This window comes from Ranitomeya imitator, chromosome 1 (assembly GCF_032444005.1).
Source record: "Ranitomeya imitator isolate aRanImi1 chromosome 1, aRanImi1.pri, whole genome shotgun sequence".
Classification (NCBI taxonomy): domain Eukaryota; kingdom Metazoa; phylum Chordata; class Amphibia; order Anura; family Dendrobatidae; genus Ranitomeya; species Ranitomeya imitator.
Window position 1 is genome coordinate 162,478,735 of NC_091282.1, and position 72,089 is coordinate 162,550,823.

Consider the following 72,089-nt stretch of genomic DNA (forward strand, 5'->3'; position numbering starts at 1 on the left):
TAATCATGTTTTATGGGGTTTTTTTGAAGTTGTGGTTTGTTAATAAAATTCTTGTTCTTATATTGCTCTATTATTATTTATTAGCCTTGTGGTGTGCATTCTTATGAGCGGCTTCTTTCTCTTTTGGTTGCTGCATTCATTTGACTGGCCGCTTGTTTGCACCCCGACTGGCATTTGGTATTAGTAGGTATTGGTAGTGCGCTCTATATGCTCATTTTTGCTTAGTCTGGCTTTACTACTCTGGCGGACAAGATTGTGCGGGAGCCCACGCCAATTTTTTCCGCAATTTAACCCCTTATTTTACTAGCTAGAACGGCCAAATTTTGCATATACACACTACTGACATTAGTAGTATGGAATATGCAAAAAAAATGGGGATATGAGATGGTTTACTGTATGTAAACCAGGTCTCATATCATGTCGGGTTTAGGAAGGAGAAAGCAAAAGCCGGTAATTGAATTACCGGCTTTCTGCATATCGCGCTGGATGAAATATTAATATATATACATATATGTGTCTACTGACATATATATATATAACAGTATATATGTTTTTTTTTTTTTTTACACATGGATCCCTTGTATAGCCGTATGTCGTTTTTGCAAGTCTGCGATAAAAACACGCAGTACGGATGACATACGGATTACATACGGAGGATGCCATGCGCAAAAAACGCAGAAACACCCTGCCTACGGAGGAGCTACGGACCACTATTTTCGGGACTTTTCAGCGTATTACGGCCGTAATATACGGACCGTATTTTCATACGCTGAGTGTGAAGCCGGCCTTATAGGCCCAGTCATCTTATATGGCATGTGGTTCCCAGGGTCTGGAGGAGAGGAGACTCTTCTTCAGGCCCTGGGATCCATATTCATGTAAAAAATAAAGAATAAAAATAAAAAATATGGATATACTCACCCCTCCGAAGAACACTGGCTCTCAGCGCTGCAAGCGTGGAGTGAGTGAAGGACCTTCGATGACGTCGCGGTCAGGTGAGCGGTCATTTTTATTCTTTATTTTTTACATAAATATGGATCCCATGGCCTGAAGGAGAGTCTCCTCTCCTTCAGACCCTGGGAACCATCCAGGACCGCTCCGTGCACCCGTACCCGGCGTATAAGACGACCCCAAACTTTTGGGACAATTTTTAGGGGTTAAAAAGTCGTCTTATACGCCGGAAAATACAGTACATGGAAAATTGGGAAAGAAAAGACATAATAGCCAGGGACAAATATCTGACATGTGCATAGTAACAGACAAGAGATCAGTATTTTATAGGAAACTCCCAAAGCTCCATTGTTGATTTAACCCCTTGGCTTCATGCATTTTAACCCCTTAATGACCACCAATAAGTCTTTTAACTGACCTGAGATATAAAAGAATAGCATCCCATACAGGAGACAATCCAGCAGCTGTTGGCTGTACACTATAGCTGACAAACCCTACATAGAAAAAATTGCACGAACGGAATCAAAATCAAACAAAATAATTTTATTGGACAAACCACATATAAATTTAATACCTAACAATCTATGAGATACTCTAATGAATGACAACTACACTGGGGCCACAGGTAGGAGGCTACAGACATGCATATAATAATACCGATGCCCCTAATAAATAATAACGTGTGCATAGTGAGTTTGTAAACAATAAAACTAAATACACTAATCTGGTAAAGAGCATCCAGCAACAACACAAAGAAAAATATTAGGGGAATTAAAACCACTCATGCAGCATATTTACCTCAGACCTGCGGCGTCACCACCCCTACGCGCGTGCGTGCCTTCTTCCGAGGGAAGACGATTGTTAGGTATTAATTTTATATGTGGTTTGTCCAATAAAATTATTTTGTTTGATTTTGATCCTGTTGGTGCAATTATTTCTATGTAGGGTTTATCTGATATTTTTGCATGGGATTTTGCTGTATATTAATCCCCTATATGGGCACAGGTGCTGATTGTGGCACACTGTGTATTGTATATCAATCTCAGTTTACACTATAGCTGACAACTTGCTGCAGCAGCCATGATCAGTGTTATCACTGTCCATATTTGTTTAACTCCTTAGATGCTGCTGTCAATAGTGACTACATCACATAAATGGTTAACAGAGTGTGTCGGCTTCCTCTTTATTCCAGCTGGTGCCCTCAGATCATGATTATGTGGTCCTGATGTTTGCCATGGCAATTCATGGCCAAATAGTGGCCTTAGAGTCTGACGGCTGTAGTAATCTGTTCAGAAGTTAGCGGCATTTAGGTGGTAAAAATACACATTTTCTTTCCTATCATGTCACTTTGCATTAATTCCTGAACATCACCTGAAGAGTTAATAAACTACCTGACAGCAGTTTTCAGTATGTCAGGGTGTGCTGTTTTTAAAATGGTACAACTTTTGGCGGTTTCCCAATATATGGGACCCCTAAAGGCACTTTAAATATGGATAGGTCTATAAAAAAAATTTAATTTCCTTGAAAAAATGAAAAATTACTGCTAAATTTTTAAACCTCCTAAAATACTAACAAAATAAAAGAACATTTTACAAATGGTGGCAATGTAAAGCAGGCATGTGGGAAATATTACTTATTAATGTTTTGCTCTGGTATGACTATCTGGATTAAAGGGATAATCATTCAAAGTTTGAATATTGCTATTTTCTCAAATTTCTGATATTTTTTAAAAATAAACACAAAGCATGTTGACCTAAATTTACCATTATCATAAAGTATAATGTGTCAAGAAAAAACAGTCTCAAAATCACTGGGATTTGTTGAAGCGTTTGATAGTTATTACCACATAAAGTGACACTGGTCTGATTTAAAAAAACTGGCTCCATCACTAATGGGTTAATAATGTGATCCATTTGCATTCTAATTTGGCCAATTTCTTGGTCATGTCACTTATTCTATTACCTGGATAAAGACGATCAATTCCTCAAAAGCAGAGTATGTGCCACTGATGGAATTCACAACAATGTCTGGCTAAAGGATAACATTTTGCATTCTCACACAAGTCTTCCAGTGGGATCTTTTCTGCCGCCTTAATATCCTTCATGTGTTCGAGGATCCGGATTCTCAATTACCGCATTTTCATGTGAACATAAATCAGACCACAAAGGCAAGTTCTAAGATAAATGACTAATGTTATCCTGCAGCTAATAACATATAACATCTTGATATCGCGCTCTCTTGCGGAATCTGAAAAGGTATCCGTTTTGTCAGTATCTTTGCTCGCCTGGCAGTTTCCACAGTTCCATGTGCCCCACTTGGGGGCTTTTGAGCCAAATAAAATATTGTAGTCGGAGGGATATGAAGACCGTGTACCAACATGTCACGTAAAAGTCTTGCTACATTTAGCCGTAATAAGAGGTCTGATAGAAAGTGGGAAGGTTTAGTGGATGAGCCCCAATTGTGACATCACTCATCTAAAGCCCCGCCCCCATGATGTCACAATTGGGTTCCACTTGTGATGTCACGGAATCCTTGGTTGTAACCAGCGATTTTGCAGTGAGATCCTCTGTCTGGAGAAGCTGATTGTGCCGTACACAAGTAAGCGATATTTCTCCAGGCTACAATGCTGTTTAGAGTACTTCTAGTTCTCAGCGTGCTATTAGCATCTGCGGAAGGTGCTCCCATCTTTATTGTCAACCCTCCGTCACATGAGCAGATCATGATTAATGAAGGTAAGTGCATTCCCAGATACACTGAGTATGGGGGTTAACCCTTCCCTCCTCAGTGAATTTTCGTTTTGGGCTTTTTTTTCCTTCTCCACTTCTTCCAAGAGCCATAACTGTTTTTCCATTCATATGGCCATATGAGGGCTTGTCTTTCTTCTGGGGGACAGGTTGGAGTTTTGAATGACACCATTCATTTTACCATTCAATGTGAAATTGGTGAAAAAATGCAATTTGGGCTCCTCAGTCCAGTCTAATAACACCTGGATGAGACACAGAGCATTAATACTGTTCTCTTGTTAACTGTGATAAGCAGCTCAGTTATCAGATATGTCCTTCACATGTAGCATTTCACATCCGGCCCCAGAAACTATTAGGGTCCATTATAAGGGCCCAGTTCATGAGCGTCAGGCTCCGTGTCATTAGGGCTTCTGTGACTGGAGATTTGTATGACGTCACATAATACATGGAATGGAGGAATGTTCATGTGTTACTTGTAATATCAGGTGTCATCTCCCATCCTGTTTGTTCCCTAATCCAGGAATATAAAAGGACAGATCTCTGCATTGTCCATTATATATTGATATGACGTCAAAAATAATCCATCATTTTTCCAAACTAAATCCCCCAATTTTTAATAATCCTACTTGGTTCCTCAGTCCGCCCAGTCCATGTATTTGGTTTCCACTTCTGAGCACATTCCAGCTCTGGTTACCTGATCACTTATGTTCTTTGTCTTTTTAGAGAATATCACCGTGCCTTCAAAAACATCTGAGGATACAGTCTATAGGATTGTTATACCGGCTGCCGTTCTCTTCGTCCTTGCAGTAATCATTGGTGCCATTGCGATCATCTGTTGATAAGTGATGGGTATATATTAGACTTTGCAGGGATTCACACCAGAGGCGTAACTAGGGTTTTGGTTCATGGGGGAGGGAAACTACTGAGTGGGCCCTTAACCAGGTAACCTTGATTATAACTGGATGACGCACCCTAACAGTGGAGAACGTCAGCAGATGACCATGCTGTTGCTGAAAATAATCTCTATATAAAGACCAATATTGATATTACCGCCATATGGTCAGTGGTAGACACCAGTCCTACAGAACATATAAGCAATCACAGCACAGTTATAGATGATGACTTACCGCTGACTTTCTTTCTGGAACTGGCACTTTTCACACCTTTTCCATCTGGCCCAGACCGACATGACAATTCCTGCACCCAGGACTCGGATACAGAGAATACAACAAAGACACACTTCACATCTCACATTTTCAGCATGTCACCATCTATTCCCAACCTGCACAAACTCTTCATCCTTTTGATACCCCAATGCTGCTGCCGTATGTGTCCCTATTACTGCGCCTTCTGTCTGGTTCTCTGTACCCTCTAAATTCTAAAGCAACCCTCTAGAATATAGTAATGCCAGGTGCAAGTGCCCTAGAAAACAGCGATCACATTATGTTCCCTAAAAAGCAGAGGCGGGCTGGGCCGGGTGGCAAAAGGGCAAGTGCCCCCCGGGCCTGTCTCCTCAGCAGCAGATGCGGGCCACCCAGCTTCCTGCTGCCTAGGAGATGGCGTTTGGCAGTGCACTGTGCTACTTTAATCCTGTAAGTGGTGGCCGTCCGTCCCTGAATTGTAGACACGCCCACACTGCACACTGTGCGGCCGTGTCTTCTGATCTCTCACCTCAGCAGCGCGCTGGCCGGGATGCTTCCTCGTGGAGGACTGGAGAGCAGTCTGAGTCAGAAGAGATTTGCAGGGGTCAGGACTCGGAGATCAAGGACCCGGCCGAATCCTGCGTCTTGTGTCTGCAGTCCCTCTGAGGCACAGTGAGTGTGAAGATTTATTGCACCCATTTGAACTTTCATGCAGCCCAGGTCACTATCAGTGGAGTTTTCGGCTCCAGCGTCACCCGTTCAAGCTGCAGCAATAACTCCCAGTCAGGGTCAGACACAAGTATACAGTCATCCTGACTGCTCCTGAGCCTGGCTCCAGGACACCATATATCATATATAATTCCATCCATTATAATGTGAGGTCCAGGTAGAATCAGTGCATATAACACTGCAGGCATGTGCACATACTTTAGTATCTATCTATATACATAATTGTCTAAGGGGTACTTCCGTCTGTCTGTCTGTCCTTCTGTCACGAACGCGCGTCGTTACCGCTGCTATTAACCCTGTGTGTCCCCAACTATTTACTATTGATGCTGCCTATGCGGCATCAATAGTAAAAATAGGTCATGTTAAAAATAATAATAAAAAAAAACCTGCTATACTCCCCCTCTGCCGCCTTTCTCGGTCCTCGCCACGCTCCCAGCACCGCTCCATTGCAAGCGCCAGCTTCCGCTCCCGCCCCAGGGCTGGTGTGCGACAAGGACCTGCCGTGACGTCACGGTTGGTCATGTGACCGCGACGTCATCATAGGTCCTGCTCACACCAGCCCTGGGACGGCACCGCAAGCTGCCGCTTGCAATGGAGTGGTCCTGGGAGCGTGGCGAGGACCGAGAAAGGCGGCGGAGGGTGAGTATAGCAGGACTTCAACGGGCTATAGGTGAGTATATGTTTATTTTGTTTGTTTTTTTAAGTCTCTATACGTGGCTCTGTGCTGGCCAATATACTACGTGACTGGGCAATATACTACGTGGCTCTGCTATATACTATGTGGTTGGGCAATATACTACGTGGCTCTGCTATATACTATGTGGCTGGGCAATATACCGTACTACGTGGGCTGTGCTATATACTATGTGGCTGGGCAATATGTGACTGGGCAATATACTATGTGGCTGGGCAATATACTACGTCGCAGGGCAATATACTACGTGGCTGGGCAATATACTACGTGACTGGGCAATATACTACGTGACTGGGCAATATACTATGTGGCTGGGCAATATACTACGTGACTGGGCAATATACTACGTGGTTGGGCAATATACTACGTGACTGGGCAATATACTACGTGACTGGGCAATGTACTACGTCGCAGGGCAATATACTACGTGGTTGGGCAATATACTACGTGACTGGGCAATATACTACGTGGCTGGGCAATATACTACGTGGCTGGTCAATATACTACGTCGCTGGTCAATATACTACGTGGCTGGGCAATATACTACGTGGCTGGGCAATATACTACGTGGCTGGGCAATATACTACGTCGCTGGTCAATATACTACGTGGCTGGGCAATATACTACGTGGCTGGGCAATATACTACGTGGCTGGACAATATACTACGTCGCTGGGCAATATACTACGTGGCTGGGCAATATACTACGTGGCTGGGCAATATACTACGTCGCTGGTCAATATACTACGTGGCTGGGCAATATACTACGTGGCTGGGCAATATACTACGTGGCTGGACAATATACTACGTCGCTGGGCAATATACTACGTGGCTGGGCAATATACTACGTGGCTGGGCAATATACTACGTCGCTGGTCAATATACTACGTGGCTGGGCAATATACTACGTGGCTGGGCAATATACTACGTCGCAGGGCAATATACTATGTGGCTGGGCAATATACTACGTGGCTGGGCAATGTACTACGTCGCAGGGCAATATACTACGTGGTTGGGCAATATACTACGTGACTGGGCAATATACTACGTGGCTGGGCAATATACTACGTGGCTGGGCAATATACTACGTGGCTGGGCAATATACTACGTGGCTGGGCAATATACTACGTGGCTGGGCAATATACTACGTGGCTGGACAATATACTACGTCGCTGGGCAATATACTACGTGGCTGGGCAATAGACTACGTGGCTGGGCAATATACTACGTGGCTGGGCAATATACTACGTGGCTGGACAATATACTACGTCGCTGGGCAATATACTACGTGGCTGGGCAATAGACTACGTGGCTGGGCAATATACTACGTCGCTGGTCAATATACTACGTGGCTGGGCAATATACTACGTGGACATGCATATTCTAGAATACCCGATGCGTTAGAATCGGGCCACCATCTAGTATGATATAATTATTATATTTTAATATGAATTGTAATTAATATGTTAATAATAATATTGAGCAGAATTCACTTCAGTCTTTTGGTTTGGATTCCATGACAGTCGTGGTGTGTCATGTGGTCCCTCTGAAAAATTATTCGCCCATACTATGTGCAGAGACATATGATGGTATGTACAGGATAATACGTGACTAATGTAATGTCTGATGTCTGTATGTCACATAGCAGTCATATATTGTCCTGTACAGTATACTTTATGTAATATACTGTGTGCATAAACATCTGATGTTATATGCTGGATAAAGTGCGAATAGTATAGTATATCATGTCTGTACTCATAGTACAATATACAAGTAACATATTATCCAGCACATACCATCTGTTGCCTGTAATCCTCCTATTAACGCTTTTTCCCCTAGTTCCCATGTACATGTTAGAGCAGTGTCAGTGTGTTAATGTACTCACCTAGCGCCGTGTTCTCCGGTATCCAGCACCGTTCGGCTTCTCCTCTGAGTGACGTCTTCACTCTTCAGACCCCGGCTCCCGCTATGCTTTATGTGACCTGGACGTCTCTTTACAATGTAAGTCTATGGATCCTCATTGTGAGCCTCATTCTCACGCTCCATAGACTTATATTGTAAAAGCCACCTATGTGTCACATAGAGCCCAGCGTGACCTGGAGAGTCTGAACAGCCGTCAGGTGACGTAGAACAGGAGTGGAGCAACTCTAGACACAGGAGAAGACTGCGATTAGTGAGTATATTACCACACTGACACGCTGCAATCAGTGAGTATACTAACACACTGACACGCTGCAGTCACTGAGTATACTAACACACTGACACGCTGCAGTCACTGAGTATACTAACACACTGACACTAAACTAAACTCTACACAGGTTTGGAGAAACCAAGTTAATGGCGGCTTCTTTAGCTGGACTGTTGTCTGTTTCACAATGGAGGTGAGTATATTTGAATTAATTCTATAAGGACAATAAGAAATTGCCAAGCCTCACACTTTTTTTTCCAACGCTGATTTCTGGACTCAAGACAAATTTCTGCTGTCAGTCTGTGTGTTACGGCAGGTTACTGAATCGTGATAGAGCGCTGTGCACACACTGTCACGATTCCCCTGTGTTCCCAGCGTAGTGATTGCAAGTATGAGTTTGCATAGTTATAGTCACGTGTAAACTTGGACCAGTTTTAGACAAAGCCCTGGGCAAAAGTTTAAAGTGGGTCCCCAAATGCTAACATATTGCACCATCAGATAGAAACATTCCAGATGTATTTATTTGCGCTCAGTTCAGGCCGCTAAACGAGTGTGATCGACAATATTGAAGTCATTCGACAATTGTTTCCCAGCCTCCTTAGGGTATGTGCACACGTTCAGTAGCTGGCTGCACTTTGGACACAGCACATGTCCGCTCCGTCCAACGCGCTCCTCACTATTGAATGCAGGGGAATCCGCATGTGTTCATTGAACCGTGCGGAATCACAACGGCCAATACATTGAATTGGTGATATGTATCTTGCAGAGCCTCGCGTCTCCTCAAGATAAATAGACATGCTGCAGTCTCGAGAGACGCACTACATGTCGGTCTCGGTGGGTGATCCACGGGTATCTGTGCACGCATAGTGGGCATGGGATTTCCACTGTGCTGTAACATCAGGACGTTGCGGATTAGACGCTGAACAACTACACAGCGTCCAACCCGCAGTTTTTACTGATCTTGGGAAAATACCCTTACTTTGGCTGAGGAAGAATGATGGGTACAGATAGTCCTCGATACAGTATGATGCAGGTCCCATATAGTAGATATAGTAGAATGCACTCTCCATGGTTCTTGATACAGTATAATGCAGCCCCCTCACAGTATAATGCAGCCCCCTCACAGTATAATGCAGCCCCCAACACAGTATAATACAGTCCCCCCATACACAGTATAATGTAGCCCCCCACACAAACAGTATAGTGCAGCCCCCAGTCAGAGTATAATGCAGCCCCCCACATACACAGTATAGTGCAGTCCCCCCACACAGTATAGTGCAGCAGGCACACACACAGTATAATGCAGCAGACAGTAAAATGATGCACACACAATATAATGCACACACAGTATAATGCAGCAAACACACACAGTATAATGCAGCAGACACACACAGTATAATGCAGCAAACACACACACACATAGTACAGTCCTCCCACACAGTATAGTGCAGCAGCCACACAGTATAGTGCAGTCCCCCCAAACAGTATAGTGCAGCAGACACACACATTATAGTGCAGTCCTCCCACACACAGTATAATGCAGCAGACACACACTCTCACACTATAATGTACACACAGTATAATGCAGCAGACACACACCGTATATTGCAGTCCACCCACACAGTATAATGCAGCAGACACTCATACACACACAATAATGCACACACAGTATAATGCAGCAGACATACAGTATAATGCAGCAGACACACACACACTATAATGCACACACAATACAGGGCGTCTTAGCGTCTCATCAGCTCTACTGCTGGCACACTGAGTCAGAGGCAGAGGGGGAGTAATGGGAGAGGTAGTGTCACCTGACGCACTATCATCCATCACTGCTTTCAACTGTATCAGCCGATAAGTGGAAGACACTGAGCTCTTCTTATCGGACCCCTGGAGAAGCGGGGGCCCTAGGCAGCCAACTGGTCTGCATGCCCCTAACGCCGGCCCTGGTGCCGACTAGAGTCTCAGACATCTCTCAGAGTAGCTGACTGATAGAAGTGGATGAGAATTTAGTTGGCATTTCACCACAAGTATCCCATCATTATTCCAGCTTTATCTTTTTATAACCTTGTTACCTCTACTCTCTTTATGAATAAGCCATAGGTAAACACAGTAAGGATGGGCTGCAGCCGGTAATGGGCCACTACTGTGTGCTTGCCCCCCAGGCCAAAATTTGCCAGCCAGCCCCTGCTAAAAAGTAATATTGCCCTGTGTGTGCTCCTTTGACAGTCACATTAACCTGAAGGTTCCCCTATAACAATAAGTGCCCACTTTACATTTAATAATGTCCCGAGTCTCCCCCCGTACAGCTCCCTCATACACAGTATGATGCTCGCTTATACACAGTACAATGCCCCCTCACTGTATACTACCACCCACATAGTATACTGACCCCTTAGTAGCCCCTAAACTGTTTAATAGCTCCAACACTGTATGATGGCCCCCTCACTGTAATCTTCACACTGTATGATGGCCCCTAGAAAGCCTCCATATAGCATAATACACCAGATAGTCCTCAATATAGTATAATGCACTCCTCATAGGTCTCCACATAGTATGATGCACTCCCCATGGGTCTCCACATAGTATATTCCATAGGATTCCATATAGCCTAATGCACTCCCAATAGGCAGACTCTATAATGTAATGCACCCCCATAGGCATCCTCTATAATATAATGCTCCCCCATAGGCAGCCTCTATAATGTTATGCACCCCCATATGCAGCCTCTATAATATAATGCTCCCCCATAGGCAGCCTCTGTAGTGTAATGCACCCCCATAGGCAGGCTCTGTAATGTAATGCTCCCCTATAGGCAGCCTCTATAATGTAATGCTCCCTCATAGGCAGCCTCTGTATTGTAATGCTCCCCTATAGGGAGCCTCTATCATGTAATGCTCCCCCATAGGCAGCCTCTGTAGTGTAATGCACCCCCATAGGCGGCCACTATAATGTAATGCACCCCCCATAGGCAGCCTCTGTAGTGTAATCCACTCCCATAGGCATCCTCTATAATGTAATGCACCCCCATATGCAGCCTCTGTAGTGTAATGCACCCCTATAGCCACCCTCTGTAGTATAATGTAGCCCCATGAACTAAATACTCACTGCTCTTTTTCGTGGTTCTTGCCTTGCTCCCGCTCATCTCCGACTGCAGGCACCGAGTGGTGATGTCATTGCGCCCTCTGTCAGAGTCAGCATCGGTGACGTCAGACGCTGACAGGAGGATGATGGGAGAGGGAGCATAAAGCTCCCTCTCTCATCACTGCAGTCAGCTGTATTGGCATTCAGCCAATACAAATGACCCTGCGATGATGGGCGGGGGGCCCACTGCTGGCACAGGGCGCCCCACCACCTGCTCAGGGGCTCCATACTGGCCGGGCGGCAGTGCAGGGAGATCGATTCTCCCAGCTCTGCCACAGAATGTAACTGTTATGACGTGCTGTACATGCCAATACAGTTACAGTAGCGCAGCTCCGGGTGGGCCCCCTTTGAGCGTGGGGCCCTGGGCTATAGCCCCCTCTGCCCCCCTATAGCTACGCTACTGATTCACACTCTAAGGTAGGTATTAGGTAGCATTCACAGTCAATGTGGTTTGGTTCAAACCGGTGCAGTTTTATTGCTTTCATAAAACTCCAAGTCACAAGCTCCATCCTGCAGACTGAAACATCTGGTGAACACAGACCCTGGTTTTAGCAAAAAAGCTATGTGGGGTGTTATGGTCTGGTGATTAAGGAGCGACATGCGACTAGCTCTGAGCAGGTGGTAACTATACTGACCGCAGTTCCTAAGCTCAACGCAACACTAGAAGTAGCCGCGGGATACTCCTAACTCAGCCTAGGCACTTCGTCACAGCCTAAGAGCAAACTACCCCTAAAGAGAGAAGCAGGAAAACTATCTTGCCTCATAGAAAATCCCCAAAGGATAGATTAGCCCCCCACATGTAATGACTGTGAGAGGAGAAGGAAATGACATACGTAGTATGAAACAAGATTTAGCACAGGAGGCCACTTCTAGCTAAATAGAAATAGTACAGGACAGAACGCTGTGCGGTCAGTAAAAAACTAGAAAAAGTCCACCGCAGAGAAATGCAAAAATCTCCACACCTGACTACAGCTGAATAGATCCATACTGATAAGCTGGACAAATGAGCAAAACATAGAAAGTGCTAAACAACAAAGTCAACAACAAGTGAACTGCAAAAGGACAAGCAAGGACATAGCTTTGCAGAACTGGTCAGAGTGTCAGGAAAATCCTAAGAGCAATGACTTCAGGCTGGAACAATTGACAACTGGCATTGAATGAGGGAAAAGGCCAGACTAATATAGCCGAGCCAGAAAGATGATCAGTGAAAACAGCTGCTGAAGCTAAATCCAAGAAGCAGCCATACCACTCAAAACCACAGGAGGGAGCCCAAGAGCAGAATTCACAACAGTACCCCCCCCCCCTTGAGGAGGGGTCACCGAACCCTCACCAAATGAAAAGCACGAACCAAATCGGCGGCATGAACATCGGAGGCAACAACCCAAAAATTATCCTCCTGGCCATAACCCTTCCACTTGACAAGATACTGAAGCTTCCGCCTCGAAAAACGAGAATCCAAAATTTTCTCAACCACATATTCCAACTCCCCCTCAACCAACACCGGGGCAGGAGGATCAACCGAGGGAACAACGGGCACCACATATCTCCACAACAAAGATCTATGGAAAACATTGTGGATGGCAAAAGAGGCTGGAAGGGCCAAACGAAAAGACACAGAATTGACAATCTCAGAAATCTTATAAGGACCAATAAACCGAGGCTTGAACTTAGGGGAAGAAACCTTCATAGGAACATGACGAGAGGACAACCAGACCAAATCCCCCACACGAAGCCGAGGACCAACACACCGACGGCGGTTATCAAAACGCTGAGCCTTTTCCTGAGACAACGTCAAATTGTCTACCACATGAGTCCAAATCTGCTGTAGCCTGTCCATCACAGAATCTACACCAGAACAATCAGAAGGCTCAACCTGCCCTGAAGAAAAACGAGGATGGAAACCAAAATTACAAAAGAAAGGTGAAACCAAAGTAGCCGAACTAGCCCGATTATTAAGGGCAAACTCGGCCAACGGCAAGAAAGTCACCCAATCATCCTGATCAGCAGACACAAAGCATCTCAAATAGGTCTCCAAGGTTTGATTAGTTCGCTCAGTTTGACCATTTGTCTGAGGATGGAACGCCAAAGAAAAAGACAAATCAATACCCATCCTAGCACAAAAGGCCCGCCAAAACCTAGAAACAAACTGGGACCCTCTGTCAGACACAATATTCTCCGGAATGCCATGCAAACGAACCACATGTTGGAAAAACAATGGAACCAAATCAGAGGAGGAAGGCAATTTAGGCAAAGGTACCAAATGGACCATTTTAGAGAACCGGTCACAAACCACCCAGATAACAGACATCCTCTGGGACACAGGAAGATCCGAAATAAAATCCATGGAAATATGCGTCCAAGGCCTCTCCGGGACGGGCAAAGGCAAAAGCAACCCACTAGCGCGGGAACAGCAAGGCTTAGCCCGGGCACAAGTCCCACAGGACTGCACAAAAGAACGCACATCCCGCGACAAGGAAGGCCACCAGAAGGACCTTGGAACCAAATCTCTGGTACCAAAAACCCCAGGATGACCGGCCAACACAGAACAATGGACCTCAGAAATTACCTTACTTGTCCATCTATCAGGAACAGCTTCCCCACAGGACAGCGGTCAGGTTTATCAGCCTGAAACTCCCGAAGCGCCCGCCGCAAATCAGGGGAGATGGCAGACAGAATCACCCCTTCCCTAAGAATGCCAACTGGCTCAAGGACTCCAGGAGAATCCAGCAAAAAACTCCTAGAGAGGGCATCCGCTTTAACATTCTTAGATCCTGGAAGATATGAGACCACAAAATCAAAACGGGAGGAAAAACAGGGACCACCGAGCCTGTCTAGGGTTCAGCCGCTTGGCCGACTCAAGGTAAATCAGATTCTTATGATCGGTCAAGACCACAATGCGGTGCTTGGCTCCCTCAAGCCAATGTCGCCACTCCTCAAATGCCCACTTCATAGCCAACAACTCCCGATTGCCGACATCATAATTGCGTTCCGCAGGCGAAAACTTTCGGGAAAAGAAGGCACATGGCTTCATCAAGGAACCATCAGAATTCATTTGAGACAAAACGGCCCCTGCCCCAATCTCAGAAGCGTCAACCTCAACCTGAAAGGGAAGAGAAACATCCGGCTGACGCAAGACAGGGGCAGAAGTAAATCGGCGTTTAAGCTCCTGAAAGGCCTCAACAGCCTCAGAGGACCAATTAGTCACATCAGCGCCTTTTTTCGTCAAATCGGTCAGGGGTTTAACCACACTAGAGAAGTTGGCAATGAACCGGCGATAAAAATTAGCAAAGTCCAAAAATTTCTTAAGGCTCTTCACAGATGTGGGTTGAATCCAGTCATGAATGGCTTGGACCTTAACAGGATCCATTTCTATAGACGAAGGAGAAAAAATAAACCCCAAAAAAGAGACCTTCTGAACTCCAAACAGGCACTTAGACCCTTTCACAAATAGAGCATTATCACGAAGGATCTGGAACACCATCCTGACCTGCTTCACATGAGACTCCCAATCATTGGAAAAAATCAAAATATCATCCAAATACACAATCAAGAATTTGTCAAGATTAGGGTTGAGCGATCTTGACTTTTTTAGAGTCGAGTCGGGTTTCGCGAAACCCGACTATCTCACAAGTCGAGTCAAGTGGAATCGGCCGATTATCGCGAAAAGTCGGGGGTCGACCGAAACACGAAACCCAATGCAAGTCAATGGGGGAGCATAGTCGGCAGTGAGTGGAGGGCAGGAAAACATGTACAGAGCCCATTTTAATGGCAAAAACATCCATTCTTGTTACTGAAGCTTGTCAATCTTAATTTACCTGATAATAATAGTAAGGCATTTGAAATTGGGGGTCATTTGGCTAAAGTTGTGGGGGGTAGGGCTGGTTCAAGTAATTAGTGGGCCCAGTAAATCTGGACCACGTCACGGCAGTGGAGCAGGGAGAGGTAAGTATTTCAACTTTGCAAGTGCTGTGATCCTGAGCAAGCAGGGGGGGCCCACTCGTTGGCATTGGCACTGGCACAGGGCCCCTCAAAGTACAGCGGTGTGTTTGCACGGCGAAGGCGCCTCCCACCGGCAGCAACACTTTTGCGTACTATGAGGGGCCCTGTGCCAGTGACGTCGCCAACGAGTATTCCTCCCCCCACCTGATGAAGGAACCTGCACCTTCATCTGCACCTTCCTCTTTGTCCCCGTGTAAGGTGGTATGGTATGCGGGAAGGGGGACCTGACTTTCAGCAGGGTCACAATCTTGCAGTGTAGTGTGCACGGGGAATGTTGCGTTATGGGTCAATGTACCAGCAGACTCATCTATCACTGGCTGGGCAATGGGCAGGATGAGGGGGAAACCAGGGGGCATTGTTGTGTTCAGTGGAGGACAACTGGAATGAGAGGCTGACACAGAGAGTAGGCCCAAATCAGTAAGTATTCTAAATGCAGTTCAAAATTGGCAACAGTAGTAAACAGGCGGCACAGCTTTGTTCACTGTAGGAGAACAGCAAGGAGCGGCAGAGACAGATAGAAGGCCCCAACCCAACTAGTAGGCCCACTGCAGTTGTAAAATTCCGATAGGCTGAAAACCAGATAATTGTAGTTCATTTTTTTGTAATGAGGACAGCTGTATTGAGTGGCGCAGCCAGACACTGCAAGTAGGCCTTAAACCACAAAGTTGGCTCGACGCTGGTTTAAAAAAAGGTTACATGGGTACACGGTCTGCATTGTTGTGCTCAGTGGAGGACAATTGGAAGGTGGGACCGCAGAAAGACTTTGTAGGCGTAAAATTACAAAATAGGCTCTATGCAGCTTCGATTATGTGGCAACCTGGAGAACAATCTTGGAGCGGCAGACACCGTCTCTACGACCCAGACCCAACTTGTAGGCCTAATGTAGTGTTGTTTCAACAACTACTTAAGATGAGCCTGAAGATTGAAGCAATGGAGAGGAAACCTGGGGAACACCTTGGAGTGGAAGACACCATCTCTACACCCCAGACCCAACTTGTAGGCCTAATGCAGTGTTGTTTTCAACAACTACTTAAGACGAGCATGAAGATTGAAGCAATGGAGACTGGAGAGGAAACCTGTGGAACACCTTGGAGCGGCAGACACCGTCTCTACGACCCAGACCCAACTTGTAGGCCTAATGTAGTGTTGTTTCAACAACTACTTAAGACGAGCATGAAGATTGAAGCAATGGAGAGGAAACCTGGGGAACACCTTGGAGTGGAAGACACCGTCTCTACACCCCAGACCCAACTTGTAGGCCTAATGCAGTGTTGTTTTCAACAACTACTAAACGGGAGCCAGAAGATCGAAGCAATGGAGACGAAACCTGGGGAACACCTTGGAGCGGAAGACACCGTCTCTACACCCCATACCCAACTTGTAGGCCTAATGCAGTGTTGTTTTCAACAACTACTAAGTGAGAGCCAGAAGATCGAAGCAATGGAGACGAAACCTGGGGAACACCTTGGAGTGGAAGACACCGTCTCTACACCCCAGACCCAACTTGTAGGCCTAATGCAGTGTTGTTTTCAACAACTACTAAATGAGAGCCAGAAGATCGAAGCAATGGAGACGAAACCTGGGGAACACCTTGGAGCGGAAGACACCGTCTCTACACCCCATACCCAACTTGTAGGCCTAATGCAGTGTTGTTTGCAACAACTACTAAACGAGAGCCAGAAGATCGAAGCAATGGAGACGAAACCTGGGGAACACCTTGGAGCGGAAGACACCGTCTCTACACCCCATACCCAACTTGTAGGCCTAATGCAGTGTTGTTTTCAACAACTACTAAACGAGAGCCAGAAGATCGAAGCAATGGAGACGAAACCTGGGGAACACTTTGGAGCGGAAGACACCGTCTCTACACCCCATACCCAACTTGTAGGCCTAATGCAGTGTTGTTTTCAACAACTACTAAACGAGAGCCAGAAGATCGAAGCAATGGAGACGAAACCTGGGGAACACCTTGGAGCGGAAGACACCGTCTCTACACCCCTTACCCAACTTGTAGGCCTAATGCAGTGTTGTTTTCAACAACTACTAAACGAGAGCCAGAAGATCGAAGCAATGGAGACGAAACCTGGGGAACACCTTGGAGCGGAAGACACCGTCTCTACACCCCAGACCCAACTTGTAGGCCTAATGCAGTGTTGTTTTCAACAACTACTAAACGAGAGCTAGAAGATCGAAGCTATGGAGAGGAAACCTGGGGAACACCTTGGAGCGGAAGACACCGTTAGTATGCCCTAGCGAAGTAGTAGCCCCAATGCAGTTTTCAAATTCCTATAGGCTGAAAACCAGAATATTGACGCTCAGATTTTTTAAAAGGAGAACAGCTGTATTGAGTGGTGCAGACAGACACAGGTAGTAGGCCTTAAACAAAAAATTTGGCTCAATGCAGTTTAAAAAAGGTTACAGGGGTACACGGGCAGCAGTGGTCTGGTCAGTGGAGGACTAGTGGAAGGAGGGACAGCAGACAGGCTTAGTAGGCCTAACATAACAAAATTAGGCTGTAGGCACTTTAAAATTGGTTCCAGGGGTACACGGGCAACAGTGTTCTGGTCAGTGGAGGAGTATTGGAAGGAGGGACCGCAGACAGGCATAGTAGGCCTAACATAACAAAATACGGCTGTAGGCACTTTAAAATTGGTTCCAGGGGTACACGGGCAGCAGTGGTCTGGTCAGTGGAGGACTAGTGGAAGGAGGGACCGCAGACAGGCGTAGTAGGCCTAACATAACAAAAGTGGGCTGTAGACACTTGGAATTCTCTTGCAGGGGTACACAGGCAGCATTGGTGTTGTCAGCGGAGGCCGATTGTAATGAGTGTCTGCCAGTTAGTACTCCCAAAAAATAAATAGATGTTAATGTCTCGCAACAAAACCAAAACACAAAAGGGTGGAATACTTAGGTACAGGGGTGGGCTCCTCTGCTGAGTTTCAGACCTAGTAATTTGGCGCAAAGTATTTACTGGTGTAAATATAGGACACTGCCCCTGACTATGTTAAGTACCATCATACATGTCAACACAATGGTATTGTCAGTGCCAGGCATTGAAGGATGTCAGCGCATAGACTAAACATTGGTGGAACTGTGAGAGATAATTTTGCAAGTGGTAGAGCAATGTTTGAGCTGGGGGGGGGGGAACTCTCTTGTGGCCGGCGGTACAGGCCCAGGGCCCCTCATGTTACAATGGTGTGTCTGACGTTGGGTGCGCACCACCACCGCCAGAGACACTTTATTGTACTATGAGGGACCCAGTGGCAGTGGCGTCGACCAAAAGCGGGCACACCCACCTCTTCAGACAAACGGCACTCTCACGGGTGCTTGCGCCAAGTGGCGAGACCACGGCCCCGTGGGGGGAGTTTGGCCATTTAGGGAGGTGTAAACATGTCGTATGCTGGACAAACAGCTGATGCAAATTACGAGATTGGAAAAATCAGTCAGAGTAGTCCACAAGCAAGACCTTTTCATAGGAAAGCTAGGTGTCAGCTGGGCAAGGTGGGGCAAAAGAATTCGAAATCCAGTTATGGTTCATTTTAATGAAGGTTAGATCATCAACATTTTGGGTAGCCAGACGAGTCCTTTTTTCGGTTAATATTGAACCTGCAGCACTGAATACTCTTTCTGATAGGACACTAGCTGCCGTGCAAGCAAGCTCCTGCAATGCATATTCTGCCAATTCTGGCCAGGTATCTAATTTGGATGCCCAGTAATCAAATGAGAATGACGGTTGAGGGAGAACATCGATAAGGGATGAAAAATAGTTAGTAACCATACTGGACAAATGTTGTCTCCTGTCACTTTGAATTGATGCTGCAGTACCTGTCCTGTCTGCGGTCATAGCAAAATCACTCCACAACCTGGTCAGAAAACCCCTCTGTCCAACGCCACTTCTGATTTGTGCACCTCAAACACCTCTGGCCTGCTGACCCCTGCAGCTCGTGTGATAACGATCACCGGTGCTGTGTGCTGGGAATGCCTGAATCAAACGGTCAACAAGAGTTGATTGTTTGGTTGCTAATATTTGTTCCAGGTTCTCATGTGGCATAATATTTTGCAATTTGCCTTTATAGCGAGGATCAAGGAGGCTGGCCAACCAGTAATCGACATCGGCCATCATTTTACAAATGCGTGTGTCCCTTTTGAGGATACGTAAGGCATAATCCGCCATGTGGGCCAAAGTTCCAGTTGTCAAATCTGCGGTTGTGCTGGGTTGAGGTGCAGTTTTAGGGACTTCTAAGTCACTTGTCTCCCTAAAAAAACCTGACCCCGGCCTTGCAACGCCACCAGTTGCTATTGGCCCCGGAGAAGCTTCCTCATTACAAAAATAATCATCCCCATCATCCTCCTCGTCCTCCTCCTGTTCGCCCGCTACCTCGTCCTGTACACTGCCCTGACCAGACAATGGCTGACTGTCATCAAGCCTTTCCTCTTCCTCTGCTGCAGATGCCTGCTCCTTCATGTGCGTCAAACTTTGCATCAGCAGACGCATTAGGGGGATGCTCATGCTTATTATGGCGTTGTCTGCACTAACCAGCCGTGTGCATTCCTCAAAACACTGAAGGACTTGACACATGTCTTGTATCTTCGACCACTGCACACCTGACAGCTCCATGTCTGCCATCCTACTGCCTGCCCGTGTATGTGTATCCTCCCACAAATACATAACAGCACGCCTCTGTTCGCACAGTCTCTGTAGCATGTGCAGTGTTGAGTTCCACCTTGTTGCAACATCGATGATTAGGCGATGCTGGGGAAGGTTCAAAGACCGCTGATAGGTCTGCATACGGCTGGAGTGTACGGGCGAACGGCGGATATGCGAGCAAAGTCCGCGCACTTTGAGGAGCAGGTCGGATAACCCCGGATAACTTTTCAGGAACCACTGCACCACCAGGTTTAAGGTGTGAGCCAGGCAAGGAATGTGTTTCAGTTGGGAAAGGGAGATGGCAGCCATGAAATTCCTTCCGTTATCACTCACTACCTTGCCTGCCTCAAGATCTACAGTGCCCAGCCACGACTGCGTTTCTTTCTGCAAGAACTCGGACAGAACTTCCGCGGTGTGTCTGTTGTCGCCCAAACACTTCATAGCCAATACAGCCTGCTGACGCTTGCCAGTAGCCGCCCCATAATGGGACACCTGGTGTGCAACAGTGGCAGCTGCGGATGGAGTGGTTGTGCGACTGCGGTCTGAGGACAAGCTCTCGCTTCTGCAGTAGGACGACGAGGAGGAGGAGGAGGGGGTGCGAATGGCTACAGCCAACTGTTTCCTACACCGTGGGCTAGGCAGAACTGTCCCAAACTTGCTGTCCCCTGTGGACCCTGCATCCACCACATTCACCCAGTGTGCCGTGATGGACACGTAACGTCCCTGACCATGCCTACTGGTCCATGCATCTGTTGTCAGGTGCACCTTTGTACTCACAGATTGCCTGAGTGCATGGACGATGCGCTCTTGAACATGCTGGTGGAGGGCTGGGATGGCTTTTCTCGAAAAGAAGTGTCGACTGGGTATCTCGTAGCGTGGTACAGCGTAGTCCATCAGGGCTTTGAAAGCTTTGCTTTCAACTAACCGGTAGGGCATCATCTCTAACGAGATTAGTCTAGCTATGTGAGCGTTCAAACCCTGTGTACGCGGATGCGAGGCTAAGTACTTCCTTTTTCTAACCATAGTCTCATGTAGGGTGAGCTGGACTGGAGAGCTGGAGATCGTGGAACTAGCGGGGGTGCCAGTGGACATGGCAGACTGAGAAACGGTTGGAGACGGTATTGTTGCCGCCGGTGCCCTAGATGCAGTGTTTCCTACTACGAAACTGGTAATTCCCTGACCCTGACTGCTTTGGCCTAGCAACGAAACCTGCACAGATACTGCAGGTGGTGCAGAAAATGGTGGCCTTACAGTGACGGAAGGGATGTAGCGTTGCTGACTAGCTTCATTGGCCGAGGGTGCTACAACCTTAAGGGACGTTTGGTAGTTAGTCCAGGCTTGCAAATGCATGGTGGTTAAATGTCTATGCATGCAACTTGTATTTAGACTTTTCAGATTCTGACCTCTGCTTAAGGTAGTTGAACATTTTTGACAGATGACTTTGCGCTGATCAATTGGATGTTTAAAAAATGCCAGACTGCACTCTTTCTAGCATCCGATCCCTTTTCAGGCATTGCAGACTGAGCTTTAACCGGATGGCCACGCTGTCCTCCAACAGGTTTTGGCTTTGCCACGCGTTTTGGGCCAGATACGGGCCCGGCAGATGGAACCTGTTGCGATGTTGATGCCTGCTGCGGCCCCTCCTCCTCCGCTTCAGAACTACTGCTGCCTGCACCCTGTTCCCCCAATGGCTGCCAATTGAGGTCAACAACTGGGTCATCTATAACCTCCTCTTCTATCTCGTGTGCAACTTCGTCTGTGTCACCGTGTAAGTCGGTGGTATAGCGTTCGTGACGGGGCACCATAGTCTCATCAGGGTCTGATTCTGGATCAGTACCCTGCGAGGGCAATGTTGTGGTCTGAGTCAAAGGAACAGCAAAGTAGTCTGGCTGTGGCTGTGCATCAGTGCACTCCATGTCAGATTCAACTTGTAATGGACATGGCCTGTTAACTGTTTCACTTTCTAAGCCAGGGACAGTATGTGTAAAGAGCTCCATGGAGTAACCCGTTGTGTCGCCTGCTGCATCCTTCTCTGTTGTTGTTTTTGCTGAAGAGGACAAGGAAGCGACTTGTCCCTGACCGTGAACATCCACTAACGACGCGCTGCTTTTACATTTACCAGTTTCAGAAGAGGAGGCAAAAGAGCTAGAGGCTGAGTCAGCAAGGTAAGCCAAAACTTGCTCTTGCTGCTCCGGCTTTAAAAGCGGTTTTCCTACTCCCAAAAAAGGGAGCGTTCGAGGCCTTGTGTAGCCAGATGACGAACCTGGCTCCACAGCTCGAGACTTAGGTCCTATATTGTTTTTCCCACGACCACCTGATGCTCCACTAGTACTACCACTACCATCATTACCAGCTGGCAATGAACGCCCACGGCCACGACCTCTTCCACCAGACTTCCTCATTGTTTTAAAAACGTCACCAAAGTAACTGTATTTGTTACTGTCAAACAACTTACAAGGTGAACTCTAACTTCTGTATGATTTAGATATCCCTTTATAGGTGGGTGAGACCGCAAGGAAAATCAGAAACGATGTTACACACTCTGTTTTCTGTGGCACCAAATGAGAGAGATGCCACACACGCAGGACTGTCACTCAAGCACAAATGTCAATATTAATCTCCCACTGTTTCTTTTTTTTTTCAGGGAGAATTTAATTACTTAAAGCAGGCACTAGGCTTTCTGTGGCCCACTATTTCTGAGAGATGGCACACACGACTGGCACAGAAGCACAAAGGCCAATATTAATCTACCACTGTTTTTTTTGTCAGGGAGAATTTTTAAACCCAATAAAAAAAAACACTAGGCTTTCTATGGCCCACTATTTGAGAGAGATGGCACACTCAGGACTGGCACACAAGCAGAAAGGCCAATATTAATCTCCCACTGTTTTTTTTATTTTTTCAGGGAGAATTTAGAAACCAAATTTAAAAAAAAAGAAATAAATAGGCTTTCTATGGCCCACTATTTGAGAGAGATGGCACACTCAGGAGTCAAGACTGGCACACAAGCAGAAAGGCCAATATTAATCTCCCACTGTTTTTTTTATTTTTTCAGGGAGAATTTAGAAACCAAATTTAAAAAAAAAGAAATAAATAGGCTTTCTATGGCCCACTATTTGAGAGAGATGGCACACTCAGGAGTCAGGACTGGCACACAAGCAGAAAGGCCAATATTAATCTCCCACTGTCTTTTTTATTTTTTCAGGGAGAATTTAGAAACCAAATTTAAAAAAAAAACACTAGGCTTTCTATGGCCCACTATTTGAGAGAGATGGCACACTCGGGAGTCAGGACTGGCACACAAGCAGAAAGGCCAATATTAACCTCCCAGTGTCTTTTCTATTTTTTCAGGGAGAATTTAGAAACCAAATTTAAAAAAAAAATAATAATAGGCTTTCTATGGCCCACTATTTGAGAGAGATGGCACACTCAGGAGTCAGGACTGGCACACAAGCAGAAAGGCCAATATTAATCTCCCACTGTCTTTTTTATTTTTTCAGGGAGAATTTAGAAACCAAATTTAAAAAAAAAACACTAGGCTTTCTATGGCCCACTATTTGAGAGAGATGGCACACTCAGGAGTCAGGACTGGCACACAAGCAGAAAGGCCAATATTAACCTCCCAGTGTCTTTTCTATTTTTTCAGGGAGAATTTAGAAACCAAATTTAAAAAAAAAATAATAATAGGCTTTCTATGGCCCACTATTTGAGAGAGATGGCACACTCAGGAGTCAGGACTGGCACACAAGCAGAAAGGCCAATATTAATCTCCCACTGTCTTTTTTTTATTTTTTCAGGGAGAATTTAGAAACCAAATTAAAAAAAAAAACAGTAGGCTTTCTATGGCCCACTATTTGAGAGAGATGGCAAACTCAGGAGTCAAGACTGGCACACAAGCAGAAAGGCCAATATTAATCTCCCACTGTTTTTTTTATTTTTTCAGGGAGAATTTAGAAACCAAATTAAAAGAAAACACTAGGCTTTCTATGGCCCACTATTTGAGAGAGATGGCACACTCAGGAGTCAGGACTGGCACACAAGCAGAAAGGCCAATATTAATCTCCCACTGTTTTTTTAATTTTTTCAGGGAGAATTTAGAAACCAAATTTAAAAAAATAAAAATAAATAGGCTTTCTATGGCCCACTATTTGAGAGAGATGGCACACTCAGGACTGGCACACAAGCCCAAAGGCCAATATTAATCTCCCACTGTTTTTTTTGGTCAGGGATGGCACACACAGGGATGGCACTCTAGCAGAAATGCCAATCTTAATCTCCCACAAATTATTTTTTTAGGGAGAATTAAAAAAAAAAAAAAAAAAAAAGGGAGGAGTGGACTGCTGCAGAAATTAAATAAAAAGTGTGGACAAACAAAAAAGATAGCTGTGCAGAAAAGAAGGAACAACAGGATTTGTGCTTTGAAAAAAGCAGTTGGTTTGCACAGCAGCGTACGCACAGCAATGCAGCTATCAGGGAGCCTTCTAGGGCAGCCCAATGAGCTACAGCGCTGAGGAAAAAAAAATGTAGCTTCCACTGTCCCTGCAAACAAAAGGTGGTGTTGGACAGTGGAAATCGCTACAGCACAAGCGGTTTGGTGGTTAATGGACCCTGCCTAACGCTATCCCTGCTTCTGACGAAGCGGCAGCAACCTCTCGCTATGCTCAGATCAGCAGCAGTAAGATGGCGGTCGGCGGGAACGCCTCTTTATAGCCCCTGTGATGCTGCAGACAGCAAGCCAATCACTGCAATGCCCTTCTCTAAGATGGTGGGGACCAGGACCTATGTCATCACGCTGCCCACACTCTGCGTCCACCTTCATTGGCTGAGAAATGGCGCTTTTAGCGTCATTGAAACGCGACTTTGGCGCGAAAGTCGCGTACCGCATGGCCGACCCCACACAGGGGTCGGGTCGGGTTTCATGAAACCCGACTTTGCCAAAAGTCGGCGACTTTTGAAAATGAACGATCCGTTTCGCTCAACCCTACTTAGGGCCACAGATTATCCAGATGATCAAATTTGGGATATATTGGATATACCTAATACTACTGTCGCTGTCCAAAACCAACTTATCATAGTCACTAATCAACACACTGTAGTACTGGACTACTTAGCAGCACAGAGTGGTATGTGTCAGGTTATTGGCCCCGCTTTCTGTTATTATACAGATCCCAATAGTACTTTAAAGTTAAAGTTAGAGGATATTCAAAGACTCAGAGATCAATATTATAAAGACAATGACCATAATAGGGACAGTTGGTGGGCAGACACCTTCTCCTTTCTTAATCCAGCAAATTGGTTTGAGGGGCTTGGGGGCTGGATAGCTGGAATCTTGCAAAGTTTGTTACACATCGCTGCCTTTATCCTTGTCATGTATGTAATACTAAAACTTGTTCTTTGGTGTATTTCTGTATGTATTAGGAAATCCTGCACTAAGACAACTGATGATGAAACCAAAAGCGTTGCCACCCCTGCTCTTCTCTACACCGATTTCACAAAGTTACATGATGAAGATGTTGAAGCCAAGTGTATGGCTATCTTCAAAAGATCCCCACCACCGTCATCAAGAATTGTTATTCATAAATTCTAGTATACAGGGGGGACGGGTACGCCGCAACAGCCATGGCTGGTAACATGACACCAGTCATGTGAAGACCAGTACCCCTCGAGCTTATAGCTTGGGATAATACCTCTGATGCTGGACATTAATTAACAAAATTTATCTAGGGGGGAATGTGAAGGAACAAATTATGAAAGATTCTTCATTTTGTGCTAGATTCTCCATTTTGTGCTTTGACTCCATTTTCTTGTTGGTTAAAGATACATTCTGTTATTTACTTAGGTAGAAGGTTACAGCTGCCATGAAGTAACTCTGTCCTGTTTCTTACAAAGATAACATTTTGTTATTCAACTAGGCTATGGTTTATAATTGGTATAAAGACCTTGAGTGTTCTAACTCGAGCCAGGGAGGGGACTCGGGAGTGTATCGCTAGATAAGACTTTGAGGCACCTGTTAATATATTTTTTATGCCAAAAAGACACGACCATATATGTAGTTTCTGTTTTTTCCTGTATCTTTATGGATTAAGTTTTTCCTGCATTCTTATAGGTTAAGAACTGTGAGCGTGTTCTTATGCTGATTGGTGGAAGTAGAATTTGCTAATATGATAAAACTGCAACACAATAAACGGGCGCCCAGAGATCTGCTTGATCCTCCCCATACAGAGACATGAGTCTCCGTCTGGTCATTTTCAGTTGCCGGCAACGCCCTGTAGATTAATTTGGAAATCACTGAGTCAACCGTGAAGGATCAATTTAGATCCTCCCTCAACACCTTCACAGACTGCAGAAGAGCGATCACATGACTCACTCTCTGCACTCTGATTGGAGGCCTTCTCTTCCTTCTCTCTGCTGACTCCCTGTGAGCATTTGTACTTTGTACCATGCATGTTACTTTAGCTACATACACAGTACAAATGCAGGGGAAATTAAAGATAAACATTGACCGGAGGCAGGGGCCCCTAACGCCAGCCCTGACAGTAGCGTAGCTCCGGGTGGGCCCCATCAGAGCACAGGGCCCGGGGCGTCCGCCCCCTCTGACCCCCTGATAACTACGCTACTGAAGTGGCGGTTTGGCTGTAGCATTTCTGGCATATATTGCTCTCTATCTACAGCCATTAGATGGCACATGGATATTACTTTATGATTTACACCACACTTTTTCTTTTTTTGCCGTCAACTGTCAATTTAGGGCACATTCTGGCTATGTGCCCACGTTCACGAAAGTGTGCAGAATTTTCCTGAGCAAACCCGGACTACTTTCGCAGGAAATCTGCATGTGTATTTTTTGTGTTTTCCTCACTTTTTTTTGCGGATTTTTCCCTTTTTTTACCGGAGCTTCCCAATGCAATAATATAGCGGGAAATCCGCCAAAAATCTGCAAAATTAATGAACATGCTGCGTTTTTTCCGCGATGCATTTTTATAGTGGAAAAAAATGCAACATATGCACAAAAATTGCGGAATGCATAAAAATGATGGGATGTTTAACCCCTTTACCCCCAAGGGTGGTTTGCACGTTATGGACCGGGCCATTTTTTACAATTCTGACCACTGTCCCTTTATGAGGTTATAACTCTGGAACGCTTCAACGGATCCCGGTGATTCTGACATTGTTTTCTCATGACATATTGTACTTCATGATAGTGGTAAAATTTCTTTGATATTACCTGCGTTTATTTGTGAAAAAAACGGAAATTTCGAGAAAATTTTGCAATTTTCCAACTTTGAATTTTTATGCAATTAAATCACAGAGATATGTCACAGAAAATACTTAATAAGTAACATTTCCCACATGTCTACTTTACATCAGCACAATTTTGGAACCAAAATTTTTTTTTGTTAGGGAGTTAAAAGGGTTAAAAGTTGACCAGCAATTTCTCATTTTTACAACACCATTTTATTTTAGGGACCACATCTCATTTGAAGTCATTTTGAGGGGTCTATATGATAGAAAATACCCAAGTGTGACACCATTCTAAAAACTACACCCCTCAAGGTGCTCAAAATCACATTCAAGAAGTTTATTAACCCTTCTGGTGCTTCACAGGAATTTTTGGAATGTTTAAATAAAAATTAACATTTACGGTAACTTTTTTTCACAAAAAATTTACTTCAGCTCCAATTTGTTTTATTTTACCAAGGGTTACAGGAGAAAATGGACCCCAAACGTTGTTGTACAATTTGTCCTGAGTACGCTGATACCCCATATGTGGGGGTAAACCATTGTTTGGGCGCATGGGAGAGCTCGGAAGGGAAGGAGCGCCGTTTGACCTTTCAATGCAAAATTGACAGGAATTGAGATGGGACGCCATGTTGCGTTTGGAGAGCCACTGATGTGCCTAAACATTGAAACCCCCCACAAATGACACCATTTTGAAAAGTAGACCCCCTAAGGAACTTATCTAGATGTGTGGTGAGCACTTTGACCCAATAAGAGCTTCACAGAAGTTTATAATGCAGAGCCGTAAAAATAAAACAAAAATTTTTTCCCATAAAAATAATATTTTAGCCCCCAGTTTTGTATTTTCCTGAGGGTAACAGGAGAAATTGGACCCCAAAAGTTGTTGTGCAATTTGTCCTGAGTGCGCTGATACCCTATATGTGGGGGAGAACCAGCGTTTGGGCGCATGGGAGGGCTCGGAAGGGAAGGAGCGCCATTTGGAATACAGACTTAGATGGAATGGTCTGCAGGCGTCACATTGTGTTTGCAGAGCCCCTAATGTACCTAAACAGTAGAAACCCCCCACAAGTGACCCCATATTGGAAACTAGACTCCCCAAGGAACTTATCTAGATGTGTTGTGAGAACTTTGAGCCCCCAAGTATTTCACTACAGTTTATAACGCAGAGCCGTGAAAATAAAAAATCTCTTTTTTTCCCACAAAAATTGTTTTTTAGCCCCCAGTTTTTTATTTTCCCAAGGGTAACAGGAGAAATTGGACCCCAAAAGTTGTTGTCCAATTTGTCCTGAGTACGCTGATACCCCATATGTTGGGGTAAACTCCTGTTTGGGCACACGGGAGAGCTCGGAAGGGAAGGAGCACTGTTTTACTTTTTCAATGCAGAATTGGATGGAATTGAGATCGGTCGCCATGTCGCGTTTGGAGATCCCCCTGATGTGCCTAAACAGTGGAAACCCCCCAATTATAACTGAAACCCTAATCCAAACACACCCCTAACCCTAATCCCAACGGTAACCCTAACCACACCTCTAACCCAGACACACCCCTAATCCTAATCCCAACCGCAAATGTAATCCAAACCCTAACCCTAACTTTAGCCCCAATCCTAACTGTAGCCTTAACCCTAACCCTAGCCCTAACCCTAGCCCCAACCCTAACCCTAGCCCTAACCCTAGCCCTAACCCTAGCCCTAACCCTAACCCTAACCCTAGCCTTAACCCAACCCTAACCCTAGTCCCAACCCTAGCCCTAACCCTAGCCCTAACCCTAGCCCTAACCCTAACCCTAGCCCTAACCCTAGCCCTAACCCTAGCCTTAGCACTAGCCCTAGCCCTAACCCTAGCCCTAACCCTAGCCCTAGCCCTAACCCTAGCCCTAACCCTAATGGGAAAATGGAAATAAATACATTTTTTCATTTACTTTTATAGCGGGTTTTTTAGCGGATTTTTATGATTGGCAGCCGTCACACACTGAAAGACGCTTTTTATTGCAAAAAATATTTTTTGCGTTACCACATTTTGAGAGCTATAATTTTTCCATATTTGAGTCCACAGAGTCATATGAGGTCTTGTTTTTTGCGGGACGAGTTGACATTTTTATTGGTAACATTTTCGGGCACGTGACATGTTTTGATCGCTTTTTATTCCAATTTTTGTGAGGCAGAATGACCAAAAACCAGCTATTCATGAATTTCTTTTGGGGGAGGCGTTTATACCGTTCCGCGTTTGGTAAAATTGATAAAGCAGTTTTATTCTTCGGGTCAGTACGATTACAGCGACACCTCAGTTATATCATTTTTTAATGTTTTGGCGCTTTTATACGATAAAAACTATTTTATAGAAAAAAATAATTATTTTTGCATCGCTTTATTCTGAGGACTATAACTTTTTTATTTTTTTGCTGATGTTGCTGTATGGTGGCTCATTTTTTGTGGGACAAGATGACGCTTTCAGAGGTACCATGCTTATTTATATCCGTCTTTTTGATCGCGTGTTATTCCACTTTTTGTTTGGCGGTACGATAATAAAGCGTTGTTTTTTGCCTCGTTTTTTTTTTTTTTTTCTTATGGTGTTTACTGAAGGGGTTAACTAGTGGGACAGTTTTATAGGTCGGGTTGTTACGGACGCGACGATACTAAATATGTGTACTTTTATTGTTTTTTTTTAAATTTAGATAAAGAAATGTATTTATGGGAATAATATATATATATATTTTTTCATTATTTAGGATTTTTTTTTTTTTTTTACACACTTGGAAATTTTTTTTTAACTTTTTTACTTTGTCCCAGGGGGGGACAATACAGATCGGTGACCTGCCAGTTTGCACAGCACTCTGACAGATCACCGATCTGTCTGAGAACAGTGCAGCGTTACCAAGTGCCTGCTCTGAGCAGGCACTTGGTAAGCCACCTCCCTCCCTGCAGGACCCGGATCCGCGGCCATTTTGGATCCGGGACTTACTGCAGGGAGGGAGGTAGGAGACCCCCGGAGCAACGCGATCACATCACGTTGCTGCGGGAGGCTCAGGGAAGCCCGCAGGGAGCCCCCTCCCTGCACGATGCTTCCCTGCACCGCCGGCACATCGCGATCATCTTTGATCGCGGTGTGCGGGGGGTTAATGTGCCGGGGGCGGTCCGTGACCGCTCCTGGTACATAGTGCCGGATATCAGCTGCGATAAGCAGCTGACACCCGGCCGCGATCGGCCGCGCTCCCCCCGTGAGCGCGGCCGATCGCGCTGGACGTAATATTCCGTCCTTGGGAATTAAGGCCCACCCCACATGGACGGAATATTACGTCCAATGTCGGAAAGGGGTTAATGTGAGCGTTTTTAAAGCGTTTTTGTAGTTGAAAATCGCAGAAAAAAACTTGAAAAAAAGTGACAAATCCGGAACGTCTTGACAAATCACTCTTGTCTTTCTCCAGCACCGCATCTGTTTTTGTTATTTTTTGCCTCATCAGTTTTTAAAAATTGAACGAGATAAACTATGTAAACTTTTTTTTTTGTCAATTTTCAATTAGCGATGTATTTGGTGAAAGTTATATTGTTTTCTGTTTTCATCTACATTTAATAGATCCCCAAACACTAAAATGCCCAATTCTGATTTGCAATTATGGATAAGAATAAAGTGTGCACTGAGTCTAAATAAAAAACATAAGCAGATCGGTGATAAAAACGGATGAAAGCTTAGCCTGTATCATGCCAGGCAGAAACAGGCTGTGATACACAGCTGGCACCTGCCTGTAACTGCAGCAACTGGAGCCTTCACTGATTGCTGCAGTTTAACTATTTAAATGCTGCTGTCAATCTCTAATTCGGCCTGCCCGCGCTCCGCAGCCTATAAGCACAGTAGATGGGATTAATAGAAATCCCATGTTCATTGTGCTTCTTTTTTACTCTGCGTAAAATCACCTGCGGGGCGGATTTCCGAGCAATTCAATTTCTCTTGCTTGAATGCTCAGTCTTTTGTGCAGAATTTCCCTGTAAACTTGCATTATATGTGGAAAATTTGCAGTTAAGAAAAGCACATGCATTGTAAATGCTTTTACACAGATGTTTTCAGCCTGGTTTAACCTAATAAATAAATGATTATAAATAATGATATGGAATCCCTTTATTTTGGATATCCAGCAAATGTAAAGCAGACAGTTTCGGGCTTATATTATCAAGCTGGGAAAGTCCCTGGTTATTGGGCCCATCCCAGCCTAAAAATACCAACGTGCAGCTGAATTAGCGCATCACATTAGATGCACCAATTCTGGCGCCTTGCCCAGCTCTTCCGGATTGTTCTGGTAGGCTGGCAATCGAGGTAATGGCTTATGGGGTTCATGACAGCTCTAATTTGTCAAAAAATAATGGAAAGGTGTTTATCAGACACCCCCATTGCTAACCCAGTAATTAAAAATAAAGCACACACAGAAAAAAACACACTTTATTTGAATAAAGACTCACTCACTCTATCCCTTGTTTACCAATTTATTGGAAAAAAAAATTAAAAAAATTATATGCAGTCCTGAAAAGAATATCTGAAGAACACAAAAAGACATAAATTAATACAATAAACAGTCCCTCGGCCTAAAAATACGGCAGACACCCCAGAATTGGCGCATCACATTAGATGGGCCAATTTTGGCGCCTTGCCCGGCTCTTCTCAATTGCGTTGGTGCGGTGGCAATCGGGGTAATGATAGCTGGGGTTGATGACAGCTGTGATTTTTGTTAAATCAGATTTACTGAGATAATGACTTTTGGGTTTTCATTGGCTGTAAGCCATAATCATCAACATTAACAGAAATAACACGTGAAATAGATCACTCTGTTTGTAATTACTCTATATAATAAATGAGTTTCACTTTTTGTATTGAAGAACTGAAATAAATTCACTTTTTGATAATATTCTAATTTTATGAGAAGCCATCAGACGATCGCAGGTTAACCCCTTAGTGACGGAGCCAATTTGCAGCTTAATGACCGGGCCAATTTTTACAATTCTGACCACTGTCAATTTGAGAGGTTATAACTCTGCAACGCTTTAACGGATCCCACTGATTGTGAGAATGTTTTCCCTTGACATATTGTACTTCTAGTTATTGGTAAAATTTCTCCATTATTACTTGCGTTTACTTATGAAAAAAACGGAAATATGGTGAAAATTGTTAAAATTCTGCAATTTTCAAACTTTGAATTTTTATGCCCTTAAATCAGAGAGATATGTGACACAAAATAGTTGATAAATAACATTTCCCACATGTCTACTTTACATCAGCACAATTTTGGAAACATTTTTTATTAGGAAGTTATAAGGGTTAAAAGTTGACCAGCGATTTCTCATTTTTCTGACAAAATTTACAAAACCATTTTTTTAGGGACCATCTCACATTTAAAGTCACTTTGTGGGGTGTACATGGCAGAAAATACCCAAAAGTGACACCATTCTAAAAACTGCACCTTCAAGGTGCTCAAAACCACATTCAAGAAGTTTATTAACCCTTCAGGTGCTTCACAGGAACTGAAGCAATGTGGAAAGAAAAAATGAACATTTAACTTTTGTATCAAACATTTTAATTCTGAACCAATTTTTTTATTTTCACAAGTGTAAAAAGAGAAAATGAACCACAAAATTTGTTGTGCAATTTCTCCTGATTACGCTGATACCCCATATGTGGGGGTAAACCACTGTTTGTGCGCACGGCAGAGCTTGGAAGAGAAGGAGCGCCGTTTGACTTTTTCAATGCAGAATTGGCTGGAATTGAGATGGGACACCATGTCTCGTTTGGAGAGTCCCTGATGTGCCTAAACAGTGGAACCACCCACAAATGACACCATTTTGGAAACTAGACCCCTTAAGGAACTTATCTAGATGTGTGGTGAGCACTTTGAACCCCCAAGTGCTTTACAGAAGTTTATAATGTAGAACCATAAAACATTTTTTTCATTTTGTCTACAAAAATGATCTTTTCGCCCCCAAAATTTTATTTTAACAAGGGTATCAGGACAAATTAGACCCCCAAAGTTGTTGTACAATTTGTCCTGAATAAGCAGATACCCCCATATGTGGTGGTAAAGCACTGTGTGGGTGCACAGCAGAGCTCGGAAGGGAAGAAGGGCCGTTTGACTTTTTCAATGTAGAATTGGCTGGAATTGAGATCGGACGCCATGTTGCGTTGGGAGAGCCCCTGATGTGCCTAAACAGTGGAAACCCCCCACAAGTCACACGATTTTGGAAGCTAGACCCCCTAAGGAACTTATCTAGAAGTGTGATGAGCACTTTGAACCCCAAAGTGCTTCAAAGAAGTTTATAACGTAGAGCCATGAAAATAAAAAAATCGTATTTTTTTCTGTCATGATCCCAATGGCAGGGGATCACAAAAGGACTAGCAAAAATACAAAACAAGCTCTAGGGTGATGGAACCTGAGCTGACCGCGATCCTGAACCTAAACACACAACTAATAGTAGCTGGGGAACGTGCCTACGATGATTCCTAGACGTCTCGCGCCAGCCGAAGGACTAACTTCCCCTATTAGAAGAAACACAGACCTCTCTTGCCTCCAGAGAAACACCCCACAGAAATAGCAGCCCCCCACATGTAATGACGGTGAAATGAGAGGAAGGCACATACGTAGTGATGAAAACAGATTCAGCAAAATGAGGCCCTGCTAAAGCTAGATAGCAGAGGATACAAAAGAGAACTGCGCGGTCAGCGAAAAACCCTACAAAAAACCATCCTGAAATTACTTGAACTCATGTGCCAACTCATGGAACATGAGGAGTAATTTCAGCCCACTAGAGCAACCAGCAGCAAGAATCACATAACAGCAAGCTGGACTAAGACAAAAAATAAAACAAAACGTGGAACAAGAAAATCAAAACTTAGCTTGTCCAGAAGATTACAGAAGCGGGAAGCAGAGGTAACAAGACACTCTGAATACAATGATAGCCGGCGAGGAAATGACAAGAAGGCCAGGTTAAATAGGAAACTCCCATATCCTGATAGAACAGGTGGACACCAGAGACCACAGAGAACACAAGTCACCCAGTACCATCTGTAACCACCAGAGGGAGCCCAAAAACAGAATTCACAACAGTACCCCCCCCTTGAGGAGGGGTCACCGAACCCTCACGAGAACCACCAGGGCGACCAGGATGAGCCCTATGAAAAGCACGGACCAAATCAGCAGCATGAACATCAGAGGCAACCACCCAAGAATTATCCTCCTGACCATAACCCTTCCACTTGACCAAATATTGAAGTTTCTGTCTGGAAACACGAGAATCCAAGATCTTCTCCACAACATACTCCAATTCTCCCTCCACCAGCACCGGAGCAGGAGGCTCAAGCGAAGGAACAACAGGTTCCTCATACCTCCGCAACAACGACCGATGGAACACATTATGAATAGCAAACGATGCCGGGAGATCCAAACGAAACGACACAGGGTTAAGAATTTCCAAGATCCTATAGGGACCGATGAACCGAGGCTTGAACTTAGGAGAAGAGACCTTCATAGGAACAAAACGAGAAGACAACCACACCAAGTCCCCAACACGAAGTCGAGGACCAACGCGGCGACGGCGATTAGCAAACTGCTGAGCCCTCTCCTGGGACAACTTCAAATTGTCCACCACATGACTCCAAATCAGATGCAATCTATCCACCACCATGTCCACTCCAGGACAATCAGAAGGCTCCACCTGACCAGAGGAAAAACGAGGATGAAACCCCGAATTACAAAAGAAAGGAGAAACCAAGGTAGCAGAACTAGCCCGATTATTAAGGGCAAATTCAGCAAGCGGCAAAAAGGTAACCCAGTCATCTTGATCAGCAGAAACAAAACACCTTAAATAAGTTTCTAAGGTCTGATTAGTTCGTTCCGTCTGGCCATTCGTCTGAGGATGGAATGCAGACGAGAAGGACAAATCAATGCCCATCTTAGCACAGAACGTCCGCCAAAATCTAGACACAAACTGGGATCCCCTGTCAGAAACGATGTTCTCCGGAATCCCATGCAAACGAACCACGTTCTGAAAAAATAGAGGGACCAACTCAGAGAAGGAAGGTGTTGTGAATTCTGTGGCTGAGTTCACTTCTGTGGTCACAAGTGGTATTGCAGTCTCTGGGCTTCCTCCCTCAGGTGTTTTGGTGAGCTCGTTGGCTGCCTTGCTATTTAGCTCCACCTGAGTCTGTCTTCCTTGCTCCTTGTCAATGTTCCAGTGTTGGATCTGAGCTACTGCATCTTTCCTTGGGCCTGCTGCTCTGCTAGATAAGTGCTTCTAGTTTGTTTTCTGTTTTTTCTGTCCAGCTTGCTAACTTTTGCTGGAAGCTCTGAGAAGCAAAGGGGTGCACCGCCGTGCTGTTAGTTCGGCATGGTGGGTCTTTTTGCCCCTTTGCGTGGTTTTCGTTTTAGGGTTTTTTGTAGACTGCATAGTTCTCTTTGCTATCCTCGCTCTGTCTAGAATATCGGGCCTCACTTTGCTGAATCTATTTCATTCCTACATTTGTCTTTTCATCTTGCTAACAGTCATTATATGTGGGGGGCTGCCTATTCCTTTGGGGTATTTCTCTGAGGTAAGTCAGGCTTGTATTTCTATCTTCAGGCTAGTCAGCTCCTCAGGCAGTGCCGAGTTGCATAGGTAGTGATAGGCGCAATCCACTGCTGCTTATAGTTGTGTGAGGATAGATCAGGTACTGCAGTCTACAGAGATTCCACGTCTCAGAGCTCGTCCTACTGTTTTTGGTTATTGCCAGATCTCTGTATGTGCGCTGATTACTGCACGCTGTGTTGCCTGATTGCCAGCCATAACAGTACAAGGAGCCACACCAATGATTCCCAATAGAGGGAAAAAAGAAATCCTGACATCATTTTTTTTTCTTAGCTCTGTCTTCAGTCTTTTTTTTCCCCTAGACATTAGAGTGCTTCAGGACACAGCTGTGGACATGGATATTCAGGCTCTGTGCTCCTCAATGGATAATCTCGTTGTAAATGTACAAAAGATTCAAGATACTATTGATCGGAAATCGATGCTAGAACCAAGAATTCCGATTCCTGATTTGTTTTTTGGTGACAGAACTAAGTTCCTGAGCTTCAGAAATAATTGTAAGCTATTTTTGGCCTTGAAACCTCATTCTTCTGGTAATCCTATTCAACAGGTTTTGATTATTATTTCTTTTTTGCGCGGCGACCCACAGGACTGGGCGTTTTCTCTTGCACCAGGAGATTCTGCATTGAGTAATGTTGATGCATTTTTCCAGGCGCTGGGATTGCTTTACGATGAGCCTAATTCAGTGGATCAGGCTGAGAAAAATCTGCTGGCTTTATGCCAGGGTCAGGATGATGTAGAAGTATATTGTCAGAAATTTAGGAAGTGGTCAGTACTCACTCTGTGGAATGAATCTGCACTAGCGGCTTTGTTCAGAAAGGGTCTCTCTGAAGCTCTTAAGGATGTAATGGTGGGATTTCCTATGCCTGCTGGTTTGAATGAGTCTATGTCCTTGGCCATTCAGATCGGTCGCCGCTTGCGCGAGCGTAAATCTGTGCACCATCTGGCGGTATTGTCTGAGACTAAACCTGAGCCTATGCAGTGCGACAGGACTATGACTAAAGTAGAACGGCAAGAACACAGACGTCTGAACAGACTGTGTTTCTATTGTGGTGATTCTACTCATGCTATTTCTAATTGTCCTAAACGCACTAGGCGGTTCGATAGCTCTGCCGTTATTGGTACTGTACAGTCCAAATTCCTTTTGTCCATTACCTTAATGTGCTCTTTGTCATCGTATTCTGTCATGGCGTTTGTGGATTCAGGCGCTGCCCTGAATCTGATGGATTTGGATTATGCTAAACGTTGTGGATTTTTCTTGGAGCCTTTGCGGTGTCCTATTCCATTGAGAGGAATTGATGCTACACCTTTGGCCAAGAATAAGCCTCAGTACTGGGCCCAGCTGACCATGTGCATGGCTCCTGCACATCAGGAAGTTATTCGCTTTCTGGTACTGCATAATTTGCATGATGTGGTCGTGTTGGGGTTGCCATGGCTACAAACCCATAATCCAGTATTGGATTGGAACTCTATGTCGGTAACCAGCTGGGGTTGTCAGGGAGTACATGGTGATGTTCCATTTTTGTCTATTTCGTCATCCATTCCTTCTGACATCCCAGAGTTCTTGTCTGACTTTCAGGATGTATTTGAAGAGTCCAAGTCTGATGCCCTACCTCCGCATAGGAATTGTGATTGTGCTATCGATTTGATTCCTGGTAGTAAATTCCCTAAGGGTCGTTTATTTAATTTGTCCGTGCCTGAACACACCGCTATGCGCAGTTATGTGAAAGAATCCCTGGAGAAGGGACATATTCGCCCATCGTCATCACCATTGGGAGCAGGGTTCTTTTTTGTAGCCAAGAAGGATGGTTCGCTAAGACCGTGTATTGATTACCGCCTTCTTAATAAGATCACTGTTAAGTTTCAGTATCCCTTGCCATTGAATTCTGACTTGTTTGCTCGGATTAAGGGGGCTAGTTGGTTTACTAAGATTGATCTTCGTGGTGCGTATAATCTGGTGAGAATCAGGCAGGGAGATGAATGGAAAACGGCATTTAATACGCCCGAGGGTCATTTTGAGTATCTGGTGATGCCGTTCGGACTTGCCAATGCTCCATCTGTTTTTCAGTCTTTTATGCATGACATTTTCCGTGAGTATCTGGATAAATTCTTGATTGTTTACTTGGATGACATTTTGATCTTCTCAGATGATTGGGAGTCTCATGTGAAGCAAGTCAGAATGGTTTTCCAGGTACTGCGTGCTAATTCCTTGTTCGTGAAGGGATCAAAGTGTCTCTTCGGTGTGCAGAAAGTTTCATTTTTGGGGTTCATCTTTTCCCCTTCTACTATCGAGATGGATCCGGTTAAGGTTCAGGCCATCCAGGATTGGACTCAGCCGACATCTCTAAAAAGTCTGCAGAAATTCCTGGGCTTTGCTAATTTTTATCGTCGCTTCATCTGTAATTTTTCTAGCATTGCCAGACCATTGACCGATTTGACCAAGAAGGGTGCTGATTTGGTTAATTGGTCTTCTGCTGCCGTGGAAGCTTTTCAGGAGTTGAAGCGTCGTTTTTGCTGTGCCCCTGTGTTGTGTCAACCTGATGTTTCTCTTCCGTTCCAGGTCGAGGTTGATGCTTCTGAGATTGGTGCAGGGGCGGTTTTGTCACAGAGAGGTTCTGGTTGCTCAGTGTTCAAACCATGTGCTTTCTTTTCCAGGAAATTTTCTGCTGCTGAGCGTAATTATGATGTGGGCAACCGAGAGTTGCTGGCCATGAAGTGGGCATTCGAGGAGTGGCGTCATTGGCTTGAGGGTGCTAAGCATCGCGTGGTGGTATTGACTGATCATAAGAACCTTACTTATCTTGAGTCTGCCAAGCGCTTGAATCCTAGACAGGCCCGTTGGTCGTTATTTTTTGCTCGTTTTGATTTTGTGATTTCATACCTTCCGGGCTCTAAAAATGTGAAGGCGGATGCTCTGTCTAGGAGTTTTGTGCCCGACTCTCCGGGGTTATCTGAGCCGGCGAGTATCCTCAAGGAAGGAGTCATTGTGTCTGCCATCTCCCCTGATTTGCGGAGAGTGTTGCAGAAATTTCAGGCTAATAAACCTGATCGTTGTCCGGCCGAGAAACTGTTCGTCCCTGATAGGTGGACTAGTAAAGTTATCTCTGAACTTCATTGTTCGGTGCTGGCCGGTCATCCAGGAATCTTTGGTACCAGGGAGTTGGTTGCTAGATCCTTCTGGTGGCCATCTCTGTCACGTGATGTGCGTGCTTTTGTGCAGTCCTGTGGAATTTGTGCTAGGGCTAAGCCCTGCTGTTCACGTGCCAGTGGGTTGCTTTTGCCCTTGCCGGTCCCGAAGAGGCCTTGGACACATATTTCGATGGATTTCATTTCTGACCTTCCCGTTTCTCAAAAAATGTCGGTCATTTGGGTGGTCTGTGATCGCTTTTCTAAAATGGTCCATCTGGTGCCCTTGGTTAAATTGCCTTCCTCCTCTGATTTGGTGCCTTTGTTCTTCCAGCATGTGGTTCGTTTACATGGCATTCCTGAGAATATTGTTTCTGACAGAGGTTCCCAGTTTGTCTCGAGGTTCTGGCGAGCCTTTTGTGGTAGGATGGGCATTGACCTATCTTTCTCCTCGGCCTTCCATCCTCAGACTAATGGCCAGACCGAACGAACCAATCAGACCTTGGAAACATATCTGAGATGTTTTGTTTCCGCTGACCAGGATGATTGGGTGTCATTTTTGCCGTTGGCTGAGTTCGCCCTTAATAATCGGGCCAGCTCGGCTACCTTGGTCTCTCCATTTTTCTGCAATTCTGGGTTCCATCCTCGTTTCTCTTCAGGACAGGTTGAGTCTTCGGACTGTCCTGGTGTGGATTCTGTGGTGGACAGGTTGCAGCAGATCTGGACTCAGGTAGTGGACAATTTGACCTTGTCCCAGGAGAAGGCTCAGCTTTTCGCTAATCGCAGACGCCGTGTGGGACCCCGACTTCGTGTTGGGGATCTGGTTTGGTTATCTTCTCGTCATATTCCTATGAAGGTTTCCTCTCCTAAATTTAAACCTCGTTTTATTGGTCCGTATAGGATTTCTGAGATTCTCAATCCGGTGTCTTTTCGTCTGACCCTCCCAGACTCCTTTTCCATACATAATGTATTCCATAGGTCGTTGTTGAGGAGATACGTGGCACCTATGGTTCCATCTGTGGAGCCTCCTGCCCCTGTTTTGGTGGAGGGGGAATTGGAGTATATTGTGGAGAAGATTTTGGATTCTCGTGTCTCTAGACGGAAACTCCAGTATCTGGTCAAATGGAAGGGTTATGCTCAGGAAGATAATTCCTGGGTTTTTGCCTCTGATGTCCATGCCCCAGATCTTGTTCGTGCCTTTCATGTGGCTCATCCTGGTCGGCCTGGGGGTTCTGGTGAGGGTTCGGTGACCCCTCCTCAAGGGGGGGGTACTGTTGTGAATTCTGTGGCTGAGTTCACTTCTGTGGTCACAAGTGGTATTGCAGTCTCTGGGCTTCCTCCCTCAGGTGTTTTGGTGAGCTCGTTGGCTGCCTTGCTATTTAGCTCCACCTGAGTCTGTCTTCCTTGCTCCTTGTCAATGTTCCAGTGTTGGATCTGAGCTACTGCATCTTTCCTTGGGCCTGCTGCTCTGCTAGATAAGTGCTTCTAGTTTGTTTTCTGTTTTTTCTGTCCAGCTTGCTATTAACTTTTGCTGGAAGCTCTGAGAAGCAAAGGGGTGCACCGCCGTGCTGTTAGTTCGGCACGGTGGGTCTTTTTGCCCCTTTGCGTGGTTTTCGTTTTAGGGTTTTTTGTAGACTGCATAGTTCTCTTTGCTATCCTCGCTCTGTCTAGAATATCGGGCCTCACTTTGCTGAATCTATTTCATTCCTACGTTTGTCTTTTCATCTTGCTAACAGTCATTATATGTGGGGGGCTGCCTATTCCTTTGGGGTATTTCTCTGAGGTAAGTCAGGCTTGTATTTCTATCTTCAGGCTAGTCAGCTCCTCAGGCAGTGCCGAGTTGCATAGGTAGTGATAGGCGCAATCCACTGCTGCTTATAGTTGTGTGAGGATAGATCAGGTACTGCAGTCTACAGAGATTCCACGTCTCAGAGCTCGTCCTATTGTTTTTGGTTATTGCCAGATCTCTGTATGTGCGCTGATTACTGCACGCTGTGTTGCCTGATTGCCAGCCATAACAGGAAGGCAACTTAGGCAAGGGCACCAGATGAACCATCTTAGAAAAGCGGTCACACACAACCCAGATGACGGACATTTTTTGAGAGACAGGGAGATCCGAAATAAAGTCCATGGAAATGTGCGTCCAAGGCCTCTTCGGGATAGGCAAAGGTGACAACAATCCACTGGCCCGAGAACAGCAAGGCTTAGCCCGAGCACAAACTTCACAAGACTGCACGAAAGAACGCACATCCCTCGACAAGGAAGGCCACCAAAAAGACCTGGCTACCAAGTCTCTAGTACCAAATATTCCAGGATGACCTGCCAACACAGAAGAATGGACCTCAGAGATGACTCTACTGGTCCAATTATCCGGAACAAACAGTCTTTCAGGCGGACAACGATCAGGTTTATCCGCCTGAAACTCCTGCAAAACACGTCGCAAGTCTGGGGAGACAGCCGACAAAATCACCCCATCCCTAAGGATACCAGTAGGCTCAGAATTTCCAGGGGAGTCAGGCACAAAACTCCTAGAAAGAGCATCCGCCTTCACATTCTTTGAACCTGGCAGGTACGAAACCACAAAATTAAAACGGGAGAAAAACAGTGACAAACGAGCCTGTCTAGGATTCAGACGCTTGGCAGACTCAAGGTAAATCAGATTTTTGTGATCAGTCAAGACCACAACACGATGTCTAGCACCCTCAAGCCAATGACGCCACTCCTCAAATGCCCACTTCATGGCCAAAAGCTCCCGATTACCAACATCATAATTCCGCTCAGTGGGCGAAAATTTTCTAGAAAAGAACGCACATGGCTTCATCCCTGAGCCATCAGAGCTTCTCTGTGACAAAACCGCCCCCGCTCCAATCTCGGATGCATCAACCTCAACCTGAAAAGGAAGCGAAACATCTGGCTGACGCAACACAGGAGCAGAAGAAAACCGGCGCTTAAGTTCCTGAAAGGCCTGCACAGCCGCAGGAGACCAATCAGCAACATCAGCACCCTTCTTAGTCAAATCCGTCAAAGGCTTAACAACACTAGAAAAATTAGTTATGAAACGACGATAAAAATTAGCAAAGCCCAAAAACTTCTGTAGACTCTTAAGAGATGTAGGCTGCGTCCAGTCACAAATAGCCTGAACCTTGACGGGATCCATCTCAATAGTAGAAGGGGAAAAAATATACCCCAAAAAAGAAATCTTCTGGACTCCAAAGAGACACTTCGAACCCTTTACAAACAAAGAATTGGCCCGCAGGACCTGAAACACCTTCCTGACCTGCTGAACATGGGACTCCCAGTCATCAGAAAAAACCAAAACATCATCCAAATACACAATCATAAATTTATCCAGATATTCACGGAAAATATTGTGCATAAAGGACTGGAAGACAGAAGGAGCATTAGAAAGTCCAAAAGGCATCACCAAATACTCAAAATGGCCCTCAGGCGTATTAAATGCGGTTTTCCACTCATCACCTTGCTTTATCCGCACAAGATTATACGCACCCCGAAGATCAATCTTAGTGAACCATTTAGCCCCCTTAATGCGAGCGAACAAATCAGTCAACAATGGCAAAGGATACTGATATTTGACTGTAATCTTATTCAAAAGACGATAATCTATACAAGGCCTCAAGGAACCATCTTTTTTGGCCACAAAAAAAAAACCTGCTCCCAAAGGGGACGAAGAAGGACGGATATGTCCCTTTTCCAAGGACTCCTTAACATAATTCCGCATAGCAGTATGCTCTGGCACTGACAGATTGAACAAACGACCTTTAGGAAATTTACTGCCAGGAATCAAATCTATAGCACAATCGCAATCCCTATGAGGAGGAAGCGAACTGAGCTTAGGCTCCTCAAAAACATCCCGATAATCAGACAAAAATACAGGAACCTCAGAAGGAGTAGATGAAGCGATAGAAATCGGAGATGCATCATCATGAACCCCCTGACATCCCCAGCTTAACACAGACATTGTTTTCCAGTCCAGGACTGGGTTATGAGTTTGTAACCATGGCAGACCAAGCACTAAGACATCATGTAAATTATGCAGTACCAGGAAGCGAATCACCTCCTGAGGAACGGGAGTCATACGCATGGTCACTTGTGTCCAGTACTGAGGTTTATTCATAGCCAAAGGTGTAGAGTCAATTCCTTTCAAAGGAATAGGGACTTCCAAAGGCTCCAGACTAAACCCACAGCGGTTGGCAAATGACCAATCCATAAGACTCAGGGCAGCACCTGAATCCACATAGGCATCGACGGAAATGGATGATAATGAACAAATCAGAGTCACAGACAAAATGAACTTAGACTGTAAAGTACTAATGGCCACAGACTTATCAACCTTTTTTGTGCGTTTAGAGCATGCTGATATAACATGAGCTGAATCACCACAATAAAAACACAACCCATTTTTCCACCTATAGTTTTGCCGTTCCCTTCTGGACTGAATTCTATCACATTGCATTGTCTCAGGTGCCTGTTCAGAAGACACCGCCAAATGGTGCACAGGTTTGCGCTCCCGTAAACGCCGATCAATCTGAATAGCCATAGTCATAGACTCATTCAGACCTGTAGGCGCAGGGAACTCCACCATAACATCTTTAATGGCCTCAGAAAGGCCATCTCTGAATTTTGCAGCCAGGGCGCACTCATTCCACTGAGTAAGCACCGACCATTTCCGAAATTTCTGACAATATATTTCTGCTTCATCTTGCCCCTGAGAGAGAGCCAATAAAGCTTTTTCAGCCTGAATCTCTAGGTTAGGTTCCTCATAGAGCAAACCCAATGCCAGAAAAAACGCATCCACATTGAGCAACGCAGGATCCCCTGGTGCCAATGCAAATGCCCAACTCTGAGGGTCACCCCGCAGGAATGATATCACAATCTTGACCTGCTGAGCAGGGTCTCCAGAGGAGCGAGATTTCAAAGAAAGAAACAACTTGCAATTGTTCCTAAAATTCAGAAAATTAGATCTATCTCCAGAAAAAAACTCTGGGATAGGAATTCTAGGTTCAGACATAGGAGCATGTACAACAAAATCTTGTATATTTTGAACCTTAGCAGCAAGATTATTCAGGCTGGAAGCCAAACTCTGAACGTCCATGATAACCAGCTGAGGTCAGAGCCATTCAAGGATTAAGAGGAGGTAAGAAGCAGCCAGGCTGCAATTAAGGCTAGGCAGCAAACACTGAGGAGAGAAAAAAAAAAACTACCTCAGACTACTTTTCCTCCTACTTCAGCCAATACGACTACCACTTTTCGGGCCGGCTATACTGTCCTGATCCCAATGGCAGGGGATCACAAAAGGACTAGCAAAAATACAAAACAAGCTCTAGGGTGATGGAACCTGAGCTGACCGCGATCCTGAACCTAAACACACAACTAATAGTAGCTGGGGAACGTGCCTACGATGATTCCTACATTTCAAAAACCTGACCTGCACATCCAAACATAGACTGAGTGTGAACAGGTGCTGAACCCAGAGTCGCCAACTCGTATATAGTTAAATAAATAGGGCAGCACACTGCAGCGCCAAAACATGCAAACTTGAAAAAACGAAATTTGAACTGCATTACTGCACTAGAAATATGAAAAATGAGAGCTTTTAGCGCACAAAAATGGCCAATTTTATGTGTACCTCGTAGCCACGTTAAGGCATCTCTCTTATACGAGGTCCTACGCTTGACCTACCTCACTGAGAATAAACGTCTCCATCTGAATGGGTACATGTAAAAACCTCTTCTTGGACTCAAATTCTCTCTCTATGTGGAGGGGTATTGGACCTACTATAATTAAAACACCTGAAGCTAGGAGGCGGGGAGTGCACGATCAGAAGGCTAGAGAATACATTTCAAAAACCTGACCTGCACATCCAAACATAGACTGAATGTGAACAGGTGCTGAACCCAGAGTCGCCAACTCGTATATAGTTAAATAAATAGGGCAGCACACTGCAGCGCCAAAACATGCAAACTTGAAAAAACGAAATTTGAACTGCATTACTGCACTAGAAATATGAAAAATGAGAGCTTTTAGCGCACAAAAATGGCCAATTTTATGTGTACCTCGTAGCCACGTTAAGGCATCTCTCTTATACGAGGTCCTACGCTTGACCTACCTCACTGAGAATAAACGTCTCCATCTGAATGGGTACATGTAAAAACCTCTTCTTGGACTCAAATTCTCTCTCTATGTGGAGGGGTATTGGACCTACTATAATTAAAACACTATAAAACTATAGTTAAAAAACTATATACGAGTTGGCGACTCTGGGTTCAGCACCTGTTCACACTCAGTCTATGTTTGGATGTGCAGGTCAGGTTTTTGAAATGTATTCTCTAGCCTTCTGATCGTGCACTCCCCGCCTCCTAGCTTCAGGTGTTTTAATTATAGTAGGTCCAATACCCCTCCACATAGAGAGAGAATTTGAGTCCAAGAAGAGGTTTTTACATGTACCCATTCAGATGGAGACGTTTATTCTCAGTGAGGTAGGTCAAGCGTAGGACCTCGTATAAGAGAGATGCCTTAACGTGGCTACGAGGTACACATAAAATTGGCCATTTTTGTGCGCTAAAAGCTCTCATTTTTCATATTTCTAGTGCAGTAATGCAGTTCAAATTTCGTTTTTTCAAGTTTGCATGTTTTGGCGCTGCAGTGTGCTGCCCTATTTATTTAACTATATACGAGTTGGCGACTCTGGGTTCAGCACCTGTTCACACTCAGTCTATGTTTGGATGTGCAGGTCAGGTTTTTGAAATGTATTCTCTAGCCTTCTGATCGTGCACTCCCCGCCTCCTAGCTTCAGGTGTTTTAATTATAGTAGGTCCAATACCCCTCCACATAGAGAGAGAATTTGAGTCCAAGAAGAGGTTTTTACATGTACCCATTCAGATGGAGACGTTTATTCTCAGTGAGGTAGGTCAAGCGTAGGACCTCGTATAAGAGAGATGCCTTAACGTGGCTACGAGGTACACATAAAATTGGCCATTTTTGTGCGCTAAAAGCTCTCATTTTTCATATTTCTAGTGCAGTAATGCAGTTCAAATTTCGTTTTTTCAAGTTTGCATGTTTTGGCGCTGCAGTGTGCTGCCCTATTTATTTAACTATATACGAGTTGGCGACTCTGGGTTCAGCACCTGTTCACACTCAGTCTATGTTTGGATGTGCAGGTCAGGTTTTTGAAATGTATTCTCTAGCCTTCTGATCGTGCACTCCCCGCCTCCTAGCTTCAGGTGTTTTAATTATAGTAGGTCCAATACCCCTCCACATAGAGAGAGAATTTGAGTCCAAGAAGAGGTTTTTACATGTACCCATTCAGATGGAGACGTTTATTCTCAGTGAGGTAGGTCAAGCGTAGGACCTCGTATAAGAGAGATGCCTTAACGTGGCTACGAGGTACACATAAAATTGGCCATTTTTGTGCGCTAAAAGCTCTCATTTTTCATATTTCTAGTGCAGTAATGCAGTTCAAATTTCGTTTTTTCAAGTTTGCATGTTTTGGCGCTGCAGTGTGCTGCCCTATTTATTTAACTATATACGAGTTGGCGACTCTGGGTTCAGCACCTGTTCACACTCAGTCTATGTTTGGATGTGCAGGTCAGGTTTTTGAAATGTATTCTCTAGCCTTCTGATCGTGCACTCCCCGCCTCCTAGCTTCAGGTGTTTTAATTATAGTAGGTCCAATACCCCTCCACATAGAGAGAGAATTTGAGTCCAAGAAGAGGTTTTTACATGTACCCATTCAGATGGAGACGTTTATTCTCAGTGAGGTAGGTCAAGCGTAGGACCTCGTATAAGAGAGATGCCTTAACGTGGCTACGAGGTACACATAAAATTGGCCATTTTTGTGCGCTAAAAGCTCTCATTTTTCATATTTCTAGTGCAGTAATGCAGTTCAAATTTCGTTTTTTCAAGTTTGCATGTTTTGGCGCTGCAGTGTGCTGCCCTATTTATTTAACTTTTTACGATGATTCCTAGACGTCTCGCGCCAGCCGAAGGACTAACTTCCCCTATTAGAAGAAACACAGACCTCTCTTGCCTCCAGAGAAACACCCCACAGAAATAGCAGCCCCCCACATGTAATGACGGTGAAATGAGAGGAAGGCACATACGTAGTGATGAAAACAGATTCAGCAAAATGAGGCCCTGCTAAAGCTAGATAGCAGAGGATACAAAAGAGAACTGCGCGGTCAGCGAAAAACCCTACAAAAAACCATCCTGAAATTACTTGAACTCATGTGCCAACTCATGGAACATGAGGAGTAATTTCAGCCCACTAGAGCAACCAGCAGCAAGAATCACATAACAGCAAGCTGGACTAAGACAAAAAATAAAACAAAACGTGGAACAAGAAAATCAAAACTTAGCTTGTCCAGAAGATTACAGAAGCGGGAAGCAGAGGTAACAAGACACTCTGAATACAATGATAGCCGGCGAGGAAATGACAAGAAGGCCAGGTTAAATAGGAAACTCCCATATCCTGATAGAACAGGTGGACACCAGAGACCACAGAGAACACAAGTCACCCAGTACCATCTGTAACCACCAGAGGTAGCCCAAAAACAGAATTCACAACATTTTTCCACAAAAATGATCTTTTCGCCCCCAAATTTTTATTTTTACAAGGGTAATAGGAGAACTTAGACCACGAAAGTTGTTGTGCAATTTGTCCTGAGTACCCGATACCCCATATGTGGGGGTAAACCAATGTTTAGGCGCACGGCAGAGCACGGAAGTAAAGGGGCGCGGTTTGACTTTTTCAATGCAGAATTGTCCCTGATGTGCCTAAACAGTGGAAATCCCCCACAAGTGACACCATTTTGCAAACTAGACCCCTTAAGGAACTTATCTAGATCTGTGGAGAGCACTTTGAACTCCGAAGTGCTTCACAGAAGTTTATAACGCAGAGCCGTGAAAATAAAAAATCTTTTTTTTCCCTCAAAAATAATTTTTAGCCGGCAATTTTTTATTTTCACAAGGGTAAGAGGAGAAAGTGGACCACAAAAGTTGTTCTCCAGTTTGTCCTGAGTACGCCGATACCCCATATGTGGGGGGGGACTACTGTTTGGGCACACATCGGGGCTCGGAAGGGAAGTAGTGACGTTTTAAAATGCAGACTTTGATGGAATGGTCTGTGGGCATCATGTTGTGCTTGCAGAGCCACTGGAATACCTAAACGGTAGAACCCCCCACAAGTGACCCCATTTTGGAAATTAGACCCCCCAAGGAGGTTATCTAGATGTGTCGTGAGCACTATGAACCCCCAAGTGCTTCACAGAAATTTATAACGTAGAGCCTTGAAAATACAGTACAGACCAAAAGTTTGGACACACCTTCTCATTTAAAGATTTTTCTGTATTTTCATGACTATGAAAATTGTACATTCACACTGAAGGCATCAAAACTATGAATTAACACATGTGGAATTATATACTTAACAAGAAAGTGTGAAACAACTGAAAATATGTCTTATATTCTACGTTCTTCAAAGTAGCCACCTTTTGCTTTAAAGACTGCTTTGCACACTCTTGGCATTCTCTTGATGAGCTTCAAGAGGTATTCACTGGAAATGGTTTTCCAACAATCTTGAAGGAGTTCCCAGAGATGCTTAGCACTTGTTGGACCTTTTGCCTTCACTCTGTGGTCCAGCTCACCCCAAACCATGAGGTCATCTGGCATAGCACCCCATCACTCTCCTTCTTCTTCTTCACATAGCCCTTACACAGCCTGGAGGTGTGTTTGGGGTCATTGTCCTGTTGAAAAATAAATGATGGTCCAACTAAACGCAAACCGGATGGAATAGCATGCTGCTGCAAGATGCTGTGGTAGCCATGCTGGTTCAGTATGCCTTCAATTTTGAATAAATCCCCTACAGTGTCACCCGCAAAGCATCCCCACACCATCACACCTCCTCCTCCATGCTTCCTGGTGGGAACCAGGCATGTAGAGTACATCCGTTCACCTTTTCTGTGTCGCACAATTGGAACCAAAGATATCAAATTTGGACTCATCAGACCAAAGCATAGATTTCCACTGGTCTATTGTCCATTCCTTGTGTTCTTTAGCCCAAAAAGTCTCTTCTGCTTGTTGCCTGTCCTTAGCAGTGGTTTCCTAGCAGCTATTTTACCATGAAGGCCTGCTGCACAAAGTCTCCTCTTAACAGTTGTTGTAGAGATGTGTCTGCTGCTAGAACTCTGTGTGGCATTGACCTGGTCTCTAATCTGAGCTGCTGTTAACCTGCGTTTTCTGAGGCTGGTGACTCGGATAAACTTATCCTCAGAAGCAGAGGTGACTCTTGGTCTTCCTTTCCTGGGGCTGTCCTCATGTGAGCCAGGTTCTTTGTAGCGCTTGATGGTTTTTGCAACTGCTCTTTGGGACACTTTAAAAGCTTTCTCAATTTTTTGGACTGACTGACCTTCATTTCTTAAAGTAATGATGGCCACTCGTTTTTCTTTACTTAGCTGCTTCTTCCTTGCCATACTACAAATTCTAACAGTCTATTCAGTAGGACTATCAGCTGTGTATCCACCAGACTTCTGCTCAACACAACTGATGGTCCCAACCCCATTTGTAAGGCAAGAAATCCCACTTATTAAATCTGATAGGGCACACCTGTGAAGTGAAAACCATTCCCGATGACTATGTCTTGAAGCTCATCAAGAGAATGCCAAGAGTGTGCAAAGCAGTCATCAAAGCAAAAGGTGGCTTGTTGTGAATTCTGTGGCTGAATTCACTCCTGTGGTCACAAATGGTACTGCGGCTTCTGAGCTTCCTCCCTCAGGTGATCTGGTGAGCTCGTTGGCTGCTTCTCTACTTAACTCCACCTGATGCTTTGATCCATGCTTCCTGTCAATGTTCCAGTGTTGGACCTGTGCTTCTCTGGATCATTCCTGTGGCCTGCTGCTCCGCATAGCTAAGTGCTTCTTGCTATTTGTTGCTATTTTTTCTGTCCAGCTTGGCTTTTGTTTTGCTGGTAGCTCTGGGACGCAAGGGGTGTATCTCCGTGCCGTTAGTTCGGTACGGAGGGTCTTTTTGCCCCTTTGCGTGGTTTTCTTTAGGGTTTTGTGTAGACCGCAAAGTTATCTTTACTATCCTCGTTCTGTCTAGAATATCGGGCCTCACTTTGCTGAATCTCTTTCATCCCTACGTTTGTCTTTTCATCTTACTCACAGTCATTATATGTGGGGGGCTGCCTTTTCCTTTGGGGTATTTCTCTGAGGCAAGGCAGGCTGATTTTTCTATCTTCAGGCTAGTTAGTTTCTCAGGCTGTGCCGAGTTGCATAGGGAGCGTTAGGCGCAATCCACAGCTGCCTTTAGTTGTGTTTGGTGAGGATCAGGTATTGCGGTCTACAGAGTTCCCACGTCCCAGAGCTCGTTCTATTATTTTGGGTTATTGTCAGATCACTGTATGTGCTCTGATCGCTATGTACATTGTGTTACTGAATTGCCTTTCATAACAGTACAGGAAGCCATAAGTACTAATGATTCTCAATAGAGGGAAAAAAGAAATTCTGAGACCATTTTTTTTTCTCTGCTCTGTGTTCAGCCTTTTTTTTCCCCTAGACATTTGGGTGCTTCAGGACACAGGTGTTACTATGGACATTAGAAGTCTGTCTTCATTTGTGGATCAGTTCTCGGCAAGAGTACAAAAGATTCAAGACACTATTGAGCAGAAATCTATGTTAGAACCAAGAATTCCTATTCCTGATTTTGTTTTTTGGAGATAGAACTAAGTTTCTGAGTTTCAAAAATAATTGTAAGCTATTTCTGGCCTTGAAACCTCGCTCCTCTGGTGATCCTGTTCAACAGGTTTTGATTATTAGTTCTTTTTGCGCGGCGACCCTCAGGACTGGGCATTTTCTCTTGCGCCAGGAGATCCTGCATTGAGTAATATCGATGCGTTTTTCCTGGCACTCGGATTGCTGTACGATGAGCCTAATTCAGTGGATCAGACAGAAAAGAATTTGCTGGCTCTTTGTCAGGGTCGGGATGAGATAGAGGTATATTGTCAGAAATTTAGGAAGTGGTCAGTGCTCACTCAGTGGAATGAATCTGCGCTGGCAGCTATGTTCAGAAAGGGTCTCTCTGAGGCTCTTAAGGATGTCATGGTGGGATTTCCTATGCCTGCTGGTTTGAATGAGTCTATGTCTTTGGCCATTCAGATCGGTCGTCGCTTGCGCGAGCGTAAATCTGTGCACCATTTGGTGGTATTACCTGAGATTAAACCTGAGCCTATGCAGTGCAATAGGACTATGACCAGAGTTGAACGACAAGAACACAGACGTCTGAATGGGCTGTGTTTCTACTGTGGTGATTCCACTCAAGCTATCTCTGATTGTCCTAAGCGCACTAAGCGTTTCGCTAGGTCTGACGTCATTGGTACTGTATAGTCAAAATTCCTTCTGTCCGTTACCTTGATATGCTCTTTGTCGTCGTATTCTGTCATGGCGTTCGTGGATTCAGGCGCTGCCCTGAATTTGATGGACTTGGATTATGCTAAACGTTGTGGGTTTTTCTTGGAGCCCTTGCAGTGTCCTATTCCATTGAGAGGAATTGATGCTACACCTTTGGCCAAGAATAAGCCTCAGTACTGGACCCAGCTGACCATGTGCATGGCTCCTGCACATCAAGAGGTTATTCGCTTTATGGTGTTGCATAATCTGCATGATGTGGTCGTGTTGATGTGTGATTACAAGCCCATAATCCAGTTTTGGATTGGAAATCCATGTCGGTGTCCAGCTCGGGTTGTCAGGGGGTACATGGTGATGTTCCATTTCTGTCAATTTCGTCATCCACCCCTTCTGAGGTCCCAGAGTTCTTATCTGATTATCGGGATGTATTTGAGGAGCCCAAGTCCGATGCCCTACCTCCGCATAGGGATTGTGATTGTGCTATCAATTTGATTCCTGGTAGTAAATTCCCTAAGGGTCGATTGTTTAATTTATCCGTGCCTGAACACACCGCTATGCGCACTTATGTGAAGGAGTCCCTGGAGAAGGGGCATATTCGCCCATCATCGTCGCCATTGGGAGCAGGGTTCTTTTTTGTAGCCAAGAAGGATGGTTCGCTGAGACCGTGTATAGATTACCGCCTTCTTAATAAGATCAGTGTTAAATTTCAGTATCCCTTGCCATTGTTATCTGACTTGTTTGCTCGGATTAAGGGGGCTAGTTGGTTCACTAAGATAGATCTTCGTGGTGCGTATAATCTGGTGAGAATCAGGCAAGGAGATGAATGGAAAACTGCATTTAATACGCCCGAGGGTCATTTTGAGTATCTAGTGATGCCGTTCGGACTTGCCAATGCTCCATCAGTGTTTCAGTCTTTTATGCATGACATCTTTTGTGAGTACCTGGATAAATTCCTGATTGTGTACTTGGATGACATTTTGATCTTCTCGGATGATTGGGAGTCTCATGTGAAGCAGGTCAGAACGGTTTTTCAGGTCCTGCGTGCTAATTCTTTGTTTGTGAAGGGATCAAAGTGTCTCTTTGGTGTGCAGAAAGTTTCATTTTTGGGGTTCATCTTTTCCCCTTCTACTATCGAGATGGATCCGGTTAAGGTCCAAGCCATCCATGATTGGACTCAGCCGACATCTCTGAAAAGTCTGCAAAAGTTCCTGGGCTTTGCTAATTTTTATCGTCGCTTCATCTGTAATTTTTCTAGCATTGCCAAACCATTGACCGATTTGACCAAGAAGGGTGCTGATTTGGTCAATTGGTCTTCTGCTGCTGTGGAAGCTTTTCAGGAGTTGAAGCGTCGTTTTTGTTCTGCCCCTGTGTTGTGTCAACCAGATGTTTCTCTTCCGTTCCAGGTCGAGGTTGATGCTTCTGAGATTGGAGCAGGGGCGGTTTTGTCACATAGAGGTTCTGGTTGCTCAGTGATGAAACCATGCGCTTTCTTTTCCAGGAAGTTTTCGCCTGCTGAGCGTAATTATGATGGGGGCAACCGAGAGTTGCTTGCCATGAAGTGGGCATTCGAGGAGTGGCGTCATTGGCTTGAAGGAGCTAAGCATCGCGTGGTGGTATTGACTGATCATAAGAACTTGACTTATCTCGAGTCTGCCAAGCGCTTGAATCCTAGACAGGCCCGTTGGTCGTTGTTTTTTGCCCGTTTTGACTTTGTGATTTCGTACCTTCCGGGCTCTAAAAATGTGAAGGCGGATGCTCTGTCTAGGAGTTTTGTGCCCGACTCTCCGGGGTTATCTGAGCCGGCGGGTATTCTCAAGGAAGGAGTCATTGTGTCTGCCATCTCCCCTGATTTGCGGCGGGTGCTGCAAAAATTTCAGGCTAATAAACCTGATCGTTGTCCAGCGGAGAAACTGTTCGTCCCTGATAGGTGGACGAATAAAATTATCTCTGAACTTCATTGTTCGGTGTTGGCTGGTCATCCTGGAATCTTTGGTACCAGAGAGTTAGTGGCTAGATCCTTTTGGTGGCCATCTCTGTCACGGGATGTGCGTACTTTTGTGCAGTCCTGTGGGATTTGTGCTAGGGCTAAGCCCTGCTGTTCTCGTGCCAGTGGGTTGCTTTTGCCCTTGCCGGTCCCAAAGAGGCCTTGGACACATATCTCGATGGATTTTATTTCTGACCTTCCCGTTTCTCAAAAGATGTCAGTCATTTGGGTGGTCTGTGATCGCTTTTCTAAGATGGTCCATCTGGTGCCCTTGGCTAAATTGCCTTCCTCCTCTGATTTGGTGCCTTTGTTCTTCCAGCATGTGGTTCGTTTGCATGGCATTCCGGAGAATATTGTTTCTGACAGAGGTTCCCAGTTTGTTTCGAGGTTTTGGCGAGCCTTTTGTGGTAGGATGGGCATTGACCTGTCTTTTTCCTCGGCTTTCCATCCTCAGACTAATGGCCAGACCGAACGAACCAATCAGACCTTGGAAACATATCTGAGATGCTTTGTTTCTGCTGATCAGGATGATTGGGTGTCCTTTTTGCCGTTGGCTGAGTTCGCCCTTAATAATCGGGCCAGCTCGGCTACCTTGGTTTCTCCGTTTTTCTGCAATTCTGGGTTCCATCCTCGTTTCTCTTCAGGACAGGTTGAGTCTTCGGACTGTCCTGGTGTGGATACTGGGGTGGACAGGTTGCAGCAGATTTGGACTCAGGTAGTGGACAATTTGACCTTGTCCCAGGAGAAGGCTCAACTTTTCGCTAATCGCAGACGCCGTGTGGGTCCTCGACTTCGTGTTGGGGATCTGGTTTGGTTATCTTCTCGTCATATTCCTATGAAGGTTTCCTCTCCTAAATTTAAGCCTCGTTTTATTGGTCCGTATAGGATTTCTGAGGTTCTTAAACCTGTGTCTTTCGTCTGACCCTCCCAGACTCTTTTTCCATACATAATGTATTCCATAGGTCGTTGTTGCGGAGATACGTGGCACCTATGGTTCCATCTGTTGAGCCTCCTGCCCCGGTGTTGGTGGAGGGGGAATTGGAGTATATTGTGGAGAAGATTTTGGATTCTCGTGTTTCTAGATGGAAACTCCAGTATCTGGTTAAATGGAAGGGTTATGCTCAGGAAGATAATTCCTGGGTTTTTGCCTCTGATGTCCATGCCCCCGATCTTGTTCGTGCCTTTCATGTGGCACATCCTGGTCGGCCTGGGGGCTCTGGTGAGGGTTCGGTGACCCCTCCTCAAGGGGGGGGTACTGTTCTGAATTCTGTGGCTGAATTCACTCCTGTGGTCACAAGTGGTACTGCGGCTTCTGAGCTTCCTCCCTCAGGTGATCTGGTGAGCTCGTTGGCTGCTTCTCTACTTAACTCCACCTGATGCTTTGATCCATGCTTCCTGTCAATGTTCCAGTGTTGGACCTGTGCTTCTCTGGATCATTCCTGTGGCCTGCTGCTCTGCATAGCTAAGTGTTTCTTGCTATTTGTTGCTATTTTTTCTGTCCAGCTTGGCTTTTGTTTTGCTGGTAGCTCTGGGACGCAAGGGGTGTATCTCCGTGCCGTTAGTTCGGTACGGAGGGTCTTTTTGCCCCTTTGCGTGGTTTTCTTTAGGGTTTTGTGTAGACCGCAAAGTTATCTTTACTATCCTCGTTCTGTCTAGAATATCGGGCCTCACTTTGCTGAATCTCTTTCATCCCTACGTTTGTCTTTTCATCTTACTCACAGTCAGACCACAAAAGTTGTTCTCCAGTTTGTCCTGAGTACGCCGATACCCCATATGTGGGGGGGGACTACTGTTTGGGCACACATCGGGGCTCGGAAGGGAAGTAGTGACGTTTTAAAATGCAGACTTTGATGGAATGGTCTGTGGGCATCATGTTGCGCTTGCAGAGCCACTGGAATACCTAAACGGTAGAACCCCCCCACAAGTGACCCCATTTTGGAAATTAGACCCCCCAAGGAGGTTATCTAGATGTGTCGTGAGCACTATGAACCCCCAAGTGCTTCACAGAAATTTATAACGTAGAGCCTTGAAAATACAGTACAGACCAAAAGTTTGGACACACCTTCTCATTTAAAGATTTTTCTGTATTTTCATGACTATGAAAATTGTACATTCACACTGAAGGCATCAAAACTATGAATTAACACATGTGGAATTATATACTTAACAAGAAAGTGTGAAACAACTGAAAATATGTCTTATATTCTACGTTCTTCAAAGTAGCCACCTTTTGCTTTAAAGACTGCTTTGCACACTCTTGGCATTCTCTTGATGAGCTTCAAGAGGTATTCACTGGAAATGGTTTTCCAACAATCTTGAAGGAGTTCCCAGAGATGCTTAGCACTTGTTGGACCTTTTGCCTTCACTCTGTGGTCCAGCTCACCCCAAACCATGAGGTCATCTGGCATAGCACCCCATCACTCTCCTTCTTCTTCTTCAAATAGCCCTTACACAGCCTGGAGGTGTGTTTGGGGTCATTGTCCTGTTGAAAAATAAATGATGGTCCAACTAAACGCAAACCGGATGGAATAGCATGCTGCTGCAAGATGCTGTGGTAGCCATGCTGGTTCAGTATGCCTTCAATTTTGAATAAATCCCCTACAGTGTCACCCGCAAAGCATCCCCACACCATCACACCTCCTCCTCCATGCTTCCTGGTGGGAACCAGGCATGTAGAGTACATCCGTTCACCTTTTCTGTGTCGCACAATTGGAACCAAAGATATCAAATTTGGACTCATCAGACCAAAGCATAGATTTCCACTGGTCTATTGTCCATTCCTTGTGTTCTTTAGCCCAAAAAGTCTCTTCTGCTTGTTGCCTGTCCTTAGCAGTGGTTTCCTAGCAGCTATTTTACCATGAAGGCCTGCTGCACAAAGTCTCCTCTTAACAGTTGTTGTAGAGATGTGTCTGCTGCTAGAACTCTGTGTGGCATTGACCTGGTCTCTAATCTGAGCTGCTGTTAACCTGCGTTTTCTGAGGCTGGTGACTCGGATAAACTTATCCTCAGAAGCAGAGGTGACTCTTGGTCTTCCTTTCCTGGGGCTGTCCTCATGTGAGCCAGGTTCTTTGTAGCGCTTGATGGTTTTTGCAACTGCTCTTTGGGACACTTTAAAAGCTTTCTCAATTTTTTGGACTGACTGACCTTCATTTCTTAAAGTAATGATGGCCACTCGTTTTTCTTTACTTAGCTGCTTCTTCCTTGCCATACTACAAATTCTAACAGTCTATTCAGTAGGACTATCAGCTGTGTATCCACCAGACTTCTGCTCAACACAACTGATGGTCCCAACCCCATTTGTAAGGCAAGAAATCCCACTTATTAAATCTGATAGGGCACACCTGTGAAGTGAAAACCATTCCCGATGACTATGTCTTGAAGCTCATCAAGAGAATGCCAAGAGTGTGCAAAGCAGTCATCAAAGCAAAAGGTGGCTTGTTGTGAATTCTGTGGCTGAATTCACTCCTGTGGTCACAAATAGTACTGCGGCTTCTGAGCTTCCTCCCTCAGGTGATCTGGTGAGCTCGTTGGCTGCTTCTCTACTTAACTCCACCTGATGCTTTGATCCATGCTTCCTGTCAATGTTCCAGTGTTGGACCTGTGCTTCTCTGGATCATTCCTGTGGCCTGCTGCTCCGCATAGCTAAGTGCTTCTTGCTATTTGTTGCTATTTTTTCTGTCCAGCTTGGCTTTTGTTTTGCTGGTAGCTCTGGGACGCAAGGGGTGTATCTCCGTGCCGTTAGTTCGGTACGGAGGGTCTTTTTGCCCCTTTGCGTGGTTTTCTTTAGGGTTTTGTGTAGACCGCAAAGTTATCTTTACTATCCTCGTTCTGTCTAGAATATCGGGCCTCACTTTGCTGAATCTCTTTCATCCCTACGTTTGTCTTTTCATCTTACTCACAGTCATTATATGTGGGGGGCTGCCTTTTCCTTTGGGGTATTTCTCTGAGGCAAGGCAGGCTGATTTTTCTATCTTCAGGCTAGTTAGTTTCTCAGGCTGTGCCGAGTTGCATAGGGAGCGTTAGGCGCAATCCACAGCTGCCTTTAGTTGTGTTTGGTGAGGATCAGGTATTGCGGTCTACAGAGTTCCCACGTCCCAGAGCTCGTTCTATTATTTTGGGTTATTGTCAGATCACTGTATGTGCTCTGATCGCTATGTACATTGTGTTACTGAATTGCCTTTCATAACAGTGGCTACTTTGAAGAACCTAGAAAATAAGACATATTTTCAGTTGTTTCACATTTTTTTGTTAAGCATATAATTCCACATGTGTTAATTCAGAGTTTTGATGCCTTCAGTGTGAATTTACAATTTTCATAGTCATGAAAATACGGAGAAATCTTTAAATGAGAAGGTGTATCCAAACTTTTGGTCTGTACTGTAAAAAAAATCATATTTTTTTCCACAAAAATGATCTTTTCACCCCCAAATTTTTACTTTCACAAGGGTAACAGGAGAAATTGGACCATAAAAGTTGTTGTGCATATTGTTCTGAGTACTCATATACCCCATATGTGGGGTGGAACCACTGTTTGTGCGCATGGCAGAGCTCGTAAGGAAAAGAGCACCGTTTTGGAATGCAGACTTTGATAGAATGGTCTGCGGGCGTCAGGTTGCGTTTGCAGCGCCCCTGATGTGCCTAAACAGTAAAAACCCCCACAAGTTACCCCATTTTGGAAACTAGACCCCCCAAGGAACTTACCTAGATGTGTTGTGTGAACTTTGATCCCCCAAGTGTTTCACTAAAGTTTGTAACGCAGAGCCGTGAAAATAAAAAATATTTTTTTTCCCCCAAAAATGATTTTTTAGCCCGCAATTTTTTGAATGCAGACTTTGGTGGAATGGTCTGCGCGGCGTCATGTTGCTTTTGCAGAGCCCTTGATGTGCCTAAACAGTAGAAACCCCCCACAAGTGACCCCATTTTGGAAAATAGACCCCTCCATGGAGCTTATTTAGATGTGTGGTGAGCACTTTGCACGCCCCAGTGCTTCATAGACTTTTATAACGCAGAGCCGTGAAAATAAAAAATCTTTTTTTTTCCTCAAACATGATTTTTTAACCCCCAGTTTTTTATTTCCCAAGGGTAACAGCAGAAATTAGAACCAAAAAGTTGTTCTCCAATTTGTCCTGAGTACACTGATACCCCATATGTGGGGGTAAACCACTGTTTGGGCGCACGGCAGAGCTCAGGAGGGTAGGAGCACCATTTGACTTTTTGAACACAAAATTGGCTGTAATCAATGGTGGCGCCATGTCGCGCTTGGAGGCCCCCTGATGTACATAACAGAGGAAACCCCCAATTCTAACTCCAACCCTAACCATGATGCACCCCTAACCCAAATCCCAACCCTAACCATAACCCTTGTCACAACCGTAACCCCAACACACTCCTACCCCTAATCCCAACCCTAACCATAACCCTAATCACAACCCTAACCCCAACACAATCCTAACCCTAATCCCAACCCTAACCATAACCCTAACCACAAGCCTAACCCTAATCCCAACCCTAATCCTAATCCCAATGCTAATCCCAACCCTAACCCCAACCCTAATCACAACACAACAAGCCTAACCCTAATCCCAACCCTATCCCAAAAAACAACCCTAAACCTAATCACAACCCTAATCACAACCCTAACCCCAATCCTAATCCCAATCCCAATCCCAACCCTAATCCCAATCCTAACCCTAATCCCAACCCTGACCCTAATCCCAACTCTAACCCTAATTTTAGACCCAACCCTAAACCTAATTTTAGCCCAACTCACTTTAGCTCAACTGTAACCCTAATGGGAAAATGGAAATAAATATATTTTCTTTATTATTTTTCCCTAACTAAGGGGGTGATAAAGGAGGGGTTCATTTACTATTTTTTTTTTATTTTGATCACTGTGATAGGGTCTATCACAATGACCAAAATGAACCAATAGGAAAAATCTTCCTACTGTTGCTGGGTGCCAGCCGGCAGATCTTGGTGGGCGCACTGTGCATGTGCTCGCCATTTTCTTACCGGAAGAAGATGCCAGCAGCCGTGCGGGGAAGCAGGAGGACCCAGGGACACTGGTAAGTATCGGGGGTGATCGGGGACCCTATTTCTCTGTCAATTAATGTGCGATCATATCAGAGGACAGAGAAATTAAATGGGAAATGGCGCTTTTCTTTTGCAGTTGCAGTTATACGGTTAATAACGGTGAACGGAACCCTGGGGGTCAGTAAAAAACGACTCGAATAATGTGCTATGGGGTCTTGGCTACCCCGGCAGCCATGACCCTGGAGAAAATCCGACTCTGAGGGGCGCTATACACTCTTTCCACAGCGCCGTTAATTAATAGCGCTGTGGTTTAAGTACCTTTAACTACCGCCATTAAAAAACGTATCGGCAGTCGTTGAGGGGTTAAAGTCCCCTAATGGGACTTCTAAAATGTGAAGTATAAATAAAAAAATAACAACTTTTGTCTTAAAAATGATCATGCAATATAATTCAGCTCATCAGTACGATTATGGTGATACCTAACATGTCCAGCTTATTTTGTATTTTAGTGGTGAGAAAAAAAAAATTGAAGTTTCCAAAACTTTTTCATTTTTTGGTTGATGGAGCTGTGTGATGGCTTACTTTTTGTTGGGTGAGACGACATTTTTATTGATGCCATTTTTGTATAAATGTGACATTTAGATCGCTTATTACAGCATTTTTTTGTGGTATTGGAGCCACCAAAAAAATTTCATATTGGCGGTTTTGATTTTTTTCCGTTTACGGTGTTTAATTATATTTATACTTTGATAGATTGGACTTTTATTAAAGTGTTTGTTAGGTGTCGAGATCCCACCTCTGCACAGGGGGAATCTCGAACCATCTCCGCTGCGATCTCCCATTCTTCTCCAGCCACAGTGGAGTCTGCTCAGCGGAGACGTCGGTCCCAGCGTCTAGCTCAGGCTGATACTGGACGACTGGTTACTGCTGCCTTTCCTGCTTCTGCCATTGTAGCCAGTACTGGGCAGCGGCGAGCAGACGTGTTTGGGGCTAAGTTCCATCTCTGCACGGTGGACCCGGGGCTGCGATCACACCTTATACCATCTCTCTTATAATTTGGTGCGTTCCGCTAGCCCTAACATTACACTAGCGCCAGGGTCTGGCTAGTAATGATGGACAAACAGCAATCCTTGAGGTACATCCAGCAGCTGGAAGGTAGGTTGGCGGCTCTCGAGCACACAACCTCAGCTGTGGATGTAACCGCAGTTGCTGTTCAGGCTGCTAGCGTGGCTGCAGCAACCTTGTCCACTGCCACCCGTTCCGACTCTATCTCGCCTCCCGCTGCCAGAAAAATTTTCTGGTGAGAGTAAGTCTTGTAGGGGTTTCGTGAGTCAGTGCTCTGTACATCTCAAGCTTCTGGCCACACGTTTCCCCACAGAGCGGGCCAAGGTGGGATTTATTGTGTGTCTCCTGTCGGACAGGGCGTTGGAGTGGGCTACACCGCTGTGGGAGCGTGGCGATCATGTGGTGCTGAGTGCTTCGTTGTTTCTGAGCACTCTGAAACAGGTCTTTTTAGGACCTCGTGTCACCCATGATACGGCGCTCCAACTGTTGGCATTGACTCAGGGCTCGTCCTTGGTCAGCCATTTTGCCGTGCACTTTCGCACCCTAGCATCTGAGCTGGAGTGATCGGATAAAGCCCTTATTCCGATATTTTGGAGGGGGCTGGCTGACCACATGAAGGACGCTCTGGCCACTAGGGAGATTCCCGCCACATTGGAGGAGTTAATAGCAGTGTCCAGGGCCGGACTGGCCATCAGGCAGTTCTGGCAAATGCCAGAAGGGCCAGTGCCAGTAGTGGGCCGCTGCACTCTGACTCATCCTTCCCCCCAGTGCCGCTGCTGCCGCATTCAACTATACAGTTGAATGCAATGATGGAGGAGTGAGCGTCACCTGACGCTCCCTCTCCCATCATTCCCCGCTCTGTGTCTGACACTGTGCGTGCGAGCGTACTCTGTGTCCCAGGCAGTGCAGCAGGACAGGAGCAGGGAGCAACGCGGGCACAAGGTGAGGAGTGTGTTTTCTTGTACTGGACTGTAGGGCCATTCTAGGGGAGAGGAGAGATGTGGGCTCTGCTGTATACTATGTGGGCTGTGCTATATACTACTGTGTGGGCTGTGCTATATACTACTTTGTGGGCTCTGCTATATACTACTGTGTGGGCTGTGCTATGTACTACTGTGTGGGCTCTGCTGTATACTACTGTGTGGGCAGTGTTATATACTACTGTGTGGGCTCTGCTGTATACTACCATGTGGGCTGTGCTGTATACTACTGTGTGGGCTCTGCTGTATACTACTATGTGGGCTGTGCTGTATACTACTGTGTGGGCTGTGCTATATACTACTATGTGAGCTGTGCTATATACTACTATGTGGGTTGTGCTATATACTACTGTGTGGGCAGTGCTATATACTACTGTGTGGGCTGTGCTATGTACTACTGTGTGGGCTCTGCTGTATACTACTGTGTGGGCAGTGCTATATACTACTGTGTGGGTTCTGCTGTATACTAATATGTGGGCTGTATACTACTGTGTGGGTTGTGCTATATACTACTATGTGAGCTGTGCTATATACTACTATGTGGGCTGTGCTATATACTACTGTGTGGGCTGTGCTATATACTACTGTGTGGGCTGTGCTAAATACTACTATGTGGGTTGTGCTATATACTACTGTGTGGGCTCTGCTGTATACTACTATGTGGGCAGTGCTGTATACTACTGTGTGGGAAGTGCTATATACTACTGTGTGGGCTGTGCTGTATACTACTGTGTGGGCTGTGCTGCATACTACTGTGTGGGCAGTGCTGTATAATATTGTGTGGGCAGTGCTGTATACTACTGTGTGGGCTGTGCTGTATACTACGTGGGCTATGCTGTATACTGCAACATGGGCTGTGCTGTATACTGCTACGTGAACTGTGTTATCTGCTATGCGGGTTGTGCTATATACTATGGGGGGTATATTATATTCTATGGGGAGGCCATGTCATATACTATGTGGCTGTGTTATATACTATTGTGGGTGTATTATATTCTATGGGGGAGGCTGTGTTATATACAATGGGGGCTGCATTATATTCTATGGGGGCTACATTATATATTATGGGGAGGTGGGCTGTATTATATTCTATGGGGTGGCTACATTATACTCTGGGGTGGCTGCATTATACTCTGGGGTGGCTGCATTATATTCTGTAGGGTGGTGGCTGCATTATACTATAAGTGGACTGCATTATACTGTATTGAGGACAATGGGGAATACGTTCTACTATATGAAGAACTATGGGGGTGCATTATAATATGGGAAGTGAATTGTACTACATGGATGACTATGGCGGTGCATTATACTATATGGAGCACTATGAGGAGCGTATTATGCTATATGGAGGACTGAGCAGTGTATTTTGATATATGGAGGACTATAGGGAGTGTATTATACTATATGGAGGACTGTGGTGCACATTATAATATATGGAGGACTATGGGGTGTATTTTACTAAACAAGTAAAATGCTGCATATTCAGATTGTTTTTGCTGGAACAAAAATCATTGTTCTCAGCAGCACATCGCCGGTGTAAACTGTAAATGTGCTGCTGATAACATGATACTGTGTGGTGATCTGTTAGGGATCTATTGATCGTTCTGTCCCATCATTATTCCTCAGCTGGTGGAAAGAGTGCGGGAAACAAGTGTTGAACAACTTCAGTATTGTCGATCAAACTCATTTAGCGGCCTGAACTCAGCGCTTGTAAATACAACCGAAATGCTTTTGTGTGATATGCAATATGTTAGCATTTGGGGCCCCATTTTAAACTTTGCCGAGGCGTAGGGCCCCACTTTGCCTAAAACTGGCCCTGCCTACAAGTGTACAAAGATATTATACAGTCACCATGTGACAAGTGGGCCTGGGTAACTTAAAATGCCAGGGCTAAATTTTAGTCCCAGTCCGGCCCTGGCAGTGTCCACTCGTATTGACCTCCGTTTTCACAAGCAGAGGTTAGAGCGAGACCAGTGTAGGCAGAGGTTTCGGCTGGCTTCCACCTTCGCCAAACCTTTGGAATCTCCAGTCCAGGCCTCTGAGTCACATGAAGCCGTGGAAGTGTCAGGAGCGGGATCTAAGTCCTGGACTGCTTGTGCACTCCAAGTTTGTCATGTTTGCCAGCAGTCAGGACATCTTGCCACCAGATGTTCCCAGCGGTCGAGGAAACGTCAGCGTCTAGTGGTAGTAGGTGGAGGTACACTAGACACGGCGACATTTGCCTCCAAATTGTCCTTTAAGGGGACAATTACTATAGGCCCATTTTCCCACTCGGTAGAGCTCTGCATGGATTCTGGGGTGGAGGGCAATTTCATGTCATCTGCTTTCGCCCAACGTCACGCGATTCCCCTGGTAATGTTAGCTCAACCAGTGACCGTACGAGTGGTAAATGGGTCGACACTGCTCTCACAGATAACACACCAGACCATCCCTTTCACTCTGTCCATGTCGCCATCTCATCAGGAGATTATATCTCTGCTTGTCATTCCTGAGGGAATTGACGAGGTCCTGTTAGGGATGCCTTGGCTACGGTACCATTCTCCTCATATTGAGTGGTCCACAGGCAGAATTTTGGGATAAGGTGAATCTTGTGGGGGTAGATGTCAGAGGGAATGTGTTCAGGTTGCTACTACTGAAGTATCCGCAGATCTATCCTCTCTCCCCAAGCAATATTGGCCCTATGCGGACATGTTCTCCAGAAGAGCTGCGGAGACCCCTCCGCCTCACTGCCCCTATGACTGTCCTATTGACCTCTTGCCTGGTGCTGAGCCTCCCCGGGGTCGAGTCTATCCGTTATCTCTCCCGGAGATGGAGGCAAAGTCACAGTACATCCAGGAAAATCTGGCAAGAGGATTCATTAGGAAGTCAGTGTCACCTGCAGGGGCTGGGTTCTTCTTCGTGTAGAAGAAGAACGGGGAACTACGCCCATGCATAGATTACAGAGGTCTGAACACCATCACCGTTAAGAATAAGTATCCTTTGCCCCTGATATCTGAGCTCTTTGGTAGGCTTCGGGGAGCAAGGGTATTTACAAAATTAGATCTGGGGGGTGCTTACAACCTGATTCGCATCCGTGAGGGAGACGAATGGAAGACGGCTTTTAACACCAGGGATGGGCACTATGAATATCTGGTGATGCCCTTCGGGCTCTGTAATGCCCCAGCCATTTTCCAAGACTTTGTGAACGACATCTTCCAGGATATGCTCTCCACCTCAGTTGTATCATACCGCTGCTGCCGCCTTCCCAGTCAGCGTCTCTCCCTCCGCGCTCGCTCCCGGCCTCTGCTTCTCATGCGCGCGCGCATACCAGGTTCAGTACTTCGCGTGTGCACTTCTGATCTTCTGTCGGCCCTCCTCTTCGTCTCCTCTATGGTCCAGGAGGACTAGTACCCGGAAGTCGGTTCTCCTTATTGTCCTCTCCATGGTTCTGGAGGTCTGTTACCTGGAAGTGCTACCCTGCCTTTTGGTATTTAAACTGCTTCCTGCCGTCCCTCTGTGCCTGGTTATCATTTGTTCCTTCAGGTGTTCCTGGCCGCTCTTAGTCTCTGTGAAGTTCGTTTTCCCTCTGACTTTGGGTTTATCCTGTCTTTCCTGTATCCTGCTAGCCTCTGCGTTTCCTCAGTACATCCGCCAGTCACTGTACTGCTGCAGTTTACCCATCAGTGTGTCTCTGCAGTACTCTCTATAGGACTGCACTTGGGTGACATCTGAGTGCAGCCTGATTCTTATAGCATAACACTGTGGTCCTACTATCTCCGCCTCTTCTTGGTCTTCTCCCATCCTGGTCCTCCAGCTTCCGTGGCGATAGTCCCTCACGGGCCTGCCCCTAACTCTCCCTGTATAGGGGGCGGTCTATCTGGTTAGCTCGTCCGTGAGGGGTTCGTCGTCGCGGTCTAGAGGGTCCACTTTTCGTTTTCCCTTTTTGAATCGTCACACTCACAATAGGATTGCACTCGGGTGACATTTGAGTGCAGCCTGATTCTTACAGCATAAGGCCGGCGTCACACACAGCGTAAAACAATACGGTCCGTATATTACGGCCGTAATACGCTGAAAAGTCCCGAAAATAGTGGTCCGTAGCTCCTCCGTAGGCAGGGTGTGTCAGCGTTTTTTGCGCATGGCATCCTCCGTATGTAATCCGTATGGCATCCGTACTGCGTGTTTTTCTCGCAGGCTTGCAAAACCAACATACCGCTATAGAAGTGATCCATGTGTCCCAAAAAAAAAAAATATATATATATACTGTCTATATATATATACTGTCTATATATATATATATATATATATATATATATATGTCAGTAGACACATATATGTATATATATTAATATTTATTCCAGCGCTATACAGCTTGAAAGCCGGTAATTCAATTACCGGCTTTTTCTTTCTCCTTCCTAAACCCGACATGATATGAGACATGGTTTACATACAGTAAACCATGTCTTCTCTCCATTTTTTTTGCAGATTCCACACTACTAATGTCAGTAGTGTGTATCTGCAAAATTTCGCCGTTCTATCTACTAAATTAAAGGGTTAAATGGCGGAAAAAATCGGCGTGGGCTCCCGCGCAATTTTCTCCGCCAGAGTAGTAAAGCCAGTGACTGAGGGCAGATATTAATAGCCTGGAGAGGGTCCACGGTTATTGGCCCCCCCCTGGCTATAAACACCTGCCCCCAGCCACCCCAGAACAGGCACATCTGGAAGATGCGCCTATTCTGGCACTTGGCCACTCTCTTCCCATTCCCGTATAGCGGTGGGATATGGGGTAATGAAGGGTTAATGCCACCTTGCTATTGTAAGGTGACATTAAGCCTAATTAATAATGGAGAGGCGTCAATTATGACACCTATCCATTATTAATCCAATTGTAGTAAAGGGTTAAATAAAACACAAACACATTATTTAAAATTATTTTAATGAAATAAAAACAATGGTTGTTGGAGTATTTTATTCTACGCCCAATCCAGTCACTGAAGACCCTCGTTCTGTACCAAAAAAAACATAATAAACCAATAATATCCTTACCCTCCGCAGATCTGTAACGTCCAACGATGTAAATCCATCTTAAGGGGTTAAAATAATTTGCATCCAGGAGCTTTGCTAATGCAATGATGCTCATGGCTGCAAAACCCCCGGCGAATGAAGGTAAATATAGGTCAATGATCTATATTTAGCTTTATTTGCGGTGAGGCGCCCTCTGCTGGCTGTTCCTAGATCGTGGGAACTTTCCTAGAAAGCTCCCAGGCTCGAGTTCATATGAGGACAACCAGCAGAGGGCGCCCTCTTCTGTTCTCGAGCCTGGGAGCTTTCTAGGAAAATTCCCACGATCTAGGAACAGCCAGCAGAGGGCGCCTCACCGCAAATGAAGCTAAATATAGCTCATTGACCTATATTTACCTTCATTCGCCGGGGGTTTTGCAGCCATGAGCATCATTGCATTAGCAAAGCTCGTGGATGCAAATTATTTTAACCCCTTAAGATGGATTTACATCGTTGGACGTTACAGATCTGCGGAGGGTAAGGATATTATTGGTTTATTATGTTTTTTGGTACAGAACGAGGGTCTTCAGTGACTGGATTGGGCGTAGAATAAAATACTCCAACAACCATTGTTTTTATTTCATTAAAATAATTTAAAATAATGTGTTTGTGTTTTATTTAACCCTTTACTACAATTGGATTAATAATGGATAGGTGTCATAATTGACGCCTCTCCATTATTAATTAGGCTTAATGTCACCTTACAATAGCAAGGTGGCATTAACCCTTCATTACCCCATATCCCACCGCTACACGGGAATGGGAAGAGAGTGGCCAAGTGCCAGAATAGGCGCATCTTCCAGATGTGCCTGTTCTGGGGTGGCTGGGGGCAGATGTTTTTAGCCAGGGGGGGGCCAATAACCGTGGACCCTCTCCAGGCTATTAATATCTGCCCTCAGTCACTGGCTTTACTACTCTGGCGGAGAAAATTGCGCGGGAGCCCACGCCGATTTTTTCCGCTATTTAACCCTTTAATTTAGTAGATAGAACGGCCAAATTTTGCAGATACACACTACTGACATTAGTAGTGTGGAATCTGCAAAAAAAATGGAGAGAAGACATGGTTTACTGTATGTAAACCATGTCTCAAATCATGTCGGGTTTAGGAAGGAGAAAGAAAAAGCCGGTAATTGAATTACCGGCTTTCAAGCTGTATAGCGCTGGAATAAATATTAATATACTGTATATACATATATGTGTCTCACTGACATATATATATACAGGTCCTTCTCAAAAAATTAGCATATAGTGTTAAATTTCATTATTTACCATAATGTAATGATTACAATTAAACTTTCATATATTATAGATTCATTATCCACCAACTGAAATTTGTCAGGTCTTTTATTGTTTTAATACTGATGATTTTGGCATACAACTCCTGATAACCCAAAAAACCTGTCTCAATAAATTAGCATATTTCACCCATCCAATCAAATAAGTGTTTTTTAATAACAAACAAAAAAAACAACAAATAATAATGTTCAGTTATGCACTCAATACTTGGTCGGGAATCCTTTGGCAGAAATGACTGCTTCAATGCGGCGTGGCATGGAGGCAATCAGCCTGTGACACTGCTGAGATGTTATGGAGGCCCAGGATGCTTCAATAGCGGCCTTAAGCTCATCCAGAGTGTTGGGTCTTGCGTCTCTCAACTTTCTCTTCACAATATCCCACAGATTCTCTATGGGGTTCAGGTCAGGAGAGTTGGCAGGCCAATTGAGCACAGTAATACCATGGTCAGTAAAACATTTACCAGTGGTTTTGGCACTGTGAGCAGGTGCCAGGTCGTGCTGAAAAATGAAATCTTCATCTCCATAAAGCATTTCAGCCGATGGAAGCATGAAGTGCTCCAAAATCTCCTGATAGCTAGCTGCATTGACCCTGCCCTTGATGAAACACAGTGGACCAATACCAGCAGCTGACATGGCACCCCACACCATCACTGACTGTGGGTACTTGACACTGGACTTCAGGCATTTTGGCATTTCCTTCTCCCCAGTCTTCCTCCAGACTCTGGCACCTTGATTTCCGAATGACATGCAAAATTTGCTTTCTTCAGAAAAAAGTACTTGGGACCACTTAGCAACAGTCCAGTGCTGCTTCTCTGTAGCTCAAAAGTGGCTTTACCTGGGGAATGCGGCACCTGTAGCCCATTTCCTGCACACGCCTGTGCACGGTGGCTCTGGATGTTTCCACACCAGACTCAGTCCACTGCTTCCTCAGGTTCCCCAAGGTCTGGAATCGGTCCTTCTCCACAATCTTCCTCAGGGTCCGGTCTCCTCTTCTCGTTGTACAGCGTTTTCTGCCACATTGTTTCCTTCCAACAGACTTACCATTGAGGTGCCTTGATACAGCACTCTGGGAACAGCCTATTTGTTGAGAAATTTCTTTCTGGGTCTTAAGGCCCCTTCACATTTAGCGACGCTGCAGCGATACCGACATCGATCCGGATCGCTGCAGCGTCGCTGTTTGGTCGCTGGAGAGCTGTCACACAGACCGCTCTCCAGCGACCAACGATGCCGGTAACCAGGGTAAACATCGGGTAACTAAGCGCAGGGCCGCGCTTAGTAACCCGATGTTTACCCTGGTTACCATGCTAAAAGTAAAAAAAAACAAACACTACATACTTACCTACCGCTGTCTGTCCTCCAGCGCTGCGCTCTGCTTCTCTGCTCTCCTCCTGTACTGTCTGGGAGCCGGAAAGCAGAGCGGTGACGTCACCGCTCTGCTTTCCGGCTCACAGACAGTACAGGAGGAGTGCAGAGCGCAGCGCTGGAGGACAGACAGCTGTAGGTAAGTATGTAGTGTTTGTTTTTTTTACTTTTAGCATGGTAACCAGGGTAAACATCGGGTTACTAAGCGCGGCCCTGCGCTTAGTTACCCGATGTTTACCCTGGTTACCAGTGAAGACATCGCTGGATCGGTGTCACACACGCCGATCCAGCGATGTCTCCAGGGAGTCCAGCGACGAAATAAAGTTCTGGACTTTATTCAGCGACCAACGATCTCCCAGCAGGGGCCTGATCGTTGGTCGCTGTCACACAGAACGATTTCATTAACGATATCGTTGCTACGTCACAAATAGCAACGATATCGTTAACAATATCGTTATGTGTGAAGGTACCTTTACCCTCTTGCTTGAGGGTGTCAATGATGGCCTCCTTGACATCTGTCAGGTCGCTAGTCTTACCCATGATGGGGGTTTTGAGTAATGAACCAGGCAGGGAGTTTATAAAAGCCTCAGGTATCTTTTGCATGTGTTTAGAGTTAATTAGTTGATTCAGAAGATTAGGGTAATAGGTCGTTTAGAGAACCTTTTCTTGATATGCTAATTTATTGAGACAGGTTTTTTGGGTTATCAGGAGTTGTATGCCAAAATCATCAGTATTAAAACAATAAAAGACCTGACAAATTTCAGTTGGTGGATAATGAATCTATAATATATGAAAGTTTAATTGTAATCATTACATTATGGTAAATAATGAAATTTAACACTATATGCTAATTTTTTGAGAAGGACCTGTATATATATATATATATATATATATATATATATATATATATATACCTATTCTATGTGTACACATTTATTGTACCTATTGGACTGTAAGCTGTCAGTGTGATTTTACTGTACACCGCACTGAATTACCGACTTTTCTCTCTAACACCGCTGCGTATTTCTCGCAAGTCACACTGCTTGTCCGTGTGTAATCCGTATTTTTCACGCTTCCATAGACTTTCATTGGCGTATTTCTTGCGCAGTACGGTGACAAACGCAGCATGCTGCGATTTTCTACGGCCGTAGAAAGCCGTATAATACGGATCAGTTTAATACGGCAGATAGGAGCAGGGGCATAGATAATAATTGTGCCGTATTTTTTGCGAGTTTTACGGACGTAGTTTCTGCGCTCTTACGTCCGTAAAACTCGCAAGTGTGACGCCGGCCTAACAAGTTGTAGTCTATCTGGATGATATTCTCATCTACTCTCCAGATATTGACTCCCACTGGAGAGATGTTTGCAGAGTCTTCGACCTCTTACGGGCAAATTCCCTCTACGCAAAGTTGGAGAAATGTGTGTTTGAGCAGGAGTCCTTGCCTTTCCTGGGCTATATCATCTCCGCCCAGTGATTGGCTATGGATACTGCCAAACTACAGGCTGTGATAGACTGGCAGGAACCCCATTCTCTTAAAGCGGAGCATGGTTATGTGGGGTTCATTAATTACTATCGCCAGTTCATTCCACACTTCTCAACTTTGGTAGCTCCCTTGGTTGCCCTCACCAAGAAGGGAGCAAATCCCAAATTGTGGTCTGAGGAGGTCTCCAAGGCCTTTCTCTCCATTAAGTCACACTTCGCTAGCGCTCCCATCCTACATCGCCCCGATGTAGATAAGCCATTTATAATGGATGCGGATGCCTCATCTGTTGGTGCTGGAGCAGTCCTTTTCCAAAAGGATGCTCAAGGTCGGAAGCATCCTTGCTTCTTCTTTTCTAAGTCCTTCTCACCAGCAGAGAGGAATTATTCCATCGGGGACAGGAGTCAGGAAGTTGCTAGCCATGAAGTTGGCCTTCTCGGAGTGGAGACATCTCTTGGAGGGAGCTTGTTTTCCCTTCCAAGTCTTCACAGATCACAAGAATTTGGTGTACCTGCAGACAGCCCAGTGGTTAAATTCTCACCAGGCAAGATGGTCCTTGTTCTTCTCCTGGTTCCATTTCACCCTCCATTTTGTTTCCGGGGAGAAGAACATTCGTGTCGACGCTCTCTCTCGCTCCGTTGTATCATCTGAGGAGGAGGAAGAGGAGCCTCGGCTTATTGTTCCCACCGAGAGCCTGAGAACTGTGGCCCCGGTTTTGCTCGAGTCTGTGCCTCCGGGCAAGACTTTTGTACCATCCAATCTGCATCCGGAGGTTCTCTCTTGGGCTCACTCGTCAAGGGTGGGTGGAAATTTTGGGTCCAAAAGGACATCTGAGCTACTGGCGAGGACATATTGGTGGCCGCATATGGCTCGTAACGTCGCAGACTATGTCCGGGCGTGTGTCTCTTTCGCCAAGAACAAGTCTCCTCGGCAACGGCCAGCTGGGTAGCTTTACCCCGTGCCGGTGGCAGACAGGCCCTGGGAGATGGTCGGGATGGACTTTGTGGTGGGCTTACCCAAGTCTCGTAGCTGCACCATTATCTGGGTGATCACCTAACATTTTTCCAAAATGGTGCACTTGGTGCCTCTTCCACGGCTACCTTCAGCACGGGTTCTGGCAGCGTTGTTCATGAAGCATATCTTTCGCCTACATGGTATGCCGGACAAAATTGTCAGTGACCAGGGTCGCCAGTTTGCGTCTCGATTCTGGAGACAGCTTTGTCATCTA